Source organism: Hemicordylus capensis, chromosome 3 (assembly GCF_027244095.1).
Source record: "Hemicordylus capensis ecotype Gifberg chromosome 3, rHemCap1.1.pri, whole genome shotgun sequence".
Classification (NCBI taxonomy): Eukaryota; Metazoa; Chordata; class Lepidosauria; order Squamata; family Cordylidae; genus Hemicordylus; species Hemicordylus capensis.
The window spans coordinates 215,504,211-215,576,299 of record NC_069659.1 but is presented as its reverse complement, the minus strand read 5'-3'; the positions used below and the strand labels follow the sequence as shown (position 1 = coordinate 215,576,299).

Here is a 72,089-nt window from a genome sequence, read left to right as displayed (position 1 = left end):
CACCACCACCACGACTCCTGCACAATGGGCTATCACTTTCAGCCCTAGCTGTATACATGCTTCTCCAAATGATCACTAGAAGGAAGACCTTTTTCTTAGGGGAATTGTTGTCACATGTGCAGTCTGAAAAAATAAAGACCCATCCAACCTCACTTTTGAGGAAATCCCTCAGTAAACACATTTGCTCCACCAAATAATTTATGCCATCTGAGTGCATGTGCCCTTTCTGTGAGATGATGTCAATTTTTAAAATAGAATCTCACCATTCCTGAGGAGGTCAGATTGTTCCAAAAACTGGACCAGTGACACCCCAACAACAGAGTTTGGCCAGTCCTGCTATGAAAGATTATCTTCAGGATCTCACCTTCCCATAAGTATATTTGTTCAAGTCTTGATTAAAAACCAACAATATTGAAAAAAGAGTAATTCCACATTTATTTAATGCATGAAACAGGTGCATGGATTCAATTAACTAGCTTCTAGAGCTGATGTGGCAAAAGCTTATAATGTTGTAGTCGGCATATGTGGTGGGCTTCCTCACAGGAGTAAGCTCCAAAATGTATTTTTCTGACAGCGGGCAGCAAATAAACTGACAAGAACCTCTGTTGTCTTGGCAACCCAACACTGTCTGAAACTAATTCAGGTTTGGATAATGACAACAAAATATTCCCTCACAAAATTATACTAGTGTCACATCCCCACAGAATTCAGTCCACACACTTTATCTCATTAAGCAGTTCAGCATCAAAACAATCTGATTGTTTCCCTAAATCCAAAACACCACTGTCATGGCAAAACAACCTTTCCCATTTTTAAAAATCATTTTATTTTATTGATTAACATCACTTATAAAATCTATTACTATTTAACTTCCTTGTCCCTTGAGTTTTAGGGCCAGCTAGGTAGTTCAATGTTGTCTTTCCAGAGCACACTTAAAAAAAAAAAAAATCAGGGGTTTCCAAGCTTGAGTCCCCAGATGTTGTTGAACTACAACTCCCATCATCCCCATCATGGCTGGAGATGATGTAGTCCAACAAGAATTGGGAACCTAAGGTTGGGAATCCCTGTTTTAAATGAAAAGCAGGCTTGAAGGGCTGTGGTAAGGAACAGAAAAGAGGCAGTGGAACTGGAGCGGCTTAATTTCCTGCACTCTGTCTACTAAAATCCCCCCCCCCAAAAGCTAGTTTGGGCACCCCCAGGGCATTAAAGACAAAACCTAATGTAAGATGTAACATAATTGTGTAGAATGTATCACAATTCCTTTGAAGGTTGTGTGTTGACATCTGGTTCTACACCAAGCTATGGTCCCTGCCAAGACAAGGATCTGAGAAGGGCATGGCTTTCAGACAGTTCCAGGCAAAATGAAATCAGGATTGTGACTAGCTCCAAGCAGGAATCCACAAGAGCTAGGTCTAACAATACAGAAGGGATGTTGCTCCAGTGGCTGCTTGGACTAGCCAATTTCATGGCTGCTGCCCAGGAATATGCCTTTCCTAAGGAAGATGCTGTTGTTTAAAGTAGCCCTTCTTGATTGTCTAAATGCTGGCTCTGGTGGTGCTGGGGGGCCTCTAGGGCTAAAAGGTCATGACATTTTATTTCTCTCCTTCTGTGGAACCGAGAGTGGCTAACCATTTAAAATCAAAACAACAAATAACATTTTAAAACCAATAAAAGGCAACATAAAACAGCAGAAGTAAGAGAAATTAAAGCCTGTCCACTACACACACGCTCAGCCTGCCAAAAAACCAAACACAATCCCACCCTGATATCTAAAAGGCTTAGGCAAAGAAAACGGTCTTCACTGGGAGCCAAAAAGACTCAGCACCAGTTAAACCACCCTGGGGAGAATATTCCAAATGTAGGGTATCACAACTGAAAAGTCCCCATATGAGGGGTTACTACCTGCTTCACTTCTGACAGTGGTAGGACCCAAAGAAGGGGTTGAGTAGAAAATCTTAAGAGCCAGGAAGGTTCATGTGGGAGAAAGCAGTCCTTAAGGTGACCTGGTTGACTCCCAACTCTTTTATGTTACTTATGAATGAAAACATGGACTAGTTTTTTGGACCACAATTTAAATGAAATTTGTTTGGCCTACTGGGGCTAAATAAAACTGTTTGCTGGGCCCAATATGAACTTCAGGTCGCTAGTTGACCATCACTGTTGTAAATGAAAGTTCCCTGAGAACCACTTTCATGTGTCTGAGGTGTAGCAAGTTACCAGGCAGGTAGCAGCATCAAATATATAACTTCAAGAGCATACTTTTAATGCATACAGGATAATGTATTTACCCGAATCCAAGACTAGGTTTTTTTCCAAGTTTTTTACATTAGAAATCAGGTGGTTGTCCAGGCGCAGAGCCAGCTGAATGGTGGCCTGAGTCCAGCCCTGCCCACCGGCCCCTCTATTGATGTCCCGTGCGCATGACATCATGTGCATGGGTTTTGGTGGAGCCCTGAGAGAACTCCTCCCCTACCTACGCCTGGGCTATGGAGAGCCCCAAGCGAGCACTTCCCTGTCCTTTTCAGGCAGCATTTGCTACCTGAAAGCATTTCCCCACTTTCTCTCACTCCAGTGAGGGAGAGAAAGGGAAATCGCTGTTTTCAGGCAGCAAGCGCTGCCTGAAATGTCAGGAAAGTACTCACTCGGACCCTTCGGAGCTTGAGACCACACCTGCTTTGCGAATGACATCACATGCAAAGGGAGCATGGCCTTGAGCTCTGAAGAGCCCAAGCAAGCACTTCCCTGTCATTTCAGGCAGCTCTTGCTGCCTGAAAGCAACTATTTCCCTTTCTTTCCCTCAACGGAGGGAGAGAAATTTGCTTTCAGGAAGCAAAAGCTGCCTGAAAAGGACAGGGAAGTGGTCGCTTGGGGCTCTATGTAGCCTGGGTGTGGGCAGGGGGGGATTCACTTGGGGCTCTTCTGGAGCTTGAAGCACGCCCCCCTGTGGGCTTCAGCGGCCCTTTCCATTGGTGGGCTGGATTCTTTGAACCCATTTGCACAATAGTAGAAGGTTGTCTTAAATTCATAGTCCTGTTCCTTTTGAGTAAATGCAGGTATAATCTGTATTTAACCTCTTCTTTTAAAGGGGGTCATCTTATATTCAGGATTGTCTTCTATTTGGGAAAATATGGTATATTTTCTCACTGTGTGAGCCATTAGTGTGTGCATTCCAAATTTGTACTTCACTCCTAGAAAAATTCTTTTAAATATAGTCACCTTGCCATCATTTTATTTCTTTCACTTTTTGGTTCTCTGTTGTGATTAAAGCTCCAAGCCTCAAATTGATTTCACGGGAGGAGTTTCACTGAAGTCAATGGGACCGCTCCAGAGTAAGTGGTTTAAAGGCTGTCACTTTAATGGGATTCAGAATAACAATGAGGCTGGAGATGACACAACCTGAAAGTGGGCAATAATGAGGAGGGGGAATGTTTTAGAAATGCAAGCATCTTGTAACTGAAGGTCAGTTGCTTCAGAAATATTAGAAGTGTTTCAAGCAGAAGTGAATTTTGATGTCTGACAGTATGCAATGATTTGTTTATGTGTATGCCCTGTGCTTTCATTGTTTTGCAGTTATTTCAGGTGACTGTATTTTGTTTACCTTTTAAAAAAATATACGAATATGGTTCTTATTATTTTTGAGGTGAGGACTAAAGAGAAAAGCTCCCTTCTACTCCTCAAGGTTTCTCGCTCTTCAAACAAGGTCTCCAGCAGTCCCACAGGAGTGACACACACAGACACTCCTGCAGTATTTTATATGAACTTAGAAACAGGAGAAAGGTTTACCTGTGATGTGGTTATCACTAGGAAAGTGGAGTGTCAGCTGTAGGCCTTGGTTCATATAATGGGTGATGCAGTGCTTTTTTTCATTGGATGGAAGAAATGGTATGCCCTCTTCCACTCTGCTCCACAGGTGATCTTGTGTCCAAAGTAGCGCTCCACATGTTTCCCATTAATTTAGCACTCAATTCATATGATTTTTCCCTCTCAAAAAGGCAGAGCTTTGTATATCTGCTTTATTTCATGTAAAAGAAGTAAACAAACAAAATAATAGATCAATGGTTCTTAACTTATGGTACATTATTCCTGCTGAGGAGGAGGAGGAGGAGGAGGAGGAGGAGGAGGAGGAGGAGGAGGAGGAAGAAGAAGAAGAAGAAGAAGAAGAAGAAGAAGAAGAAGAAGAAACAACAACGTTCCTTGATATTTCTTCCACATTCCAAAGAGGCAATCAGTTCGACAGCTCACACTGAAAAGTAGACTGCCTCTTCTTCAGTACAAATGACTGCAGTGTAAACCTCAACCACCACCACTGCCCCCAACAGCCTTATATTATATGTGCATGAGTATTCTCTGTGGTACATATATACTGCTTGTTGTGAACATTGCCATAACAGAGAACTGCAGCAGATGCATTTTAATTCAGAAGCTTTTCAAGCATCTATCCTCATGCTGATTGTAAGATAGGAAAGTGCAGTGGTTTATAAAGAACAATCAAATCAGAATAGAATAGGGTCCTCAATATAACAAAGTTTAAGAACCTCTGGAATAGCTCGATAGTTCTGCTAGGACTGCAAATGCATTCTGAGTTACATATGTTAACACTTTATTTTCCCCGCAAGATGCACTGGTCACCATTCTATTTGTGTGTGACCTTTTTGTGGTCAGTGTGGTCATATGCATTTTGTCAGGGAGAAAAGACAGAGGTACGGCATACTAATCCTAGAAAAGTGGGAATCAGGCAGCATTACCAAGGGGAATGTGCCAGACCTATGCAGACAATACCATAATGATGAATGAAGTTCCAAGGATTGAAAAGGGAATAGGGGACACAGGGAGACTCACGCCAAGTAATAAGGTGACTTTCACCCTGAACATGAGAAAGAAACAGAATTAAGGTACCAAAACAACCTGACAAGGAAGCTAAAGAGCAAAGATATGTAAAAACAGACACCTTTTGGGGGTAGTGATCAGGAAATGCACAATTATAATTATTACTTTAAATATTTATATACCACTTTTAAACAAACAAAAAGGTTCACAAGCAGTGTTCCCTCTAACACAGTGGTTCCCAAACTGGGAGCCTCCAGATGTTGCTGAACTACAATTCCCATCAGCTCCAGCTACAATTTATTGTGGCTGGGGCTGATGGGAGTTGTATTTCAGCAACATCTGGAGGCTCCCAGTTTGGGAACCACTGCTCTAACAGGAATCCCCAGATGTTGTTGACAACAACTCCCATAATCCCCAAGCAAAAGCCATTGCATCAATGGTTCTGGGAGTTGTAGTCAACAACATCTGGGAATCCCTGATAGAGGGAACACTGTTCACAAGGCAATTTGTACATTTACATTAGGAATCGTTTGCCTCACTATAGTCCTGAAACCACTTCTATCAAAACACTTCCTAAGAGATCTGGGACAAATTCTGGTGGACTGTATCCTATTACAATAATTTGTCCTACCTCTGGGTACTATTCTAATACAAATATTAAGCATGTAGCTGTTTATGGGAAAATGTGTTGCAGTTTAACTTTAGATTGGTTACCAGAGAGACAGAACTACAGTCCTATGAGAAAAGAATTCAAGGACTTGGCACTTGTTAATATGGGTCATTGCAATAAGCAGCAACTGCAGCATTTATGTCTCTGGAGAGCTGAAATCTCTCTTTAAGCAGTGAAGAGAGATGCTAATAAGTGAGAATATACCTGGGGCTGGGGGTGGCTTGCGGGGAAGGGATCTACCACGGTTATTTGTTAGGATGTCAATCATGTAAAGCTTCATGAAGTTATACTTGCTATGAATGGTGGCATTTGTGCATGCATTCTATCATCCTGTCCTGATGTTGATAAAAACCACGTGTACTTTCTCCACATTTTTTTAAAAAATCATTCTCATCTTTATTAATATTGCTTTTAAGAACTATTACTACATTACAAGTTTATTTTAATTTTATTTTATTTATTCAATTTCTATACTGCCCTTCCAGAAATAGCTCAGGGTGGTTTACACAGATAAATAACAAATAAATAAGATAAATAAGTTCTCCTTAACATTCTTAGCATGTCTAATTAGCCTTCAAGATTTCAAAGACATAGGAATCAGGACAGAGAGTGAGTTGGAAGTTGTTGTAGGTTAGGCCTTATCATGTGCAATGCTCTAGTCTATTGCTGTTCAAGAGGCTTTCTTGATCTTCTTACACTGTCGTTTCCTACTTTGCTCAGTGTTGGTGTAAATCTGAAAGCCTGACATATCGCCATCAGACTACAGCCCATTGTGGGCCCACTGTGAAACTACCGTGTTTCCCCAAAAATAAGACATACCCATAAAATAAGCCATAGCAGGATTTCTAAGCAGTTGTGCAATATAAGCCATACCCCGAAAATAAGACATAGTGGTGATCTCTCCTGGCTCAGTAGCAGGCTGCTTGCTGAAGCTTTTCCCCTATCCCCCTGGTGTTTGTGTGGGGTGAGAGAGACCCACAGACAGGGGCATAAGGATACCGGTAGGGGTGGCAGGCTGCAAGCTGAGGCATATGGTAGAGGGAAGTACGGTAAAAATCTCCTCAGAAAATCTCCTCCTCAAAAATCTCCCCTCCTCCTGGCGGTGGCGGGCAACGGCGAGAGTAAGTGCGGCGGTGGCGGGAGGCGGCGAGAGTACGCCGGGAAGCGATGCCGGGCCAGACGGCAGGCCTTGGCATCGCTCTGCGCACTCCCGCCCACCACCGCCGTGCTTAACATACCAGTACTCTCGCCGCCTCCCGCCACCGCCGCGCTTACTCTCGCCGCTGCCCGCCACCGCCAGGAGGAGGGGAGATTTTTGAGGAGGAGATTTTCTGAGGAGATTTTTACCGTACTTCCCTCTACCGTATGCCTCAGCTTGCAGCCTGCCACCCCTACCGGTATCGTTACGCCCCTGTCTGTGGGTCTCTCTCACCCCACACACACACCAGTAAAGCTGCTGCTCCCCAACACTGACCAGCAACAGTCTGTGGGTCTCTCTCACCCCACACAAACACCAGTCTCACTGGATCCCTGATAAATACCGGTAAGCCTGTACCCCCAGACAAGATGAGTGCAAAAAGAAAGAGTTATTCTGTTGAGTACAAGAAAGGAATTGTGGAGGACTCCCAGGGCAAGAATCTTACGGCTTTCTGCAAAGAGAAGAAGGTGGATATCCGAATGGTCCAAAAATGGCAGGCAGAATATGATAACCTCATTCTACAGGTGGACAAAGGAAATGCTAAGAAGCGCAAGTGTGGTTCAGGTCGGCAGCCTTTATTTCCTGAGCTGGAAGACATGATCAGTAAATGGATTGCTGACAGGAGAGCAAAGGCTTTGGTTGTGCGCAGGGCTGATATTCAAGCATTTGCCCTTGCAATGGCACCACAATTTGAAATATCCCCAGAATTCAAAGCATCACAACACTGGCTGGATGGATTCCTTCAGCGATATGAACTGTCTCTCAGAAAATCAACAACACTGTTTAAGTTGGAAGATGCTGAAGTTATTAAGCGAGCACTTGCATTCAAGTCCTTTGTTGATGGCATCGACTTTTCTAAATACCAACTTTGCAACATGATTGCTATGGATGAAACTGCAGTGTTTATGGGTCAAGGAGCCCAAACGACAATAGAACAGAGGGGTGCCTCCTCAATCTACGTTCCCTCCACTGGTCACGAAAGTTCACGTGTTACCTGTATTTTGGCAATTCGTCTGGATGGAAAGAAAGCCACACCTGTTATCATCACTAAGGGCAAGAAAGATAAGATTGAATGTGTTTCCGGCATTTATGTTCTTGAATCCGAAAAAGCCTGGTGCACACAAGCAGTTATAAGGAGGTGGCTTGATTTAATGCTGCCACTTGTTTTGCGAGGTGGCCAAAGAGGTCTGCTTCTGGGATTCAGCCAGCACTCACCGTGCTAAAGACATGAAGAACTTCCTTGCAGAGAGAAGAATAGATCAAATAATGATTCCTGCAGGAATGACTGCCTATCTGCAGACTCTTGATATTGTAGTAAACAAGCCATTCAAAGACCATTTGCGTATGGAAATTAATGACTACATTGAAAATAGAATGACAAGAAATCAGCGTGGAAACTTTGTGAAACCTAGCGTGCAAGAGGTCGTGATCTGGGTGAAGAATTCATGGGATAAAATCACTGACAGTGTTGTTGCCAATGCACTCTGAGCAGGTTACATGGATAAGAGCTGCTCATTTAATGAGAGCGCTATTGCTTGACATGAAAGATTGGGGCCAATGGTTCTAAAGGAAATGGAGTTGAAAGAAATTCAGGATGGACTTCTGGGTTTGGAGAGTTATGACGTTGTTCCAGAAGAAGATGACTTAACTATAATTGAATAAATGTAGATTGTTGTACCACACTTAATAAAAATAAGACATCCCCTGAAAATAAGCCATAGTGTGTCTCCTTGAGGAAAAATAAATATAAGACAGTGTCTTATTTTCGGGGAAACACGGTATTTCAGAAATATCCACAACTCACTGAAACATATGTTTAAATAAATCACTTGGGTGGAGTGTGTGTGTTAACAATTAAATGTTTGTTTGTTTGTTGGTAATCAATTTAGTCATCTCCAGAAAGAAACATCTAGAAAACTGGAAATTACCCCGAAGTCTAAAGCTTGCCTGGAATTCTGATTCTCATACTGAGGGACTCTGTCCCTCTGATTCTAGATGTGAGAGACCAGGCTATGGTTATTCAGTTGTGAGGGAATTGACTTTTGCACATGTGGAGTGAGAGCAACTACTTTTAATTTATGTGTTCCAGATTTGACTTCAGGCAATGAAGAGTGAGCTCCAATGAGTCTTGACTCATATTATTTCTCAGGTGTACCCTGTTCTGTTTACTTTCTGTGTTCTGCAACATATCCTAAACTCAGCCCATCATCTCAGTTACATGAGTTAATCACAGTCCGCATGCATGCCTGCACTGAGGCAGGGGGTGGACAATGATCCTCTGATCCCTATTGTTTTAGAACCAAGCATGGGTAATGCAAGAGTTCAGTCCAACCCATAGGACTGCCCATCTTACCTCCATACCACTCTCTAGTAAAGCAATTTTTGGTTTAGAGTTCCAGAATGGCTTCCAGTGAAACATCTTTATTTTATCCTATTGCTGTGAGTGTGGGGTAGCTAACTGGCTGGAAATTCTGTGACTAAATCGCTGGCTGATGGGCCAAGAAGCCAATCTGATGTTTCTTAAGCAATTCATTAACAGCCCTAAACTATCCTGAATGGCTCCCATTCTGGAGAAGGATACCATTGTAAAAGTTGTAAAAGTCACATTCCTCCTTCCTCCAGGCAGAGACTCATGGGAAGGTGCCCTGAGAGGAAGGCAAGAAAGGAGGCACCCAGGCCAGGGGAGAGCATAACATTGGCCCCCATAGAGACCAGCTCTGACCTCTGAGGACTGTTGGGGCAGCCCCTCTCCCTCCCTCTCAGCAGTACTGAAAGACCTGTATGCCCTGAGAGGAAGGCAAGAAAGGAGGCACCCAGCCCAGGGAGCTCTTGTCCTCAGCTCCTGAAAAGACCCACAGCCTGAGACAATCTTCTGTAATTTACTTCTTTTTCATATTGTAAACTGCTTTGGGTGCCTTTGTCAAGTCAGAAAGGCAGTATAAACATGTAGCAAATAAATAATAAATAATAAGATGTAGGATTACTTCGCCCCCTGCCCCCTTAAAGCAGGTGTCCCTAGGTATCACTCACTACAACTGTACCATATATGTTTTACAAGTTAGTCCTCTTGTGCCTCAAACGTTTACATGTCCACCATCTTGAATTGGGGTGTACGACATATTAATGGAACTTCTCCAGAGTGATTGGCTAATACTCCTAAATACGTTCAGACTTTGTGGGGGGAATTAGCGAGCAGGAATGGAGCAGTCCCACATCAGAATAATTTTTGTGCAAAGTTCCGGTCCCGGGGAAATGAACAAACAGAAAGGTTGAAGTTCAAAATAAAGTAAGGTTTTATTTGGGGTTTGGGGTACAGCAGAATAAGAATATTGATTAAAGCAATATTACTACTAAAAATATGTTCCAAAGATTAACCAGATACTTGCAATTTAGTTTGGAGTCTGAATTAAATGACTTCCAGACTGGCTAGAGAAAAGGAGGCTGTAAAGAAACAGGGTTTTGGATTTAAGAAAGAGCAAATATAGGGAGACCCCAGAGGGGTGCAGTGATTATCATACAACCTCATCCTTCTATTTTGTGGCTCAGGTGCAACTGAAGGACCTCTTTCCTCAGGGATGGAATCAGGTAGCAGCAGAGAACCGAAAGCAGCTCAGAGGTTAGGCAGCAGGGGTAAATTTTTTAAAAAGTGTGTGTTTTTGTGCAGTGAGCTTCTCATAGCGGTGAGGCGAGCTAGGTAGATCAGGCCAGTGAGGAAGGCCGATCTGGAGGCTGAGAGCATGAATGGTGTGAAGAGCAAGACACGGCCTAGTTTTAATGCAAATGTCAAGTCTATTGCCCATACAGTGGGTGACTCCATGGTACAGAGACCAAATGATGCACACTGGTTCAAGAAACCAGGGCCAGTTGTAGCCCAAAATGGGCCCTGAGGTGAAATACCTGCTGCTCCTTCTTCCTGAGGAGGGGAATTCCAGTAGATCTCAAAAGGATCCATTGTCTTTGTTTGCTGTGCTTGAGTAAAACACAATGGCATGAATGGTGACCGTGAAGAATAACTTGTTTGCAGGAGTAAATGGGCCTGCAGCCTGAGCATATACATGACTCTGGACCTGGGGTAAAGGGTACGCTTGAACCCTAACCAGGTAAAAGCCCGGGTAAAAATTCCGGACTACTGGGGGAGGCAGCACCAGAATCAGACCCAATCCTGGCACTTCATAAGAGCAGCCCTACCCAGGTAGGGCTGTCCAAGCCTGGGTAGGGCTGCTCATGTGAATAGCTTCTACAAAATCTTCTTTGTGGCAAGGTAAAGAGCAAACTCTATATGTGGGGAAAGAACAATTGCAGCAAGGTGCTCACTGGAGAGTAGCCAAACCTTAATTAACTGTAACAGATTGAAAGGACTATGACAAATTCGGTGCTGTAGCTTCTGCAAGCACAAATTACTTCTTGACCTGAGGATGTTAACTTAAGCCTAGCTCTCCTAAGTGTTGCACTGTCAATTTAATATATATATTTTGGCATCAAACTGATCACAATGCAGAACTGCTTTGAAAGTTCCCCTAGAGAACCCAGTAGAATAGGATAATGTGGTTTTAAAAGAAGGTGAATTATATTTTCTTTAAAGGGGGGGGAAACAAAGAACACCCAGCAGGTGCCTTGAACACAGGACTTGTCCCCTTTGCTAAGCAGGGTCCACCCTGGTGGCATATTTACTTACTTACTTACTTACTTACTTACTTACTTACTTATTTGATTTCTGCTCTTCCAAAAATGGCTCAGGGTGGGTTACGCAGAGAAATAATAAATAAATAAAATGGATCCCTGTCCCCAAAGGGCTCACAATCTAAAAAGAAACACAAGATAGACACCAGCAACAGTCACTGGAGGTACTGTGCTGGGGGTGGATGGGGCCAGTTACTCTCCCCCTGCTAAATAAAGAGAATCACCACATTAAAAGGTGCCTCTTTGCCAAGCTAGCAAGGGTTAATAATTTATGTATTCATTCATTCATTCATTCATTCATTATGTAATGAATTTGTATACCACCCACTACTGAAGTTTCTATGTGGTTTACAGCTTAGAACAAAGCAAGAATACAACAAGCCAATAATTTAACAGTTAAAACATAAAACCAGATTAAAACATCCATTAAAATATTTTAGATTGAGAGCACTTTGGGACAGGGATCCATCTTATTTATTTATTATTTCTCTGTGTAAACCTCCCTGATCCATTTTTGGAAGGGCGGTATAGAAATTGAATTCATCATCATCATCATCATCATCATCATCATCATCATCATCATCTCATAATAATAATAATAAACCTGAAGAAAGAAACAGAGGGTTTAATATTGGCTGCACAAGAACAGGCACTAAGAACAAATGCAATAAGAGCAAAAGTCGAAAAATCCACAACAAACAGCAAGTGCAGCCTTTGTAAAAAAGCAGATGAAACAGTGGACCACCTAATCAGCTGTCATAAAAAACTTGCACAGACTGACGACAAACAAAGGCATGACAAGGTAGCAGGGATGATACACTGGAACATCTGCAAAAAATACAAGCTACCTGTAGCCAAAGATTGGTGGGACCATAAAATTGAAAAAGTTGTAGAAAGTGAAGATGCAAAAATATTATGGAACTTCCGACTACAAACAGACAAATATCTGCCACACAATACACCAGATATAACTGTAGTTAAGAAGAAAGAAAAACAAGTCAAAATAATCGACATAGCAATGCCAGGTGATAGCAGAATAGAAGAAAAAGTAACAGAAAAAAATCACAAAATACAAAGATCTACAAACTAAAATTGAAAGGCTGTGGCAGAAGAAGACCAAAATAATCCCAGTGGTAATTGGCGCCCTGGGTGCAATTCCAAAAGACCTTGCAGAGCACCTCAACACCATTGGGGCCACAGAAATCACCATCAGCCAATTACAATAAGCAGCTTTCCTGGGAAGAGCCTATATTTTGCAACAATATCTGTAATAATAACAATATTGCTAATACCAGCCATCCCAGGTCCTTGGGAAGGACTTGATGTCTGGATAAAACAAACAAGTCAATAACACCTGTCTGACTGTGTGAACAATAATAATAATAATCTAACTAACTAAAAAGTCTGGCTGAAGCGATGTGTCTTCAGTTATTTCCTAAAAGTCAACAGGGATGGAGCAGCTCTAATCTCAGCAGGAAGTGCATTCTGCAGTCCTGGGGCAACTACAGAGATGGCACGCCTTTGAGTTGCCACCTGACAAACTGATGGCACCCTCAAACAAACCTCCCCTGAAGATCTTAATAGGCAGCGGGGTTCATAACAAAGAAGAAGGCATTCTCTTAAATACTGTATGCCCAAGCTGTTAAGGACTTTATAGGTAATAACCAGCACTTTGTATTTTGCCTGGAAACATATTGGTAGCCAGTGTAGATCTTTTAGAATCTGAGTAATGTAGTCTCTATGGGATGTCTCAGAGACCAATCTGGTAGCAGCATTCTGCACCAATTGCAGCTTCCAGACTACATACAAAGGCAGCCGCAGATAGAGTGCATTGCAGGAGTCAAGCCTGGAGGTTACCAGCATGTACACCAATGTCTTAAGACACATGAATGGGAGACTACATGTGCGAGCACAGCAAGGTAGTCCCCTTAGAGGGTGGAGCTGCTCTGGAAAGAGCACCTGCATGCTTGCACGCAGAAGGTTCCAAGTTCCCTCCTTGGCATCTACAAGATAGGGTTGAGAGAGATCCCTGCCTGTAACTTTGAAGAAGCTGCTGCAATCTGTGTAGACAATACTGAGCTAGATGGACCAATGGTCTGACTCGGTCCATGGCAGCTTCTTAAGTTCCTCTGTAGGTGCCAGGTATCGGAGGTGGGGTTGGGGGTGGGGTTTGAACAGAAGAGTATACGTAGCTAGAGAAATGTGATAGCAATTGAAGATTTCCCTCCTTGAAAAAGAATACCAATCCAAATGTCATGGCCTCAAAGAGAAGTTGATCTCTCAGTTAACATAATTCTCTTTTACCATTTTAAAAAAGAATATCCAGCTGTAAAGTAAAACATTCACTGCGAACCAGAAGTGCCAGAAGCACTGATGATCAGTACAGTTAAGCTCACTGATCATCTTATCCTCCTAGTCTTTAGTCTCTTCCCCTTTTAAATTTAATTTAATTTAATTTTACTTTAAATCATTTATTTATGTATTGTTATATTTCTATACCACCTTTCATTAAAAACAATCTCAAGGCGGTTCAATAATGCATAGTTTCTATACCATGTTCTAGGATGCAAAGTGCTTTACATTCTTTATTTCATTATTGGAAATAGAAATCCTGCAGAGCAGGCAGTGTTCCCTCTAACAGGGATTCCCAGATGTTGTTGACTACAACTCCCAGAATCCCCAGCTGCAATGGCTTTTGCTTAGGGATTATGGAAGTTGTAGTCAACAACATCTGGGAATATCTGTTAGAGGGAACATTGACAGCAGGTCATTTTAATGCCCAAGGTACACATACACAAGAGGAGAAACAGTGACGTATCCAAGGCTGCTTGCTAATTTGATGACTTAGCTGAGATTTGTCCATTGACTCAACTCCACATGGTAAGAACATGTGCACTCGCAACATGGGGAGGGGCAGTTCAGATGGGGCAGAACAATTTACCCACACCAATACCTTACACATGCAAAAAGTGCTAGTTCAAACTAGTATTTCTACTAGTATTTCTGCCCTGCCATGTGGTGATGGAAAGGTGGCTCAACATGTTGGGAGGGTGTAAGGACATACATGCTCGCAAAGTGCACACTTCCTTATCATGTGCGGTGGGCTGGGCAAACTATCATCCAAACTGGCCCATTGTTGCTTTTCCTTTAAAGTGGATAAGAACATAAGACTTTTTTGTTGGAAAATACAGTACCTCTATTCACATATTATGATCAATACACGTACGATCTGTGTACAGTGTATGAGTGTCACAACTCCTACCAGAGCCAGAGTGGGGCAGTGGCGGTGAGGGAGGTTCACTGGTGTTGAATCCTTGTCTGTAAGGAATTCATAGCAGGCTGCCACCATCCACTTTATTTTAATGTGAGACAAACCCAGTTTTCGGCCTTCACCTGGCGGCCCGGTGGCCATATTAGCGGCTGGGCGCCTGTGCACATGGCCTCTGTGTGGGCCGCCAGGCTGCTGGGGGAAGGCCAAAAACTAGCTGAAGAGTGCCTGAACTGGGCAAGCAGGTTGGGGGGGGACCTTCATCCCCCCCCCGTGCTGCTGCCTCCAGGAAATCCCCCAAGGGGAGTAAAAGGTAAAAATAAATATTTTAAAGAATTTAAAGACTGCGAACCACCCAAACTTCAGGGTGTGTGTGTGTGTGTTCTGGGTCCCGCTGAACCCCTGAACCAAACCCCCAAACCCCCAAACTGGTTCGCACATCCCTAATTGGTGCTGCCTTATGAGTCCACAGCAGCCGTGGTGCTGTTCACATCACTGATATACTGCACATCATGTCAGCCACAATATTCATTCACTCACTCACTCCTTCATTCATGAAATGTTCTCACCACCATTTTCACAATCAACTTAGGATAGCTTACAATCAATGCATACCTTATCATATGAATATATATGATAATGAAACTATGCTCACGACTGGGCGGCGGGGGAAGGCAGGGAGGGACCTACCTCCCCCCCCCAGATTATCCTTGAAGTCCGGCACACACCCACATGATCTGCACTGCATGAAGAAGCACGGAACTCTGGAGGCTGGGACTCATTGTCTTGGTCAGGGACAATGTTGTCCTGGCCAGGAATCCCACAATGCACCACGTGATAAACATGGTGCATTGGAGAATTCCCCTGGGAATCAGGCACTCTAGCTCTGGGCTCTGTGTATGCTCAGGCTGTGTGCATCCCAAGCATACACATGACCCCATACCTGGGGTAAAGGGCATGCTCGCACCATTAACCTTGGTAAAAGCTTGTGGGGAAGGCAATGCTGGCATCAGGATTGATCCCAGTGCTGCACATGAGCTGCTCTACCCAGGTAGAGCTTCCATAACTTGGGTAGGGCTGCTCGTGTGCTTATCTTTCCTTTTTTGAGTAAATGAAGCTTGCATTCTGCAAAAAGAATCCCAGGCTTTGCCCCCAGACCCCGGCACAAGAAGACACAGAGACATTATATGGGTGAAACAGGCCACATTTTATTGATAAACAACAGGAATAGGCGGACTGTAAACCAGGTGATTAATCACCAACATAGAACAGCGCGGGCCCCTAGGCATGAACTAGGATGCTACCATCCTATTCAACACCTGACAAGGGTGACACACCCTGGCTCAGGAAACAAGTGGGTATAACCCGCCTGTTTCCTTCAAAGCCAACCTCCCTCCAGAGAAGAGGGGATCTGGACAGCTCAAGGTCTTCACCCCCCACCCCGGACCGCACAGCCCAAAGGTTGGTGAAAACCTTAAGCAGGTTTCATGGCAATCAATTTCTCCCCGTGCCGCACAGGCCACAAAGGAGCGATTGACCAATCCACCTTACAATATCCAAGGGTGCTCACCAATACTTCAAACCAGCCACTTACCCCTTAGCCCGCACTGTTATTGCCACCCAGGGGGGTCAGCCCTCGCTTGACCTCCCTGCCCCACACCATCCAGAAGTGCAACAAGCCCCCTGCGAATATTGCCCAGATATAGATCGCAACCAGCTTCGGAAAGATGCACCCTATCTGGGCGGTACAGCTCGGGGAAGCGAGCCGCCAACTCCGGCTGCCTGATGACATCCCCCCCAGATGCCCAAACCAACTTACCAATGGCGGCAGAGACCTTACGTCGGGCCTTTTCCAAACCCAGTCCGCTATGGGCTCCGCGCCATACCCTGCGCTGGAGCCAGTTGACCCATAGAATACGCACCCCAGGCATCCACTTACATAACACGGCCAAATCGGAGGTGGCTTGCTGCACAATGGACAGTCCAGTCCGCCTGCCTAAATCATTCTCCCCTAAGTGCAGGACGAGAACAGCAGGCAAAGGGAATCTATCTAAGTGATCCCTAACTGCTGGAAGCAGCTGATTCCACAGCATGCCACGCATGCCCAGCCAATACACTGAGGCCCTCCGTCCGAACCCCAGTTGTGAACCCCAGTGAGAGGTGCTGGTCCGCTTGAAGGCCCCAAAGACCAGCGAATGGCCACAAACCAGGACCCATACCAGAGCCGCTGCCCCACCAGCACCTGCCAAAGAGAAGAAACAAATCACTAACAAAATAATAAAGCCCGCTGTCAGCGCACATAACGCCTGACCGCCACGGACTTCCACCGGCCGATTCGCCTCAGTACTGCCTCATGAAGGCGTACCCGGGAAGCTGTAGTAGCTGCCCGAATCCGAAAGGAGTGTAATGTGAGTCCTTCCAACGGAACTCCCGCAGCAGCCAATGCCTTCTGTACCACCGCTAGGAATTGGTACTGAGTAAGAGGGGTCTGGTCCGAATGAACGAACAGACACCCCCCCGGGGCAGGCCCGAGATCTGCGTAATGCCTCAAAGTGATTACCGGACATACAACAGGGTCAGAGGCCGCCGCTAGACATACTAATTGCCCCTTACCATGCTGGTCAGTCTTGGAACGGCGGAGAAAGAGCCGTGGCTCCCCGTCACTGAATGACAAGTCAGAGAATTGCAAACAGCAGTCCCTCGGGGAGACCCTGCCCCACGGCAACAATTCTCCTGGACAGAAAGCGCCAAAAAAGGCGACCAACACTGCTGCCTGAAAAAGGGGCACCTCCCAGGGACCAGCACAGCAAGCCGCAAGGTGCGGCAGCACCGTGGCAACCAAATCCAGAGTAAATGGACGTCTAGAGTCCCCTTTTTCTGGATTTCCCCTGGCCCATCCCTCAAGCATGCATCGTACCCGAGGATCAGAAGAGAAATCGCTAACCCCCTGGACCTGTGCTTCAAAGGCCAAGGCAGCCAGGTAGTCCCCTAACGTGGACACAGCCCACCCGGTTCTGTGTAACATAACCAGAAACGGTTGCAGCTGGCTCACTGGAACAGGCCAAACCTCCTCCAAACCTTCAGCCCTCCGAAAGAATGAAAAGGCCTGAATCTTAGATGTGTAACTGACTCTGGTGCTGGGCGCCAGAGACGCCGCTATGGCCTGTTGTGCCTCCAACTGCCAAGCTGCCATAGAAAGGCCGGCATGGGATCTGGTTGCAGTGCCACCTCGGGAACTAACTTTCTGAACCTGTTTAACTGAAAACGAGACAAAGCATCAGCTATGTCGTTGCGAACTCCCGGAACATACCGAGACCAGAACAGGATGTTAGCCCAGAGGCACTGCAACACCAGAGCCCTCACGAGCCCCATAACCCTCTTAGAACGGGATGTTTGTGAGTTGATGACCTGCACTACCGCCTGGTTGTCACACCAGAAATGGACAGACGAGTTAGAAAACTCATCGGCCCAAATGTGAACCGCTACAATGATAGGGAAAAGCTCCAAAAACATTAGGTCCCTGTCCAGTCCCTGCGCAACCCACTCAGCAGGCCAGCGGGCAGCGCACCAGCGGCCCCTAAAATAGACCCCGAATCCAACTCCCCCTGCTGCATCAGAATGGACTTGCAGGTCAGCTTCCACTAGCTGTTCGCTTCTACAGAAAGCTACCCCATTGAAACCCAAAAGGAAGGACTCCCAAAGGGCCAAGTCAGCTCTAACACCCTCCGTGATCCTGACCCTATGATAGGGGGACCGGAGGCCAACCAGTAGATCACACAGCCGCCGCAGAAAAGCCCGACCAGGGGCGACAACCCTACATGCGAAATTGAGATGCCCAACCAGCACCTGCAGCTCCCTCAGGGTAACTTTACGGGCACTCCCAGCTGCCCTGACCAGGTCCAGGAGGACCAACAGTTTTGCCTGAGGCAGCCTGGAGCAACCTGTTATTGAATCCAGCTCAATCCCCAAAAAGGAGAGCCATGTGCTAGGACCCACTTTCTTTTCCTTTGCTAAAGGAACCCCAAGTTCTTCTGCCAGCTCCATAAAGGAACGAAGCAAATGATGACATTGCCCGGAATGGCCACGCCCGACAAAAAGAAAATCATCTAAAAATTGAGAAGTGGATAAAAGGCCTGCCCTTCGCCTAACCGCCCATTCCAGAAACGTGCTAAACGCCTCAAAGGCCACACAAGAAATGGAATAACCCATGGGCAGGGCCCGATCGAAATAGAACCGCCCAGCAAAGGCGAAGCCCAACAGTTCAAAGTCGTCAGGGTGAACAGGCAGCAGGCGGAAGGCGGACTCAGTATCGCACTTGGCCATAAGTGCCCCTGGCCCCAAGCTCCTAACCACCCTAACCGCATCGTCAAAAGATGTGTATTGCACTGAGCACAAACTATCCGGGATGCCATCATTAACTGATGAGCCCCGGGGGTGCGAGAGATGATGAATTAGCCTGAATTCCCCAGGCACCTTCTTAGGGACCACCTCCAATGGAGAGACCCTCAGACCTGGAAAGGGAGGGGTCTCAAATGGGCCCAACACCCTACCCGCAGCTACTTCCTTATTAATCTTGTTGAGAACCACATGCTCCATACCCATAACAGACTTAAGGTTGCGAGAGCTACCAAGCTCCCGCCGGGCAGAAGACAGAATCCTAAACCCTTCCTGAAAACCATGGCTTAAATAAGCCGCCGCCTCCCGGTCAGGATAGTCCGGGAACAAACACTCCAGGGCCTCAAGCCTGATGGGGCTGGGGCCCTTTTCCCGTAGGGGGTGGGGGAGGGGCACCCTTCCTGTTGTTTCCAGGCCGGAACTTGGACCCGGGACTGCCAAATTTGGCTCTAGGACAGGCGGAACTAGGATGCTTCGCCCCACACAAACCACAGGCATGCTTGAAATGGCTGGGGGACTGGGAGCACTTACCGTGAGTGTTATACTCCCAACAGACCAGGTGGGGTTGAACCCACTGCTGGCCAGCCCCGCCCGAGGGCATCGCACCCACTGCCCTGGACAACAGATGACCACTGTCCGACCAGTCCCCTTCCACGGGGTGGGGTGGGGACATAATCACTAACCACAGCTCCTGCAAGGGGGCGTCCCATGGCAGAGAAGGGTCCAAAGTGGCCCTCATGCGAAAGCTCTCATCATAACAGATCCAATCATAACAGATCCAAGAGGAACCGGCGAAATCAGACACAGCTTTATGGATTATTTCCATATACTTCAAAAGCGCAGGGCCTTGAGCCGGCTGGGCCCGAACTATCACGCCCATGTAAATGGTGAAGCCTGATAACCAGTTATTCCATGTCATCTCCACTGGCTTGCACTTAGTCACCTCATTATCCTTACAGGACTCCCCCTCCTTATGCTTAACCTCAGGTTCCCGGGAAAGGAGACTAAAAATGTCAACATATTCTCCTTTCAGAATCTTCTCCCTAGTGGCAGGCAATAGCTGATCCCCAAGAGGAAGCCCCATGCCCCCATATGAGGCATGATACCCGGCAGGGAGTATCCCTGTAGGGTAATGGCCAGGCAGACTAGCAGTGGCTGGCACCGGGTTGGGGGCCGCTCCCCCGGTAGGAACCACAGGAGTCCCAGCGGGCAGGTTGCCCATCCATACGCGCTCTGCAGCACCCTGAAGGCCAGCAGTAACACCAGGGATGTTGAAAGGAGAACCCATACTCCAGGGCTGTGCATAAGGGGGCCAGTATGAGTGTAATCCCCAACTCCTGCTAGCAGGCATCGGCCAGGGCATGTAGGACCACTGGCTGGTGCCGCTGGGAGGTGTAGGTGCTGCTGGCTCACCCGGGACTGAAGGCAAGATAGGGTCCACTGGCGAAGGATCAATAGGCGCAGCAGGCGACGGAATCGAAGGCAGCACTGGAACCGCATCATCAGGCGTCGGCCAGGGCATCACAGGAGGCCGACCAGGAGCAGGGCTGCTAGGCGTGGATGGATCTTCAGGGCCAGCGGGGCGAAGCGGGGCCAGCGGGCCCCTCCCCTTTCTCCAGTGCTTCCAACTTGCTAGAAAGTGATTTTAATAACTGATTCCTGGCAGACCCCCTGGTCCTGCGAGGCACCTTGGGAGGAGGAACACCCTCCCCCCCCGCTGGAAGGACCGGCACCCTTATCAGAAGAAGCGCCGGGAGCTTTCTCCAAAGCCTCCATCCTACCAATTAGGCCCCTAATAAGAACCATTTCTTCATCATCCTCATACGAGGAAGACGGTGGAGGCGCAGGCCTTTTAGGCTGCCGAACAGGCCTCTCGCCTTTCTTTTCTTTGGCTTTTTTGGGCATATTGAAACCGGTCCCACCCACCCCTTTCTTGCACTGGTACTAAGAAAAGGCACTCCCAAAGCTTAAGCCCTTGGAAAAGGAGGGACCTGCAGTGGCCTAAGGCAAAGTAGGATCCAATTAGCATAAACAGGGGACCCAGCCGCCCCCAGGAAAGGGAAAGAACACAAGGGAAACAATTACTGGCAGCCCACTACCCAGAACCCCAGAACAACCCACAAGGGCTGTAGGCCCCAGTACCCCCAAAGCAGCGCCAAATTCTCCCCCCACGAACAACCCGAAGAAGGAGAGGGCAAAGAAAGAAATAAGAAACAAGCCCAGAAAAAACACCCCCCAACATGGCCCTGCAGGGGCCTGTAAACAAACCCAGGGCCAAAGCCCTTTGAAGTCGGATAACGCCGGAAAGCTGAAAATGCCACTAGAAGGAACAGCCGTGGCCGCCGCCCAGGACGAAATGCCTCCGAAGACCGTTAGGCCCCATCGACGGCCTGAAGGCTCGCCGACCTAATGGCCACCACAGCGGAACCCAAAGGTGCCCGCTGAATAGCCGCCACGCCTGCTCCCGGGCGAACCCTCTCCCAACCTAACAGGAAGGAGCCCAGCAAAGAGCTCCTTCCTTGTCGGGATTCTGAGCAGAACTGAAGAGCTGGGGCGTGGATTGGCCGAACTGCAGCCGAAACCATGCCCCCCCTACTGAAATGGCCAATCAGGCCACTTCTTATGCCCATGCAGAGCAGGGCTGGGACAAAGCTCCTTCCCCTCCACACGAGGCAAAGGGGAGGGGAATTCTAGAAGAAATCTGCCCAAGGCTGATTCAAGTGTGTGAAGGAGCTTCTATGACCCCAGATTGTCAGACGAGTGCTCCCAATACCTTGTTGTGCTTACACAACATTGTACTTGAATACTCAATGAGTATCATAGTTCAAATAGCAAATATCAATACTCAAGCTCATATTTCCGAGGCTTCAGATTGTTCCTCCAGTTGGAAAGGAAAGGAGATATATGGCTGGATGGCTGGATGATCCTAAAATGTCCCATTTCTAATTCAGACACAAATGATGAAGTGTTGGAGAAAATATGAAGGTATTTAAAGTTATTAAGCCTATACAAACTCCACCCCCACCCCACCATACACAGGTATGGGATAGGGGATTTCTGGGCTTGCATGTAGTACATTGAGAAGGACCTCAGAATTACAGTAAATTACAAGATAAACATGCATTTATCACAGCACTGTGGTGCAGCTTCCAAAAAAAGCAAATGTGGAGTGTTCATGGATTCTGGAATGCTCTCCAGGTGGCTATTTGCTCCTCGGTCTCCATCACAGTTTTTAGAAAGTGTGTGAAATCTTGGTATTTTACCCAGGCTTTTATATGATTGTCTCTACTTCTGCTGCTTTGTATTTTGTATGGTTATATTGTGCTTGTATTTTAAATCTTTTTAGTCAGATCTATGCCTTTATATTCTAGCTTAAAAATTTAATTGTGTAATTTTTATAGTCTTGTTTTAATTTTCTGTGTAAACCGCCTTGAGATTGTTTTAATGAAAGGCAGTATACAAATTTTACAATACAATACAATACAATCAATCAATCAATCAATCAATCAATCAAGTTGTGTTAAAGCAACAAGCCCAGCACTTAATACAGAATTATCTGTTGGCATACCACCCTGCAAAATTGGACCATTTGTGAAATCTATTTTGTTCCATCACAATCAGAGAGCTGTTGTAGAGTAGCTGCTAAAGGTCTGTGCTGTGTGGCTCCTTTTCCTTGTAGATTTCTTCCGATTATGCTTTCGATTTAACACACATTTCCTTTAATACAATACCTATTGCATCCTTATTGCAGGGGCAATAAGAGTCACATTAAATCTACAGCTCAGAATAACCTCATATACCTTTGTCTTTCAGAGGCTCTCTTGGTTTTTCTTTTAGCCTTGGATTACGTATTCATTTTAATGCTATTTCCTTGATAGCTCTCCTGTTTCCCTGCTATTTTTGATATCTGCGTGGTCCCGACGTGTGTCGGCATGCAGTTACTACTTCAGCTACGAGTAGGCTAATTACAGAAAATGCATCTATCATCCTTGAACTGTGTAAAAATAGCACAAGAAAATAAAGCAGATCACCTATGCTGCTGTGCTTTCTTGATTCATAAAGGGATGATGGGTAACTATGCAAGTCTTTTGCTTCGTGCCGCTATAATTGTGAGTGTTCTAAATTCACATAAAAATGCCATTTGGTGCAGTTAATCAGTTTTTCTTACAAGTGAATCACAAACATTATTTAAATTTCTAAAAACAAATTGGGAGAAGGAGGAGGCTAAAGAGATTGTGGTAGGGGGCAAGATTCACAGTACAGTTCAAAGGCCTACTCTTAGCTATATTAAGGAATAAGTCACCAAACAGCAGTGGATGTTATGGGCATTTGACGTGTTTATTTTATTTTTTACACTTCACAGTTATAGAGGCTGACATCCTAAGGATGCATCGGTGCTTCTCACAAAGTGTTGGTTCTATTACTACTACTGCAGCTCTGCTGTTTGCACAATGGGCCGTTTTTCACTTACCTCCCCTTTCCGTGGAACTCCTGTGCTGGAAGTACTTCCTGTATTCCAGAAGCAGGTCCCTGAGGGCTGTGTGACCCTCCAGGACCTATTTCCATGTTGCAGGAAGTGCTTCCGGGTACAGGTGAGATTCACAAAAATCCCCTACCCCCTACGGCATGCGCACTGCATTAATTGATACTTGTGCATCCTTAGTCAGGAGATCAGAATGTTTTTAATGTTGTGAACATGTCAATCACTCTTCTTTTTCCCAAGGGATTTGTGCCATTCATTTAAAAATATAAAAAATAAAAGATGAACAGCTAGTCCAAAGGCCCATTTAATTGTTGACAATAGTTGACATTCAATACGTAGAATCTGTGAGGTGGCCTGAAATGTTGGTACTCCTGAGGCATCATCACATTACTCTGAAATACAGCATGTGTGGAGGGGGACTGCCTCACTCTCCCTAAATAATGCTCTAAGAAACTTAATATTATGCTAGTTAATGGCGTAGTGGGGAAAGGACTTGATTATCAAGCCAGATGTTGCTGGTTCAAATCTCCACTGGTATGTTTCCCAGACAATGGGAAACACCTATATCGGGCAGCAGCAATATAGGAAGATGCTGAAAGGCATCATCTCATACTGTGTGGGAAGAGGCAATGGTAAACCCCTCCTGTATTCTACCAAAGACAACAACAGGGCTCTGTGGTCACCAGGAGTTGACATTGACTCGACGGCACACTTTGCCTTTACATTTAATATGGATCAAAGCCTATTGTACTTTTCCTGTAACAGTATACTGAGATTGGCATTCCTTTGTTCAAGATATACATGCTTAGTAGTTAGGAGTAGTAGAAGACATAGTAGTAGCAGTAGATACTAGATAGCAATAACATTTGTGAAAAACTTAACAGTCCTGCTACATTCTGATTGGCATAACATATCACTTCCTAAATGTTTGAAGGCTTGGGGTGTGTTGGCTGGGGACTTTCTCTAGCCTGTGGGGACATCATGTACCTTAAAGGCTGCATCACTTGCGGCAGGACGGGGGCAGATGATTCCTCCCACAAATACCTTGATTTGATTGGCAAAGTGAAATAGTATTCTACCATAGGGCAGAGGCGTATCTAGGGAAAATAGCGCCTAGGGCAAACACTGAAATTGCACCCCCTGTCCAAGCATCTGACGCCCATCTTTCAGATAACTTTACCATAATATCAGCTGAAAAATACAAGTCAGGCTCGTTAATCTTTTAATATTTCAAAAACTATTTAGCAGTGGATGTAGCCAGACCAAAAAATGCTGGGAAACTACAAATTTCAGTATGCTGGGGCTCATGAAATACCCAAATACTATGTGGAGATGTACTTGGAAAACTAAACAGAAGTGCCTGTCTAATTCTCTACTATGCATTGTAGCATCACCATTACATAAGTTTTAAAAATCAATGAAGAATTTGACTTTTCCCAGATACTCTGAAAATAATTAAAGGATATTCAGAGTAAACTGTGTCACTGCTTGGAATATATTCTAGTCATTCAGAAAGACAGTTAAAATGAGAGAAAGAGAGCAAGAAACTCCCTGTGGGCCTTAATATTAAGGATTTCTCACTGAGTCAAAGACAAACTCACCATTAATAGCCATATTAGCAAGACATCACATTTAACTCACTTATCACAAGAAGCAAAGTAAGAGCAAATGAATACAATCCTAGGTCATAAGCGTCAGCTCAGTATTCACAAGCCCTGATTCTCTGTACATAGTGCCAATGTGAATTAGGGCTTCCTAAAGGCTGTGGGGGGGATTTGCAAAGGTTTCCCCTCACCTTGCTGGCCTCTAGGGCCTTGCAGGTACCATTTGAGAATGTGCGGTGGCCATTTTAAAAAATAATCTTTTTAAAAAATGGCCACTGAAAACAAAATGGCCACTGCGCATGCTCAAATGTTCTCTGCAAGGCCTGGCATGACCTAGGGCATCACAGAGGCCATTTGAGCATGCACGGTGGCCATTTTGTTTTTGGCAGCCATTTTTAATTTTTTTTAATTTTACAAAATGGCGCCCCCTTCAAGTGGTGCCCGGGGCACGTGCCCTGCCTGCCCTACCCTAGATACGCCCCTGCCATAGGTCCATGATGCTATTCTAAACTGGGATGTGTCACCCAATGCAATGTAGTTATGGTTCACACCCATAGTAACAAATAAATAGCTTCACTGTAGGAAGATGGAGAGCCAATCCCTTCATTGTTTTTCTTTTTGGCTGTTAATCAATAAAGTTGTGGTCCACTCCACCAGCTATGTCTCATGTCTTTGGGTGGAAATGGATACTAGGGGCATGAAATGGAGCTGTAGCATTGTAGCTTTATGTTGAAAACCATTGTATTTGTTCATATGGGTTAAGCGTGTCTGATATTCAGTTACAGATGGATAATGTACCCCCACCCTATTAGTCAATTAAATCACATGACATTTCTTTTGCCTTCTGAACAATCAGCTGGTTCTGAAAGCTGAAGCCCAGCCCTATCACAATTTGTCATTCTACAATTTCAAATAGTTCTGATTGTGCTGCCCTAATAGATTTTTCCATTTTAAATTGTAATTGTTAATATTGGGTGGATATTAGTTAGGTTTATCACAGACCATATCTTTGCATAAGTCCTTATCTCCAAGCCATGAACAGTTCTCACAGCAATTTAATGAACATTTCTATGAGTTTACAAAATCAATGAGTAGGACTGGAGTCTGCTTTTAGTAAATGACCCCCCGCCCCATGGCTATGGCTTTATGGCCTATGGCTTTATTGCCGATGGCCTATGGCTTTATTGCCAACTAGTAAAACACCTTGCTATATTTAAACTCTCAGGTGGGCATCTTAGAATGTGGCCGAACTTCCTTCAACCTCTGTAAGATTATGCTTTGTAACACTACCTTTTATAACCCAATGTTGGATGTAATGAGGCTTCACAGCAAAGTCAGCAAGATTACAATCACCATAGCACTCATCAGACCATTACTTCCTATCAGCTTGTGAATGTTTGGTCAATGTACTTAATATTCTGTGGGGATCTACATTTGTTCTAGGGAGAGTACCAGTTTATGTAAGTTTTCCAGGAGGTGGCACATTTAGTGGAAGACCAAAAAATACAGGCAATGAGGAAATAGATGGAATCGAAAATTAATCTTCAGCCAGGTTTCTTAGTGTGAAGCTAATGGCAGCCCAAATGCATGCTCAGAGGAAGACAAAAGCACTAGAAAATTTGATTTCTTTTGCACAAGACAACCTCTTTAGGGGAAATTGTTGGCCGTTAGGAATACTTCATGGTGGCACATTGGTGAAGGGTTGGAAGGTTTCTCTCATCTGTTTGTTTCCTGATGACTAGACAAAGCAGACATTTTATAAAACTCCATTCTGCCTGAGAGACACACAGGGTTTTAATTAAAAGTTAATTCCTAAAAGCATTGAGTTTCAAGTACATCATTCAATTTCTGTCTCTTTCACAGGAAAATCAAACAGATTCAGATGCAGTGCTCGCCTCCTCCCAGATGAATCTTTTAAAGATATACTTTTCCAATCATGGAGAAATGAACTGAAGTGAAAGATTTTTCTGGTTTTCCCCCCTGCGAGTTCCTTTTGAGATTAAATTTCCTAACGAAGTAGATATCTTCAACAATTTGCAATAGGTCAAGAATTCTACATTAGCAGCATAATCCTAAACATGCTTATATAAAAAGTAACACTCATTGGATACAGTGGGATTTACTCCCTAATTCCAGGTTCAATTCCAGGGCCTTAAACAAACAGGTCTTGAAACATGTGTATTTATACTTACATCCTGCTGATATGTGGAGTACCCAGTGAATTTATTTCTGGAATATTTATCTGTTTTACATGGATGTACATGAATCAATTTTTGTGAGTCAATTCGGGTTTGATTTGAATCAGCCTGATTTGATTTGAGCTCAAATCTAATGTCCTTGGATCTGGGTCAATTTGATTTGAATGTGATTTGAATCAATTCACATTTGAATCAATTCAGACAAATGTTTAAGGGCTAGGGGGCACCAAAGCAGGTTGGGTGGCAGAGCCCCATGGGTGCCAACTGCCACCCAACCCCCAAATTAATCAGGGCAAAGGGAGGAATATTTAGGAATTTTTATGTGCTGTGGATGCGTTGTGAAACGACTTCTTCATAGGCATTTCCTTCTTCATAGGGATTCCCTATGATTCCTTATGAAGAAGTCATTTCACAACTGAGGAGCCACGCATACAAATTCCTAAAAATCCACCCCTGGCAGTGATGGCAGCAGCTCAGAGGGGACAAAATGGAATTAGGGACAAAATGTAGGCTCAAATTGCCAAATCCATTAGATCTTGAATGGATGATTCAAGGGTGATTCTTTTCAACCTCGAATCACTTATTCTCTTGGTGTAAAATTTTGTACAAGCTGCCATTTTGAGACTGGCTCTGCCACCCCAGCTGCTGTTTAGTGGTGGTAGCTTCCAAGGCTATGCCAAAACACACACAAAAGGGAGTAGCTCCCAGAAACATTACAGCTTCCCATTCCTGCTCTACAGTTTGTATGTTGCAGCTATATCTTCCTTATTTACCATCTTTCTCACACCATAATACAGTTGTCAGCACAATGTCGCACTGCACTGTGAGAAATCTTCTGCTTGTGTTTTCACCAGTGTTCATAGATTAGGGCTAAAACATGTTCTTCTTTTCTGTCCCCTGCTTTAAACCTTTCTCCCCTGGTGTGACTGTGTGTGTGTTTGTTCTGCTGCTTTTACTTTTTTTTCCCCTGGAGTGAGTGAGGGTCTGTCTCTCTCTCTCTCTCTCTCCCCTCCCCTCTGGGACAGGGGGGCTCAGGCTTTTTGGCCTGAGGCCTCTCTCTGGCCCATTTCCATAACCTAATCCCCACTTTCCCCAACTTTTTTTGCTTTTGTGGTGGCTGCTGCTTTTAAATCTGTTGGCTGAGTTGAGATAGAGAGAGTCCTCCTCAGCTCAGCAGCAACTGCCAGTTGTTTTTATTTTATTCTGAGGTTTTTTGGGGGGCGGGGCGGGGGGTTTCCTTGTTTTGTCTGGAGCCGGTGCTTTTCTTTGTTAATCATTTTCTTGATGTGCTTAGCACACCACCTGCTCCAGAGTCCAGCACTGTCCTTGCCTTCCTTTCCTTCCCCCTCCCTCACCCCTTCTCGATCCTCATCCCTATCCCCACAGCCTTTCCCACCACCAGCCTTTTTATTTAATCATTGTTTTTTAATTATTATTTGTTTGTTTGGGTGGGTGAAGTAGCTGGAAAGCTTTTCATTCTTCCCTACCCACACATCCCAGCTGTGCCTGCCCGCCCGTGCTACCAGCTTGCCACTGGTCTGGAATTCCTTCTTTTTTCTCCTGACCAGTGTGTGGCGCAGAAGATTTCCAGGACAATGAGGGGGTAAGTGATTACTTTTTGTTGTCCCATTTCCCCGCTTTAGTGTTCCTTAAAAAGGGCCGCCTTCCGTGTCTCGGTGTGGAGAGGTATATTTTCTGTGTTTTTTCTTTGCAGGGTTTTTCTTGTTTTCACAGGTTATTTGTTGTTTTCACAGGTCCCCCATTAGTCGCCCCCCTTGTGTACTTCATTGCATTGTTTTTTATTGTATTGAATTGTTGTGGCTGGAGTGGGTGGGTAGGCTTGTTTTTAAAAGGATTTTCTTTAAATGGGGTTAAAAAAATGGTTTTCCCCAATAGGATTTTTAAAGGGTTTTCACCCCCAAATAGGAATGTTTTTTTAATCCTCCCCTCCATGTTTTAGGATCGTGTGGCGAGCAGAGCTTGCAGCAGGGTGGCAGGCAGAGTTGGGAGGGGTCCCCAAGCTGTGGGAGGCCGGGGTGTGGGGGCAGAGGAGGCACAATTGTGGAGTCCCACAGTCCCTAGTAGTGAATTCTTTGGCCCAGGTGAGGCCGTGGCATGAAGGCTCTCCTATGCAGAGGAGCTGCTGCCACTGAACCAATTCCTGGAACAGTGGCAGGCCCATCGGGTGGTGCACCACTGGTGTTGCCACCATGTGCAGAGCCTGGTGGTGCAGGGGGCTCTCCTGTCAGGGAAGCTGTTTCCGTGGCGGGGGTGGATGGAGGGGCTTGATGGCTGGCAGTGTAGCCAGATTTTCCCTCCCTCTTGAAGCCGCTCCAATGCTCCTCTTGCCACTCAGTGGCAGGACCCCTGATGATGCCCAGGTCGTGGCAGATTCCAGTGCTGGGTCCTCCCAGACTGGCAATGAGGGGGAAGGGTCTGCTGCGGAGGCGGAGGGGGAAGTTCCTCCTCCAGTGAAGCTGGGCCCTTCCTCTTCCATGCAGGGTGGAAGGGGGTGGGTGACGGAGGCCTAAGAGGGCACCCAGGGTGATGGAGGCCACCCAGAGCAGTTGGGTTTGACAGCATTTTGAGGTCACTAAAGATGCCCCAACCGCTGCTGTCTGTGTCCACTGCAGGGCACAGGTCAGTCGGGACAAGGATGCTAAACATCTTGGGACAACCTCCATGTGGTGACACATGTGATGGCATCACTCGGATCTCCTTGATTTTGTTGTCAGCGTTAGTGCACCTCGTGTGCCTGCAACTAGTGCTGACAAGGGCAGTGCGCCAGCTTCCATGAAGCAGGGCACACTGCCAGTCAAGCAGTGGATGCAGTCATCGGGCAAGAAGAGCCCTGGTCACATGGACCCACATCTCCTCACCCACCTCATAGATGATGGAGATGATGGCTACTTACGAACAGCCTTTTCGGGTGGTCAGGAACTCCGCTTGCACTGGATACTCCAGCTATTAGTGCCTGAATACACCCCTCAGGGACCACGTTCAGCTGGAACATGGTCCCCTCCCTCTACAAGCAGTGCAGGGAACTCCTGTCAGCCATGCTGCATGCACGCTGCTTTCCTGGCCCTGACTGCCCACTGGTGGGGTCCCACACCACATTTCGGCACAGGTGGGCCATCTTGCACATGGAGACTTTGGATGTCAAGCACACCAAGGAGGAGGTGTCAGCTGTACCTGGCTGCCAAATTGAGGAGTGGATAGGTGGGTTGCCACACCTCTCCCGGGACTTCATTGTGAGAGACAATGGCTCCAGTGTAACAGCAGCGGTAGAGTTAGTGTTGGAGTGTGTGAACATCCGCTGCATGGCACACACGCTCCACCTGACTGTCAGGGACGCCCTTGGCCTCAAGGAGGCGAAGGCATCCAGGGAACATGGCCGCCCCATGGTATATGCTGTTGCTGCCATGGCTGCGCTTATTTATTTATTTATTTGTTCGATTTCTAGACCACCCTTACAGAATAGCTCAGGGTGGTTCACAAATATCACAAAACAGTTAAAATCAATCAATGATCAGGAATGAAAATTTTAAAATACAATAAAGCAGCTAAAAAAATTAAACAATTCAAAATCTTATAAAAACTGATAAATTAAAAACCCTTTAAAACAATTTAAAAACCTTTGAAGGCCAGGCCAAACAGGTAGGACTTTAGGGCTCTCCTAAATGCCAATAAAGAATTCAAATTACGGATTTCTGCAGGGAGTGCATTACATAATCTAGGAGCGGCTACAAAGAAGGCCCACCTCTGGGTTGCCACCAGACAAGCTGGTGGCAACTGGAACTGGACCTCCTCAGATGATCTTAGCGTGCGGTGGAGATCAGACCGAACAAGGCGCTGTCTAAGGTAACCTGGACCTAAGCTGTTCAGGGCTTTAAAGGTAATAACCAGCACTTTGTATTTTGCCCGGAAACATATCGGCAGCCAGTGCAGCTGTTTCAAAACAGGCATAATATGGTCTCTCCGAGCCTGGAGACCATCCTGGCTTCCGCATTTTGAACTAACTGAAGTTTCTGAACTACGTACAAAGGCAGCCCCACATAGAGCGCATTACGGTAGTCAAGCCTGGAGGTTACCAGCTGGTGCACTACTGTTCTGAGGTCATCCTCCTCAAGGAATAGATGCATCTGTCAAATCAGCCTAAGCTGATAAAAAGCACTCCTGGCCACAGCCTCCACCTGAGATACCAGGGTGAGGTCTGGATGCAGGAGTACCCATAAGCTGCGTACCTGCTCCTTCTGGGAGAGTGTAACCCCATTCAGCACAGGGAGATCTAACTCATCCCTCAGCTTCTGAGCCCCTACAATGAGCACCTCCATCCTGCTTGGATTCAGATTCAATTTGTTATCCCTCATCCAGCCCATTACTGCCTGTAGGCAGGCATTTAGGGAATGACCAGCATTTCCTGATGATGCAGATTAAAGAGATCTAATTCATCCCTCAGATTCCAATCCCCCACAATGAGCACCTTGTTTGTTTGTTATTTCTCCATGTAAACTGCCCTGAGCCATTTTTGGAAGGGCAAAATAGAAATCGAATGAATGAATGAATGAATGAATGAATGAAGTAGATTTGGGTGTCATCAGCATATTGATAACACCCAGCACCAAATCTCCTGATGACCTCACCCAGGGGTTTCATGTTGATATTGAAAAGCATTGGTGACAGAATGGAGCCCTGAGGTACTCCATATTACAGCTCTCGTTGCAAAGAGCCACTGTCACCAAGCTCCGCCATCTGGGATCTGGCTGAGAGATAGGAGCAGAACCACTGCAGAGCAGTGCCTCCTATCCCCAACTCCTCCTGGCGAGCTGTTGTACATAGTTGACTTGCAGGGGGAGGGCAACAGGACTGCCAAAATGTATATTTGTAAATATTTCAGTGTTTGTAAATATGTGCTTGTGTAGATGGAAGTGTTGTCTGTGCATATGTGTGAGAGTGTGTGCGTGCGTGGAGGTTTCTTCTGTTGTGTGTGGGTGGTGGATGTTGTCAGCAGTAGTAGTAGAGGTTTTTTCTTTCCTTTCTGTCGATAGTGTTTTTGGTCTGGTTTGTGTAGATAGATAGTTGGTGGTGTAAATATTACTGTATAACTGCTGTATAGATGGATTTGTATATATACTTGTGTATATATGTATTTGTGAATTGTTTTTATTAAGTGTGCCTCCCCTCTTTCCCCTCTCGTTTGGTTCTGCTGACATGCATGCAAACACACACACCAGACACACCTGCACTGGCCACGATGGGTAAGTGGTCTCCCGCCACACCAGGTTGTGTGTGGCCTCCACTGATCCCCTCTGAGCCGGACTTTCCTATCTCTTTAATTTTTTCAGAGCACCCCCCTCTTTTCCCTTTCCAGTTTGGTTCTGCTGACATGCAACAAACACACACACCAGATACACCATCATGCACCGGCCATGATGAGTCAGTGGTCTCCTGCCACACCACACTGTGTGTGGCCTCCACTGATCCGGACTTTCTTAACCCTTTAATTTTTTCAGAGCCCCTTCTCTTTTTCCTCTTCTAGCTAGCAGCACACACACACACACACAATCCCACCACCTGGGATTGCAAAAGGATACTTGTGCAATGCAAGCCAGGAGGAAAGCGACTTGTGGCTCCTCTTGCGTTGCATGAGTTTCCTTTTGCAATCCCACCTCGGAGCCACTCGAGGAGGTGGGATTGCAAAGGAAACTTGCACAATGCAAGCCAGGAGAGCGCCACAATTGAGGGAAAGTCCTTGCAGCAGCTTAAATACGTCTGAAGTCAGAGCTGCTAACTTTCTCTAAAATATACCAAACAACAGGCGTTTGGTCTTTAAAGACCAGAGCTCAAAAGAACAATGCCACGAGAAGTATCCAGTTTGGGGTGGATGTGCATTTCTTCAAGTATTTACAGTAACCCCGATTGCACATTGACCTTGCGACATATGAGTCCTTGTTCTGTCTTTTTACAAGTCGTTGGGTCGGACCCAGCTCCTGTGTTCCTTACCACCCTTCTGCTTTTGGCTTGCGCCTGGTGTCATTGACTAGATTGCGCCCAGGTCGGAGAGGTTTCAGGCAGCGGGGCAGGTTTGTTTCCTCAGAGCTATTAATGGACTAGGAGAGGGAGGGGTGGAAGTGAAACCCCCCACTCCACTCTCGGGGGGGGGGGGGCTAAAGTTCAGGTTAGGGGGTTTTGTTTGTTTGTTTTAAACTTTCCTCGCTGCATGCTTAAATCTCGGCAGTGTGCAGTACAATTAGTGAAGGGTGGTGTCTGGCGTTCCCATTGCTATAGTCGTGTGTCGTTGTGCAGTTCTATGGGGAGTGTGATTATTTTGTCCGAAAAGTCCTTTTTTTAGCACAAGAATGCTTGAGCATTCAGTTCCAGAGAGCAAAAATATTGGGGAAAATGGGTAGCCACCTAAAACTCAAATAAGTAGGGAGATGTAGCAAATGGCCATATTCAAGTGAAAGAATCATTACATCTGGATGATTAATTATCTGGCATTAACTGCCTTGGAACAAAGATGGTTCAGTCTCTTGGAACTTGAGAGTGAGTTAGCTGCATTTAGAAACGAAAGACTTTTCAACTCACATCACTTAAAAACCCTACAGTTCCTGCTAATTCTATTTCACATCCTGATTTTTTCCCTCTCCTTTAAAAAATCCATAATACAGGGAGGCAAACAAAGCATACCTCCCTTTGCTTTTTGAGAGAAAGGCTGTCAAAAGTACACAGTATTAAGGATTAATGGGTAGAAAGAAGAAGGGAAAAGAGACTTTCGAAGACTATTTGGGGCAGGTGCAGAACTGCGGGGGTGGGGGGAGAATACAAGGAGGATGGTTTTGCAGATCCTCTGAAGAGTTTTAGCTACAAGAAGCCAAACAATGTTTTTTCCAGGAGATGAAGCTTTTTGTCTCTTAAAAATCAATAAAAGTGGTTACATAATTCTTGCTTCTACTGTACAGAATACTGCCTCTATTTGGACTTGTGTTACTAGCACAATGCATTCCACAAGTGTCCTTTTTAGCAGCCTGCGCCCCCATTTGGTTTGTTGCAAAAGCAAGTTCCAAATTTATTTTTAAATTAAATAAAATTAAAGTAGAGATTTTGCCCATTGACAGTCTCCCTAAAATGTTATACACCCACTAGGTTATACTTGAATATGCTTTTAAAGAACTCATTGCCATGGCAACCATTTCCTAGTGCACATGTTGTTGTGAGACAATATGGACAACTTCACAGGGTTGTTGTGAGGAAAAACCTAAGTGTAATGTGGGATGTATCATCATTCATTGCATCATAATTCTGGTGTTTGAGATACAAGGCAACTTCACAGGGTTGTTGTGAGGAAAAACCTAAGTGTAATGTGGGATGTATCATCATTCATTGCATCATAATTCTGGTGTTTGAGATACAAGGCAACTTCACAGGGTTGTTGTGAGGAAAAGCCTAAGTGTAATGTGGGATGTATCATCAGATGTATGTTGGGGGGGGTGGCGGGGGGGTGCCATTTCAGTGTTTGCCCCAGGCGCCGTTTTCCCTAGTTATGCCTCTGATGCACGCCACTTATGACTATATGTGCTCTGGTGCCATTACATGCCTGGGGCCCTGTGTGGCCTCCAGCAAAGATGTGGTGGACCAGACAATCTGAGGTGTTTCTTTCCCCACAGGCAAAACACATGCATTGCACACAAAGAGAAGAGCAGAAGAATCAGGTGTGTACATTATTTTAAGTTCTCCTTCTGTGTGTTGGTGTGTTTTTGTCTTGCCCTGCTTTCTTTGAAGTTTGTGTGCTGGGTTAGTTTTACTGCCTTGTGCAGTAAGGCTTTTGGCTGTTGTTGTGTACTCTGTGCTGCTGTTTGGTTTGGTCCCCTTGGCTTTGCAGTTGTGTGGGCACAGCAGCAGGTCTGTTTCTGTGGTGGTTTTTTGGTTTCCAGTTGGTTGTCTTTTTAGTTGTGTCACTGTGTTTTGGTTTGATAGCCTGCTAGGGGCACAAAACTGGAGTGGGTGGTAGGCACCCAGGGGTGCCCACCACCCACCGCTCCCCAAAGCATTCGGACACATCTGTGATTTTAGATTTTTCCAATTTTTGCATTTCTCCCCTAGGGAATAAAGGGGATTTGAGGTGGCCCAGCCGGCCCATTCTGCCCTTTGGGGGGGTGCCAGGGCACCCCAAAGTGGGTCTGGAAGCACAGTGGTTTCTGCCACAACTCCCCCCAGGCAGCCCCAAACCAGTGGGGTTCATGGGTTGTTGTTTTTTATCCAGGATTTTTTTTCAGTTACTGTCCTTTTAACAAGTCTATCTCTATCAGAGTAGCTTCTCTGGTGTGTGTGTTTGTGTGTGTGTGATCTTCATAGGGATTCATTGAGAGAATTATCAAGTATCCAATTTGTGTTTGGAGTTGCTATGTATGACTTCTCTCAATGAATTCTAACCAAACTGGGTGGGGGGTGGGGTTCAAGCAAAACCAAAACTGAACCTACCCACCCTGGTTCGAAGCTGATTCAAATTTGAACTAAACAGGCCAAGCCGGTTTTGTGCACATCTCTACTAAGGGGAATATCTTACAGTGCTCACACACCAAGTCTCCCATTCATATGCAACCAGGGCGGATCCTACTTAACTAAGGGGACAAGTCATGCTTGCTACCACAAGACCAGCTCTCCTCTCAACGTTTTAAAACACACTGTGTGTGCATATGATTAATCCATAATGGCTAGTAACTTTTTTTAGTTTAAGGAAAACTGAAGTTTATACAAATATATACTCTATATCGGATGCCAGGTTCTAAGTAGAGAGAGAAGAAAAGGTGGTGGGGTGGGGACAAGAAAAGACAACAACAAAATTATCCTGGATCGGAACTCTGAATTCTAGTTATTTGCATAAGCATTGAACCCGTTCTATTTTAAGGAAAGGAGATTGTTGGTATTTCAATGAATGACATAGAAGAAACACTTGGAAGCAAACTATTTGTTATTAACTGCCTGATCACAAGCTGATCTCATCTTTCCATTAAGGAAACACTTAAACCTTGCAACTTCCCTTCAGTAAAGAGGAGCTAATGGTTGTGCTGCCCAGGGAGCAAAATAAAGAGAGATTGATTTAAAAAGTCACTTCTGTTCCATTTCTATTTCCATGCCCCTATGGAGAAAATGGACTTCATTCCCTTCTACTTCTTTCTCCTTCCCATTCCGCTTTTCTCCTGTACATTCATGTAGCCATTTAATCATGACCCTCTGAATTCATCAGTTACCCATACATATTGATCTACTGATCATTTTCAGATGGTGAGCTGTAATTCATCAGTTAATTACTCTATGTCAATATTCTGCAATATTATTTTCGGACTGGGAACCCACCTTTTATTTTAGCTTGCAACACTGGACCTATATGTGTGTGTGTGTGTGTCTGTCTGTCTGTCTGTCTGTCTCAGCTGCATTATATTTTGAGGAGGAAAATTCAGGGAGGTAGAAAACCCCTCAGCAATCACACCCTTAATAATCAGCCTTTCGATGGTATTTGCACAGTTCTGCCTGAGCTGTGATAAATGTCCATAAGTTGAACAACTGTCCTGAAATGTCCACAAACAGGAGTCATGGAACATATGATACCAAAGGGTAGGGAGACTCAGTTATAGGCAGTCATTCAGGGAAGTAGTCAGTCAAGGCAGCAGGTAGAGCCAGATGAGAGTAGCAGGACCTTGGATAGCAACAAGTTAGCAACTTGATGTATCCATGATTGAATAGGAAAAGCAGGGTACAAACAGGGGCACCATAAAAGGGTGGGAGTCTGTGTGAATGTTCTCTGCAAGGCTCTTAGAAGAGAAAATAAAAAGAAGAAAAAGGACTTAGTACAGAACATAGGACAAAGTAGAGCATTCAGCTACTTTAAGTGACAGGAATGTTTATGCAGAATTTGGTAACTGAAGGTGATCAGGAAGTGTGACTTTATTTTGCACACAAAATCCACAAACAGACTTTGAACTATATAATAGAAACAATTTTGTATAGATATAAGATATTTTTTAATTAATGTACTTGCAAAAGAGAAGTAAAAGAACAATCTGAAACATGTAGAAACTCCAAACCTTATTCATTTTATTGAATAATTACCGTATATGTTAAATTTGAATCATAATAAATTTGAATTTGAAAAAAGATCTTCTGCTTCTTGTGGGCATGATGTCATTTTTGAATTATTGATCTGATTATTGAGTGTTAAAAATCTGTTCAGAACAATAACAGTTAAAATCTAATTACCATATTCAGATTTTCTTCTAAAAAATACATTAAAATGTTAACCTTTTCTCCAACATATTCTGGTATGAAAAGTAATGCATTTAGCTAATTTCCATACCAGGATTGTGTCTGCAAAAGTTGTTATTTATAAGTAATCTGGAAGTATGACTTTCTGTTGCACAAACACATCCACAAACTCTTCAAAATATATAATAGCATATTATTTATACATTGCTTTTCAACCAAAAAAGTAGAAAAAGAAAGTAGGAAGTAGAAAACAATGAAAAACAAATGAATAAGATGACACCTAGATTTAAGTGACACCTAGATTTCTTCTTCTTTTTCCCTAAACTTCTAGGCATCTAGCCGAACCTAAGGCACTCCTTCCTGTCTTGGCTGCCTCAAGACTTTACAGTATTGGATTTTCATCTCGTTTTTATTCTGTCTACCATTCTGGTATCCTTAAAATTAAAAGTGTTAAATTTTTAAAAAAGCACATATGCATTACATTACATACATTTTGTATGTATTGCATTCACTTCTGAGCCATGACCAACGTCCTGCTTCCTCCCCATCCAGTGACCACTTCCTGTTTCCTTCCCAGGTTCCTCATGTGCCATCTCCTGCCAGGCCTGTCTTCTGTTGCTTAACAATGGAGCGACTGTTGGAGCTAATCCCAACTTTGCACTAAGCAATGTCTTTTAAGGCTCACTTGCGATTGCTTCTTTACAACACTAATAACTCTATCAATACAAATCAGAGTGTCAACCTACCAGTAGAGGGATTTGTTCCTTTGGCATACATACCTACTAAAGGACCCACTGCACCATTTATATTACAATAATTAGTGTGTAAAACCAATGATATAAGTGGGCAGAGATATAGATGCTCCTGAAAAATAATCACATGTGGTCTGAAAAACCTGCTCTCTCTAAATGGCACTACTAATGCAAATTATGTCATTAAAAGCTGTTACCATATACTTGACAAACTGAATTACCACATTAAAATAAAAGCGTTCATTTATTATTTTTAGCTCTTTAAAGCTTTCTGGCAGTTGAGAGGATGTCAGTGACATGAATGGAGATGGAGCTAAGTGCTGGCTAAAGGATGCAGATCTTTTGGGTAAGTGCAGAAGAAAAAGAATTTCAAAAAAAGAAGCAGAGGAGCAAATGGGGTTCAGCAGTGAGCCTGGAGCAAGAAACAGGCAATGAGAAAGAGACACAAATACCACTGAGAAGAATAAGCAGACTACCAAACAGCCCAAGGGAAGCAGAAGAAATTGATAAAAGACAGAAGACAGCAGTCGAGAATCAAAGTGACAGACGTAAGGACATTGGAGGGATGCAGAAAATTAGGGACACAATCCAGAAATTGGTATCTTGGAGAAAAAGAAATAATCCCTTGCAGTCTTCAATTCAAGTTCAGAATCTTTTTTGCAACATGTTTGCAGAACTGGGAAAGAGGAAGGGGAGGATAAACAGTAGTGGACTTCTTGCTTTGAGCTCTGTGAATCTGTGACTCTTTGAACAATATTTTACAGAACCTTGGTGCTTTTTAGCTGTAAGTGGCAGAATGATCTAGTAAAAACAATTTTTGAGTGTTTATTTTGAAGCAACGTATGAAGCTCAAGTGAATGCCAAAATATCCACCATGGTTTCTCTACTCAATTCATGTTTTCCCACTTCCCTCTTTATGTTGGGTGGTTTATCTCAACTGACAAGGAGTGTGTAGAGAAATATTCTGCAATTGCTGGGCAACCACAGCACATCTTTCATCCCTCAGTTTTTCAGGACCCAGTGCTAGGCCAAGATGTTTCACCTAGTGATTGTGTTGACCCAGCTTGGGTCCAGAATCTGCTCCCCGGATTTGGGATGGTTGCTCTTTTCAACCTCATTTTGGTCTATGGTAAAGCATATATAGCAGATCCAAAGATCAGAAGTTTGCAGGATGGATGGCAATCGATGGGAAATTGACAGGGACAGGGGACAGGATTTTGCAGGGATATGAAGGAAGGGAGATCAAAAGGTAATTAGAAGGGGTGTCACTAAGTTTGTTTATGGGGAGGCTCCCAGAAGCACCCCTACACCTGCTTTGGAACTACAGGACTGTAGTTTCCATTTTTACCTCTCAGAACTCACAGGATCGTGGGCTCACAATTTGATTATCATGAGCTAACTCGTGGAGTATGTCACCTGGCATGTAGCCTGGGAGATGGTGGCTTTTTACGTTAACCTGGGACTGCAGGAGGACTATCCCTGTACTCACCTCCGATTACACATTAGATCAGTTCAATCCTATCACCTTCACAGGAAGGAATAAATAAGAGGTAACAAGCTCATCTCCTCCTCTAACAAAGTGCTAATGGCTGGCTCAGGTCACGGAAAGCAAGCTTGTTAAAACATTCCTAGACACTCCCAAGGTCTCCTGAAAACATGAGATAAGCTTTGATGCACCCATTTCATTCCACCCCACACAGGGTTCTCAACCCTATTCACCTATTGTGTTGAAAGAGCACACACAGCTAAGGTGAACAGCACAAGGATGAACTCCTTTGTCCATCCCTAGTGTCGCCTTTGTCAACAGAAAGGTGTGGTCAGCATGCCACCTCAGGGCAAGATGCTGTCTATTTCTAGTAAAGATACAATCAATCAGTGTAACTCTTCCTCAGATTCACCAGTTGTGTGTTTGTACATTTTGGCATCGGCCACTCCATCTTCTCTTGCGTGGACTCTTGCTCCCTTTCTACTTCTTGCCTCCAGATGGGCTCAAGCAATGTCAGTCATTTTCAGTTATGCAACTGCTAGACAGCTGAGTTGCCATTTCTGAAAACCAGACCATCCACTTGGAGCAATTTGTTAGACAAGGGGACCCACTTGGCATCAGTTACTGCAATCTTCTGAATGGAACTACCACCCAAACTACAGTTCTGTCCTCTAGTATCCCCTCTGTAATGTCCAGTAGATCTCACACTAACCTGATATCAGCATGCTCTGTTTTTCTTCTTTGCCCCCTGCCTGTAGGAGCCAATAATATATAGTAAAAACAGAGAAATACACAGCATGATGACATCAGGAGAGAGGCAAGTCTTCTGATGTGTTATGGAGAGAAAGTCGAAATAACTCAATACAGGGCTGCTGTTTTTACCAGCAGTGCCATGTTTAGCACACTGTAGTTTGTACTAAGCTCCCTGGCTAACAAGAAATCATATTCAGGGGGGCTATTAGAATTTAGCATATTTGTTCCCCATCTTTCCTCTAGAAAGCAAATGGTGGCATTGAAGTGAAGGAGTTCAGGAAGCAAATTACCACTGATATAAAGAAGCAAAACAAGTTTTTTCCCCTCATTCTTCTCTCCTTTTATGAGCTTCCTCCACCAATTCTGCCTGGTTTTGCTTTCTTCTAATCTGATGTTAGATGCTGAAGTTACCTGTCCATACTGGCAAAGAAACATCAGACTGAATTGTATTCATTAGCTGCAAATTACAGAGGACAAGGGAAAATGCCCTTTCTTCAACCATTGCTGATTTATGACCTGTCACATTCAGTAGACGGATGATACCCACACAGGAGACTGCCTAGTTGAAAACTGGAGAGAATGATCACATGACAGAAGCTTCAGTAACAGAGACACAGCTATATCAAGGATACATCTTCACCGTGCTCTACAGAAAGCCAGGGATCCTCCATCTGTGCTTTGCTGGAGGCTTCATGCTGACATTTCCCATATGCACAACTTTCCATCGTATCAGCATTACCCAATCAACATTTTTACCATTTATCTGAATTGCAGCAGCAAAGAACATTTTGCCTTGAAGAAGCATTTCACAGTCAAACAAAGAAGTCACTACAGAAATGCCCACTTATTGACAAAGCTCAGTCACTACCCGAAGAAACAGGAGGACTAATATTCAGCATTGAAATGGACTTTCAATAAAACATCTCATTCAGTTCCTCATTCAAGGCTTGACACTATGGCCGCATTTGCACATAACACAAAACCACTGTTAAATGGGGCAGAGGTTAGAATTCTGTTGTGTCAGAATACATGCAACCATGGTTTTGTGGGGAAAGCAACCTGAGGTTTGCCTCACCAAACTCCAGTTTGAACCTTTGGGTTGTAGTGAGCTTCACCAGCAGCACCTGATGTTTTTCAGTGGCAACGTTACTTCCGAATGGGGATGGCGCCATAACTGCAGTTTTATTTATTTTCTGGAACTGTAATAATAGAGATGGTGGTGCAACCCACCCACCCCCTGGGATCATACCAGATCCCAGGTATGATATCCCATACCAGATACCATACTCCATGTCTGTGGCACTTCCCACTAGCCGCCTCTCCAATCACTTGCCCCCCCTCCCCAGTCTTGAGTCCAACAAAGCAGTTGCCCAGCAACAGGGATGCTTCCACATCCCATCCCAACCTTGTCAGCCTGTCAAACAGCAAAGCCGGACAGGGGCATGCCCTCTTCCTGCTCTGTCTCTTGCTCCCCATTCCTGACAATCAAGAGAGAAAGGGGACAGGATGGCAAGATGGAGACAATATACTTTTCTCTCTGAAAATGAAGTGAGAAAGATGTATGTTCACAAACACATGCACGTGAAGTGGCAACATAAGCAGGGCAACCGCATTAGAGTACTGGGACGTCAACATATGGCAAGGCGGGGATATCTGGGGTTGGGTTTAAAAGGCAGCTCCAAACAGAAATTCTTGAATGGCTAAGGTCTTTCTTTGTTTGTTCAATGATGTTGGGGAAGGGGGGCAAGGGAATATTTGTGGTCCTTAGGCTTACTCATGAGAAGGGCCAGGCATCAGCATCAACATTGCCCCAGCAAGTGATTCCTCATATGAGATGAGGATGGATGCTGCCCCTGAGTGGACTGCTCACTCATGAGAGTGTAAGGCCATGGGGATGCCCCTTCACAACTCATGAGAAGAACCAACTGTGGGGACAGGGGTGTCAGGCAGAATTGCTAATAATGTGTGCGGACATCCCTTCTCCCACAAACCAGTCTCCACAAGTGTGTCAGGCCATGGAGACATGCATGGGAGCCTGATGGCAGATGTCGCCCAGCCAGGTTGCTCTATACAAGCAAGCCATGGGGATGCATACCCCAGCAATAGCTCTCCCTGTCTTGGCCACTGCCGTAAAGAATCTGTCCAAGCATACCCTCTGCCAGCCTGTCTGCCCATTTGAACATGTCCATCTTTATTTTTGCCCGGATCAGCAGACCCACTCTTCTGGGGTTGCTAGAAATCGGGGTGGCAGATCGTCGTATGGCGTAACGCTAGTCCAAACCCGGGGAAATTGAATAAGAGTAAAGATCTATCTTCAGTCCTGGTGTTTCCCCAATCTCCCTCCCCCCCATCAAAATTTGCAGTGTCAAAATCTCCTTTGGGTGTGAGAAAGCTTCCCTGGAAGGGGGGGGTACTATGCAAAAGTTGTATTATTAACCAGAGAAAATGGGGGGGGCTACACAAGTGGGGACTTCTTTGGGGGGGTTAGCTCAACTCATGAGCACACAATCTGACAGAAGACCAACGTTTTTTAGCCTAAGGTCCTCCCCAGTAGACTGGCCCACTCATGATAGTGTGAGCCCCCTGGCAGCAAGCTGCCATGGGGGCAGGAGTGTGCTTTGGTCTCCATGGACTACTTTGCCAGGGTAAGCCATTGCAAGAGCATCCTTGGCCACAGTTGGCCAGACCCCAGGATCCTTTGCCCTCCTAGGAAGTTACAATGTTCTCTTCCCTTTCCTGAGTAACATGAAAATAGTGGCCCCAAATATTCCACCCCACCCCACCAGAAATTGTGCTTGTGTGAGACAGTTGTGTTTTGGGGCTTTTACAAGGGTGGCTCTCAGAAGAAGGGCTGAAATGGCATGGCATTTAAAGGGATTTAAATGCCCTTTCACTGCCAAGGGCAGGTGGACCATTCCGAAAAGGCAGAATCACACTTGGTATGCCCCCTTCAAGATTGCGGCCAATGGCTGACACCTTGGAGACATGCTGATGCATTGCCCACAGTCTGGCAACACAAGCACTACAGAGCTTTCTGGGATGTGGCTTTGGCAGACCAGGAAGAGGGAGGGGCTCCCCTGCCCTGAAAATGGAGGTTGTCAGACTGGGGTTGGATGAACATCTGCAATGCGATTCACAGTTTGAACCTGCGATGCCATTCACAGGTTTGGCAACCTCCGGTTTCACATTATGTGCAAATGTAGCCGTGTGTCTAGTTTGTTTCCCATTCAAGGCTGCAACAAACTTGCTAATGCTCATCATAGTTTCATTTTCAGAACACTAGCTGCTTTGCTGTTTCACAGAGTGCTAGCTATTGCTTAGCAGAACAGACCAGGTTTGGTTTTTAGATTATTTTTAGCCTCATTGCTAGTGAGCAGACAACTTCAAAGTTATATACATGCAAATGAAATACAGTTAAAGGGTCTCCCCCCATTTCCTCCTCCTTCACACACACACACACACACACACACGGTCATTTTGCTCTTTGAGCTGTGAGCGAGGCACTGATTTGCAAGTTGTGGGTCATAAAGACCCATCACTGAATGGTGAAAGACCTGTGATTAGGTTTCTGCACTGCCAGCAATTAACATTTTGGACAATGGCACTGCTTTAAGAGTCATTTTCTCTCCTGAAGGAACTTTGGAAATTATTATTCTGCAAGCAAAGGGGAGGATTAAGGATCTTTAATACAAAATTCTCACCACCCTTATCAAAAGATAATTTCCAGGATTCTTCAGGGAAAGCCATAACAGTTATATTAATATAGAACTAATAAGTTGTTTAGATATACCAAGGGATGATCTGTACGGGCTTGGATTCTTTTGTAAACCATTCTCTGGTTCCCAGCACATGGGCATTGCACTTGAATGTTGAAGTAATGGAGTATCCATTACAGTCAATACAGGCTTGCATATTACAGCACTTCATATACTACACTTCCTAGAGTGACTTTTCTGTTCTGTTCATTGCCATTTAATCAAAATTGATCATTAAGCATATGATAAGCAATACATTTTAATTACATTCACATACCAGTTCACAGAAAGCAGAATTTCATGCTTCCCTAGGTGCACATAAAAGTATGATTTTCCAAGCCATTAAGGAAGAAAAGTAAGGAAAGGTGAACTGCACAGGGACTCAGTTTAACACCCTGCCACATAAACTGATGCATAGAGAGAGGGGAAAATATCCAGAAAGTCACCACGCAGTTGATGGAGTGCAACAGCTGGTAAAAGATTATAAGGCAATTTTCATGAGATTTACTGTAAGCTAGTAAACTACAAAATGGCAGAGGGCTGAAAATGAAATTAAACTAGGTTGTACATCAATGGTGATTTTGTTTTCAACAGCCATGAACTTTAAAATGAATTAAGCAGAGAGCACGTTGAGATGGCAAAAGCTCTTAGGGATAACTGTAGGAGTAGCCTCAGGGGAGGCATCAAGAAAAGGTGGTAAAGCCACAGCAGAGATGCAATTTTGGGTGAATGTGACTGTTCTTTTATTCATTTATATGAGCTAATTTTAAAAAGGGGGAGATAATTGTGGTGCAGAGATAAGATAAGGTGCTGGATTGTTTAAAAAAAAAAGTTTCTGGAAGGGAAACTTGAAATGGCTGCCAGTCATTTCTCTCTGTAAATAGATTTGCAAGGCAAAACTGTTTAAGAATATTACAAATGCCCCACTGAGCATTTCACCATGTCTTCTTCATGTTGTGTGTCAGTTCAGACGAGCTAATAACAAGGCTTACCGTAACACCTCTATCCATTTCTGTCTACTACTGCTTGAAAAACAGTGGTAGGGAGAGGCCATAGCTCCGTATTGGAACATATACTTTGAATGCAGAAGGTCCAGGGCGACCACTCCATGAGGTGAGGTGAGGCAGTTGCCTCAAGTAGCAGATATGGGGACATCAGTGGGACAAGATGCCCCCACCACCTCACCTGCCTCCCTCTGCTACCTCTTACCATTGGAGCAGCTCTTCATCTACCATTGGCACAGCCACCGCTCAGGAAAGAGCCACATTGAGATGGCCCTCTCCTCACCCTTCACCTTCTTTCAAGCAACACACACTGCCTGGCTTGGCATAGCTCTTTCAGGACTGTGCCATGGGCAGCAGATGCTAGGTTGCGCAAGGCCAGAGGACTGGACTGGGAGAGCCAATTAGGGGTCAGTTCACTAACCTGAGAGGAAGCTGTAGCTCAAATATCCCATGATACAAAAAAGACTTTGGTTGGGGATGGAAATTAGCTGGTTAGGGGCCTGTTAAAGGCCCATACAAAAGGACAGTGGTCATGTTAACCTAGCTGGCTAAGGCCTAGGGAATTTTAGCTGATTAATAAAATTTGTGTAATGTGTTTGAAAAATAACTTGCACAAACAGGAAGGAGGTTTTATCCTGGCCATCATAGATAAGTTTGGCTCTGGCGAGATGTGGAGAGGCCAGTCAGCAGCACTGGACCACTCTCAACCCACAAGAGGGGATTTCCAAGAACTGGAGGCGAGAACCGAAAGTCGACAAGTCGAGTAGAGAATTGCTAGGTTGAAGGGTCTGTCAGAAGGATGAGTTGGGCAAGAAATCCGCACAGACCAGATGGACGCCACAACCCAAAGAGACCAGACCCCACACAGATGATAAGAGGGTTCATATCAGATGGCCACAAACTACACTCAAGATAACTGGGAGGAGCAGAGGGGTGGACAAGAGCAGAGACTACAAGCCTAATTGACCAGAAGGGAACTATCAAGATCTGCACATCACACACCCCATCCCTACCCAGGTTAGGTATAAAGGGTTTGATCAGAGACATGGTCAGAGGACCACCGCCCTTCTACATGGAAACTAGACAGGACCTGGATGTATCCCATGCTGGTGGTCAGCCTCTCTACATGCTTCTGGTCCTAACTAGCTCAGAGTCCTGGCCAGACACTGACCTAGTTGTGTATGTATTTAGGTAGAGGATTTGTCTGAGTGTTTGGAGGAGAAAAGCTTAATGTGTATTGATTATAATACCCAGTGGTCTTGCTTTATTACTGCACTATTAATATTTGTCACAGGAATTGTTGTTTGCCTTGCCAAAAATTGTGTGTATTCTATTGAGTGCAGAGTCACCTAAGCCACAAGGCTTAAACAGGTGGGGTGGTTCAGAGACACTCCATCTGTCTCCAACAAACCATAAGAATATTATATTATGCAACTGTTTCCTTGAATCTCTAATTATACCTAGTTTATCTGTGAAGAGGCCTCAGTTTGGGCTGTTGTTTATTGCTCTGGGAATGAAGTAGTTTCCCTAGTCAGACTTTATCTTTAGACAGGGACCAAGCATGGTCAGTCTTTGACCACATACAGGGCCATAAGAGCAGGTGACTTGATCAGAAGCCCCTTGCCCTGCCCAAAACATAAGTACAGAACTAAACAAGTCTTCCTATGTTTCCCTTGAATCTGGCTGTCAGGGAGGAAACCCAAGTACATTCCCAATTTGAGCATTCAAACGTGTCAGGGAACATGCATGTAACACATATGTAGACACATGTACAACAAAGCCAAGAAGACTATCAGGACAAACCAGTAGTTGAGGCTCAGAAACACACCAAAGATCATGCTACGCAGACCGCTCAGGGAAGCAATCAGGAAACAGCCACACCAGAAGAAGAATGCCTTGATATTGAGGCATGGCCTGCCTCAAACAGGAAGCCTCTTTTTCTTCCTGCTGCAGAGGCAGCCAAAGGGCAATTGCACAGGGCAGGGCCCACCCAAGGCGGAAAGACTTAAGTACCTGCTGCAGTGCAGCAAGCTGCCACAAGGGACAGCAGGATGCAAAGCCTCAGAGCAGGCAGAGCAGGACAAGTGCACACCCTCACCTCCCCCACAAGCTATGGACTGTCACCAGTACTATATTTCACTTTCTTCATTTCTGTAAACAGTTCAGTGACAGGTGAGTGAGGAGGTAGAGGTGTGTATATGTGTATGAGCACATGGAGGGGCATTTAACGTGGAGGAGAGTGCATGCAAGGGCGAAAGCATTTTGCACCCTGCCTCCGGTACACTGAAGTCTTGGGCCACCACTGAAAAGGTCCCTCATTCAATTATGGATATCTGCAATTAAAAGGATTTCCTGTAGCAGAGGCAGGAAAGGCTCTCTGCCTGAGACCTTGAAGAGTCACTGCTAGATGGACCAATAGTAAAAGACATCTCCACATGTCCATATCTAAGGATCCTATGAAGCCTAATCTCTCATAATGACTATTGTCAGCTCTTTTGGCCTTCTCATCTTTGTTACCTTCCTTCTATCTTACATTCTGCCACTCACTTGTTCCTTCTGTTTTTCTTTCTCTGTCCCACTGTTTACACTTTAAGCTCCTTTTTATTTGAAGTTGTGTCTCTTCTCATTTTGCCCCTTGAACATCTTTCCTTCTGTTTTTTCTGTTCCTGCCGAATCACATTACCTTCCTTTCTTCTGTACCTTAGATTGTTTTCTACAAGAAGGATCTGTTTTGTTTCTTTACCCAAGTGCTTATTTGTTGAGCTGCTACAGAGAAGTGCAATAAGTACATTCACTCCAAGATGGCTGTCACACTGCCACTCCCTCACTCTCCCATCAGGTGGCCTTTTTATGACAGTGCTCTCAAATGTTTTCAACACTCCCTCTTACACACTTCAAATAAAGGACTCTCTCAAAGTAGAACGTTTGAAAAGTTCCCAGCCCTAGCTGATTATGTTGCTTCAATCATAGCCATTCCTTGAACAACCATCAAATAGCCAATAATCTTACCACTACTGCCTTGCCCCGTAAAACTGACAAAACTAACAGCTCAAAACTGGGAAGAAGAAAAAGGATATTTAAAATGAGCAATAATTAACAAGCCTTCTCTGGTGGAAAAGTCCCTTGCTTGGGATACCTTTCATCCTAACACCTTATTGTGGGGATATTAACTAGTGAAGTGTCCACCACACTGAAGTGTACATTAAATTTTTCACTACACCCTTTTTAATGGCCCCTACATCCTTCCTCTTTCCATCCAATTGTGTCCCTACAACTGTACCAAATTTGGTCCAAATTGGATGCCACTTGCATGTCAAATGATCATGTGTCCACCATCTTGAATCAAAGTGGATTACATCATTATGAACTATGCTCTTGAGCTGTCCCTATGTGTCCATACAGCTGTAGCAAATTTGGTTCAAAGCAGTTGGGCACTTCACAAGTTAGCTGAATTGAACCTCAAATGTTTGAACCTCTTGAACTGGGGTGGATGACATCATCACAAACCATGCTGTTGATGTGTCCCTGTATGTCACTCACTACAACTGTCCCAAATTTGTTTCAAATTGGTTAGATGGTCCACAAGTTAGCCCACTTGAGCCTCACATGTTTATGCATCCACCATCTTGAACTGAGATGGATAACATCATCACAAGCTAAGGGTGAAAGACATCATCAAACACTATGTCATTGGCCATCCCTATGTGTCCTTACAGCTGTGGCAAATTTGGTTCAAATCAGTTTGGTGGTTCACAAGTTTGCCCACTTGAGCATCAAAAGGGTAAATGTCCACCATCTTGAATTGGGATGGATGACATCATCACAAACTATGCCATTGAGATGTCCTTATCTATATAGTTAATTCAGTTAGCCGGCATACGTGCCCAGGATTTGGTAGCAGAACTCTCATGACACCTGTTGCAAGAGTTCCACCGCCAAAGGGCAAGAGTTGCGGGCAAGAAAAATGGCAGCGGGTGGTAGTAGCGGGCCACAAAATGGCCTGAGGAGGCGGGCTCGGCTGGCCGCCAGGAGGCGGCGGGACGGGCTGGCCAGGTCAGGCCGTCCCGGGTAAGGACAAGGAGGCGGTGGTGGCCCAGCCTGGCCTGGCCACGGGAAGTGGGAGTGGGAGGCAGCACCGGTGGCAGGATGGCCGCAGGAAGTGCCGGCGAGAGGGATGAGTGGGAAACAGGTGACAGCGCGAAGCCCTGGCTCCCGCTAGAGGTCAGGGTGGGAGAGAAACAGGTGGTGGGACTTTGCCACCTGGGAGAAGGTTCCCTGTTCACCACCCGCTGAGGTAAGATGCACAGTGAGGGTCTGGGGGGGAAGGAGGAGAGGAATGGAAGGGGAGGGAGGACAAGGGAGAGGGGAGCAGGGAGGGAGGGTGAGAGAGTGTGGGGCAGGAGGGGGAGGGGGTGAGAGAGAGAGGGGGTGGGAGGGCAGGGAGCAAGAGAGAGGGGAGCAGAAGGGCGGGAAAGAGAGAGTGGGTCAGGAGGAAGGGGGAGGGGTGAGAGAGAGAGGGGGGTGGGAGGGCAGGGAGCAAGAGAGAGGGGAGCAGGAGGGCGGGAAAGAGAGAGTGGGGCAGTAGGGAGGGGGAGGGGGTGAGAGAGAGAGGGGGTGGGAGGGCAGGGAGCAAGAGAGAGGGGAGCAGGAGGGCGGGAAAGTGGGGCAGTAGGAAGGGGGAGGGAGGGCAAGAGAGAGGAGAGGGGGAGAGAGGGCAAGAAAGTGTGGGGCAGGAGGGAGGGGAAGGGAGGGCAAGAGAGTGTGGGGCAGGAGGGAGGGGAAGGGAGGGCAAGAGAGAGTGGGGCAGGAGGGAGCAGCTGGCCCCAAAGAGCGCACAGATGCTCTGTGTGGGTAGGCTAGTGTGACTCTAAACCTTTATTCGATTTATTGGCATTCCAAATTTGATAGGGAAAGACACACACACACACACACACACACACACACACAGAGCGATATGTGATCTCATAAGACTACTGGGAAGTCAGTTAAAAGTAAATGCCTTTGTGACATCAGCAGTCATCACATCTGTCATTGGCTCTGAGTTCTTTGCCTCTTTCCTTAGGCAGGGTGGCTGCTAGGCATGCCAAGTAGTCCTCCTGAGTGGAATGTGGAGTCTGGTGGTGCAACTATTGCACAGGCCACCAAGGACTGCTTTCCCCCTAAAACAGGTGAAATCAGAACAAGTGCAGTTCTGAGAGTGGGCATTGGAAGGAGGCTTTCTCCCAGGTGAAATGCAGCATATTCTCCAAGTGGATTATTTCCCTCAGCTTCACGATGCTATTTCTGATTCATGACAAGGTGGACAGATTCACCTGTTTGCAGACGTCTGGAGTCTGACCACAGCTGTGAAAATTCTGCATCAGAACACCAGCAAATGGGACTCCTTTGACTTCTAGCAGCAATGGATTGAATCCCAACTGCAAGGGAAAACATTAGTTTTACAGCTACACAAGTGTGAGTAGCAGGGCGCTTGGGGTGTGGGGACAGTTATAGGAGACAATATAACTTGCAGAGACAACGAACTCTTTGTAAATGTTTAGTGCCTCTTTCAAACAAATGAAAAACAAAAGCTGTAATTTCTTCTGCTGTTTTCAAGGAGTTGGGCTGCTTTTGAACTACACTGGTCCCTTTTGGAACAGAAGATATATGAAATTAAGCCATCAAAAAAAGGGAGAAAGTATTTGTGCATGAGTGAGAGAGAGACAGTATAAAGAAAAATATTTAAAATGAGATTGTTTGTTAAAGTCACTCCATTTCAGCAATGACTTTCCAGTGGCTTAACAATGTAAATATTGTATCATGGGGAATCATTGTACTTCCAGAAATGTAACAGTGTGCCCCATGACAGCATCCTTGAGAGGCAAGAGAGCTGCTCTGATTCTTGTGCTGAAAGCTATAAAACTTCAATGTTTAATGTTCACCATCAAGACTACTTCTGTGTTCCATCCAAATGTGTGGTGGCCTTTGAGAATTCCTTCAAGTCCAGAACTTGGGTAACTGTAACTATATCTGAAATGAATAATCACAATAAGCTTTGAGTCCAAGGAATTTTCAAGCATTTCAGTACAGAAAACAAGTATGGTAGGTCACCCATTATTTATTACACTGATATCCAGTTCTTTCTTTAGAAGCTCACAGCAGCTTATATAGGATTCCTAGCAATTTACCATCCAGGCATCTATCAGATACACACCTGCATAGCTCCAGCTGTTATTTACAACATTGGATATTTCCAAATTATCCATTGGGGCAAAGCTTTAGCAAATAAACTTTGTATTATTCCAGTTAATTTTATGTCCTGTAGATAGTCATAGTAGTTTGATGGATATGTTGGATAAGGGAATATCAGGATTAAATCTTGTTACTACATAAACCTCATTTGACACCTAGCCAGTAGGAGCATGGGAGCCATTAGTCTGTTACTTCTTCTGATGATGCTCTGTGACAATTCATATATAGGAAGAACATGGGCAGATCCAATGGCACCTGAGAGATGACCAAATGAGAGGAACCAAGCTATTTGCCCACCCACATTATTCCTGTATCCAAATAGTTCAAGAATAATGTAGAAAGAAGCTATGAAGAAATGGCTCTCACATTGGTGCCAGGTTAGTGTGAATTGGGACTCAGTAGGTGGCCTTCTGGAGTATCAGTTCAGTTGGGGTTATAGGTGATTTAACTGCTACGTTAAGGGGAAATCTAACCTGGTAATTGCTTGTTTGATCTGGTTTTATCATGCCTTTCTGCCTTGACCAAGGCACTCAAAGTGGTTTGCAATATTGTCATGTCTCCTACCAATGCCAGAGGAGCAGGGGGAGTTCACTGGGGTGAATTCCTGACTGAAAGGAATTCAAATAGGCTGTCACCACTTTATTTTAATGTGGGACAAACCACTTGCGCCCAGACCCAAGTAGACACGGACACACATTACTTTGGTGTAATTGGCCACTTTTATTGAGACTTAATTTGTATTGTGCCTGCAAGGCACTCAGCTCAGATTGGCACTCCTCCCCCCAACGGTGCGGTCCCTAGCAGGCCAGCCACGGCAGTGGCCGCCTTCGCCTAAATGATCATGGCAATAGCACCTTGGCTCCAGGCGGCTCCACCGCCCTAAAGTGGGGGTGCCCTTCTCTTTACCAATAAGGATTTATTACTAGATTTTTTTAAAAAACAACAGTATACAATAATTGTCTCTTCGAAAAGCAAATTGTAGGAGAGAGAGTTTTTATTAAACCAGGCAACTCAGATTCCAAGCAATGCAGTAAAGAAAAATAACTTCCTTCATATGTCACTGAACTGGTCTTAATTTGTTACTCACAGCGGCTTCCACAAGGCTTGCTTCTATTAATGTGTTTGTAGGTCTGGTTGTTTCATAGTATAAGAGACAAAATCTTCCAAAGATCTCCAGGTGTAGATCTCACAGCTAAAATAAAAGAAAGTTTGGGTGAACATCTCACTGGTGGTTGGGACACCTGAACATAGCCCCATGGGCCCAAAGATGCAGAGGCAGGGTGGGGTCCATTTACCTGGCCAAAATCTGTTTTGTTGAGCGTAGGCTATGAGTGAATTGTCCCTTCATCTGATACTGAAAATCCCAAAACAATGTTTTTCAGTGTCTTCCCTCCATAAACCATCTTCAAGCAAACAGGGCAATATCTCTTTCTAGTGAATGGAATTACAAGTAATTAACTGCTGAGTGATAGTAAATACTTGATAGAACACCAGTATACAGTTCCTGAGAACAATATGTGGCTATACCCTTCAAGTAAACGCAACAAAACAAAAACCTATAGCTGTGCTGAATGTTAGTGCCCCCATACCTCCTGGCACGGCGCACAATAAAGAAACACAAAATCAATTCTTATGGGAGAAAGGGCAACAACTTTATCAATTGGCATAATTGAATGGTAGGAAGAATAAACTCCACCCCAGCAGTGTGGGCCTAACACTGGAGTCAGACTTTCATCATCCTAAAGCCTTTTGGGTGACACATCCTGGGTCAGAGCCAGGAAATAGGGCATGCTGCTTCCTGGTCCTCTTTGCCAATGCATTGGGGTCTGGACCTTCTGTGGACTTCACCAAAACAAACCACACAGCCTTTGAAGTGATGGAGCCCAGGAAGCAGGTATGGGTGCCAATCATATCCTTGAGCCATGAAACCTCTAAGGTAAACCACCCACCTGATTTAAATAATCCTAACACTGTACAAAGCCCACACTGCTTCTGTCAAAGGGGAAGGCTAGTCTCACTTGTCTTCCCCTGCCCCCATCCAAAAAAACCCTCGTGTCCCCACTGCAGGTCAAACAGGTAGTATTCACAACCTGCAACAGACAAGTGGATCCCATCCAGCTGAAATAGCTCTGGTCGGGAGAATTTGAACTGAGGGTGACAAATAAATGCCCCCCTCCCTACCTACCTACCCATATCCTGATTGATCTTCCAACTGGTCCTTTTGGCCCCTCTCAAATTAACAACTCCCCTCCTATGCTGTAGCAGATCCAACCATAAAGTAACTAATCCAGGTATCTATGCCCGGATCAAGGCAAATTCATACTGCTCCTTCTGCACCAAAGACACACTCCACAAAGGCAAACCCCAGCAGCTCAAAATAATCTGGATGAATAGCAAGGAGGTGAAAGGCAGACTCAGTATCACACTTAGCAAGGAGTGCACCCATTCCACAACTCCGGACAACACAAACCACTTTGTCCAATGATGTGTAATGAACTAAGTACTAGTCTTCCAGAATGCCATCATTAACTGAGGAGCCTTTCAGAAAGGACATGGGTGTATTAGTCTATACTCCCCAGGGGCCTTTTTGGGGACCACACCCAAAGGGTAGACCCTCAGGTATGCTGGGGGGGAGCGGAAAGGGGCCAGGTACCCTACCTGCCGCCACTTCCTCCTTGACAGTCTTATTTTGCACGACATCTTCCATTTCTGCCACTAACTGAAGATTGGGTGCCTGAAACACAATGAGCCGGGTCTCACAATAAGTGAGACCCTGTTTGGGGAGCTAAGCACACACAACCCCTGGAAGCTCCAGCATGCCCTGCACAAGTGTGCAGGGCATGCTGGCAAGACCCCCGGAGCCGGGAGGCGGCTTTTTGCCTCCCTTCCGGGGGCCTCCTCATGAATAGCCACGGTGCGGAGTCGCGCCGCAGCTACTCACAATTTTTAAAGGCAGGTTTGCGGAGCGCTTGCTCCGCAAACCTGGTTTAAGGGCAAGGGTAGTTAAACCTGGTTTAAGGGCAGGGGTAGTTAGGCGGGTTACCTGTTTAGGAACCACTGGGTTCACAGCCAAGCCCGGTGATTCACACGATGGGACGAAATTTTGATTAATCCCAATTTCATCCAACCGTGTGAATAGCCTCAATGTGCTGTAACCTACAAAGGATCTTAAAATCCAATGAAAAACCCTCCTGAAGATAAGTTGTATCTGACTCGGATGGGTAGCCCACCAACAAATGGGCAAGCAGCCCCAGCCTTATGTGTCTAGGGCCCTTTTACACAGCTAGGGGACCAGACTCTCCCCCTTTCTTTGGGTTGTGTGGCTTCCCCATTGTGCATCTGCTCCATGGCTTGCTCCTGCCACAGCTGGAACTGGGGTGTCTACCACCGCAAACTCCACACACTTGGCAGAATCGACATGAGTTCCATGTGCAAAGCCCACCATCCCATTTTAGGCCATACCTGAGAAGCAGGCGGCCACCACTGCCCAAACCCAATTGCTGGGAAAGGTCAGCACCCCAAACTGACACCTCTGTAAACCGCTCATGTCCTCACCCACCTGTGAAGCAGCTACTTCTGGCTGTAGATGGGTCTCTGTTGGCGGACCTGGAGCTGGTGGAACTCCGTCGGTGGCATTAACGGGTCTGGGGTCATAGGCAAAGTTGTCACATCTACCATATCTGGAGCAGCCCCGCCAGGGTGCTCAGAGCCCTTCTCAAGGGCCACCAATCTGTCAGAAAGAAGCTGAAGAAGTCCATACTAGTAAAAAGGTCTGCAGTTTGCAAGCATATGCATGTCCAACCTCTTTGTGACCCTAGTCTTTTTCTCTGTCTGTGAGGTATAATTCCTCGTGTTTACCAATGGGAGAGTGGATTTCTGGATTTTCTGGGGAAGGAATGGATTTTTCCAGGCTTTGTGATATTTTTGATGGTCTGAGGGTAGTCTAGAACATGAGCCTCACTCACTCACTCATTGGGGCTATTCTCACAATTGCAGAAAATCGGGCTAGCCTCCGCTAGCCCGATTTTCTGTAACCGTGAGAACCACCGGGCTTGGCTGCGAGCCCAGTGGTTCTAGAGTGAGTAACCCGCTCAAGTACTCCTGCCCTAAAACCAGGTTGTGAGTAGCCACGGTGTGGCTCCACGTCTCACCTACTCATGAGGAGACCCCCGGAGGGGAGGTGAAAAGCTGCCTCCCGGCTCCGGGGGTCTCCCTAGTATGCCCTGCGCACTCGCACAGGACATACTGGAGCTTCCGGGGGCTGCGTGGCCCCCAAGCTCCTCTGCCCCCACTGGCTCCATCATGGAGTCAGCAATCGTGTGGGCGGCCGATCCGGCCACCCAGGACTCCTGCCAGGATCGTCTGTGGGGAGAGAGGGGCTAGCCCGCTCTCCCCGCAAAAGTGGCAAAAGCGGGTCTCACTGATCATGAGACCCGCCTCATTGACTCACTTACTGAAATAAAACTCCCATACCAAACCACAAAAACCAGAAACATGCCAATTTCACAGGTAGGTTCCAGACCTCAGCCACACAACTACAAAAATCCAAAACCCTCGAAAAATTAATGTCCAGAAAATGCAGGAAAACTCTCCTTGGAAAGCATGGGGAATTATACCTCTCAGACAGAGAAAAAGACTAGAGTCACAGAGAGATAAGACATTCATGTGCTTGCAAACTGCAAGCTTGTATGTGTGTGTGCGCACGTGCATGTGGACACACAGACGTAGGGTTTGTGCACAAAAAAACAAATAACACATAGAGGTCAAGAATGGAGACATGATTCCCCTACCACATTATGTGCTTCCCAGATGTTTGAAAAGGACTAATTTTTTCCTCCACATTTGAGACCATCTCTGTCTGTTCCAAAAGTATGTAGATAATTAATGTACGGAAATAAATCATAAATAGTGGTGATGGATTGCCGATCTGCCCAGCAATGCTTAAAGGGAACAGCTTTCACCCATTTTAACTTCTTTGACTCTGAAAGACAGATTAACCTTTACTTTCATTGTTGCTGTACAGCCCTTTGGGATGCCTTTAAATGATACTGTACTATGAAGCACTCAGCTGAGATTTTCAAGACCACCAAAGGGGGCTGCAGAGGCCCAATTCACATTAATTTTAATCACACAGCAAATCCCTTTGGCATTTTTAATAATCTCATCCTAGAAATGCAACAATTCTTGTTTACATTATGACTGAACTCCCCCCACCACACAAAAAAATTATTTTTTTTATCATTCCAATACATAAAATAAACTTAATTCTTATAAGACATAAAAATATCTCTCTCTTGCTGAATGGGGCCTCCTGAGAGCAATGAATGCAATGGTGATTGACAAAAGGATGGCGGGGCTTTAATTTCCATTTAGAAATGAGGGGGGAAATCCCAGTGTCTTCTAGTTAAAGCACAGTATGTTCCCACAGATAAGGGAGACTCTGCTGTTAAAGAGGTTTCAGTGGCCCCATGGTATTTTCTGCTATAAAGGAAGTTCACTTTCATCATAGTTCATCATCCTTTAACTTCATGAAAAACAACTCTTCAAGGGTTCATCAGGGCCCACTTCCATCATTCTGGGAATGAGGGAGCCAGGGTGGTGTGGTGGATCCTATGTGACCAGGCTTGCCTGAGGCACTAATCCCTGCTTTGCCATTAAGCTAACTGGGTGACCTTGGGCTAGTCACTGTCTTTCAGCCGACCCTTTCTCACAGATTTGCTATGCGGATAAAAATGGGATGACCTCAAGTGAAGCTCCTTGGAGCAGGAGTGGGATACAAGCACACAAAACAAAGAAATATTGGGGTTTTGAAACAAACTGTTGGGCTTAAGCTGGCATGGGAGAAACCTCTTGTGTTTTTCCAAACTGAGAATGAGGGTAATAACTGGACAAACAACTGCGTAATAGGCAAAGAGGCTCTTTTTAAAGTGGTAAAAAGTAAAGTTGCACCGTCGAGTTGGTGTCGACTCCTGGCAACCACAGAGCCATGTGGTTTTCTTCGGTAGAATACAGGAGGGGTTTACCATTGCCATCTCCCATGCAGTCTGAGATGATGCCTTTCAGCATCTTTCCTATATCACTGCTGCCCAATATAGGTGTTTCCCATATTCTGGGAAACATACTAGCTGGGATTCAAACCAGCAACCTCTTGCTCAGTGGACAAGTTATTTCCCCACTGTGCCATTAGGTGGCCTGTTTAAAATGGTGGCTCTCTTATATTTAGCAGAGTGTCGCAACATTCCTCATTCAGCCTGGCATGGCATCTCTCACAGTGGCTGCTTGTGGTAGTGTCTCCCTGTGTTTCTTTCCTTTTTCTTTTCTTTTCTTTTTCAGAATATGAGCCTTGTGTGCAACCACTTTTTCTTCCCTTTCCTCTGTAAACAATTTCAAACATTTATTTGTTGAAAAGTAGTATATACATATAATAATGACAATAATGAATAATAATGGCCAACGTTCTGTGCAGTGCAACCTCAGTGTGAAAAAGCCGCCAGGGTTGCTGCGCACATAAAAGGCAGCCCCGAGGCTGTTGCAAAACAGTCCGCAGGGAATTGCTTTGCACTATTCCCATTGCTTCCAATGAAGGTAGCGTGAAGCTAGTGCCTGTGCACTGTTTTAAGGAGCTTTGCATTAGCCAGCCTCTGCAACACCCCCAGGGGTGCCTTTTACATGCATAACAGCCCTGACAGTTTGCTGATGTCAAGGCTGCACTGTGCAGAATGCTGGCTACTAATAATACCACCCTTTTATGAGAATCTTCTGTTTCCAAGGTACTACAGGTAACTTTCCTATCACAATGGATGTCAGAGGATGCTTCCACAAATGGCAGATCTTTATCCATCAGGTAGAGTTTTTAAAAGAGTACAAGTATATTTGGGCTGAGCTGACATCCGTGCACACAGTGCAAGGAGATGCAGGTGGTTTGAGCACCACCTGTGCACCTGCACTTGTTTAAACAGCTGCAATGAGGTTATGCCATAAAGCAGCAGGGTTCAGCAGTAAAGACTCCACGCATGGAGTAGCGCAATGCACTGTTCAGTGCTGCCGCCATGCAGCACAACCGCCTTGTAGCTATTTACATGTGCACAGGCAGTATGCTGATGATAGGGACAGAGCTGGATCTTTTCCATTTGACTCCAGGAGGACAATGCCAGTTCAGAACCAGTGTCTGGGGTCATTGATGGACTGAATGGCTAGCTGTAGACTGAATGTTCCAATTACTTGCAGCCAGAATTACCTTGATTTGGAAGTACCCTATGTGTCAAAAGCTTAACATTTCAACAGTCTAAATGCTGGTTAGCATGATGTCAGCACAAGAGATGTGGGAAATGCGGAAGGCAATTTAAGTATTTCTTGTAGCACCCAGACTCTTATATTTGTTTGTTTTTAAATACCATTCTACCAGCATAAGCGCAGGACAAATGACACTGTGAAAATGGAAGCCGTTTTTCATAGCAATAGAGGACTATAGGAAGCTGCCATATACTGAGTCAGACCATTGGTCCATCTAGCTTAGTATTGTCTACACAGACTGGCAGTGGTCTTCTCCAAGGTTACAGACAGGAGTCTCTCTCAGCCCTACCTTGAAGATGCCAGGGAGGGAACTTGGAACCTTTTGCAAGCCCAGTTAGCTCAGTGTTGTCTCTCTAGCTCAGTATTGTCTATGCAGACTGGTAGCAGCTTCTCCAAGGTCGCAGGCAGGAATCTCTCTCAGCCCAATCTTGGAGATGCCACGGAGGGAACTTGGAACTTTCTGCTCTTGCCAGAGCAGCTCCATCCCCTAAGGGGAATATCTTACAGTGCTCACACATCAAGTCTTCCATTCATATGCAACCAGGGTGAACCCTGCTTAGCTAAGGGAACAAGTCATGTGTGCTACCACAAGACCAGCTCTCCTCCCACAGTCGAGGTCTCTTCTCCTACATCTCCAAAAAGGTGATTTGCTAAAAGCAGTACATACACACAGAGCACAATGCCCAGGACAATTTTTGTTAGTGGTTAACAACTCCGCATCTCTGCTCATCCTTCTAGTAAAACAGTTTCTCAGTACATGTTATGGGTGTGTGTGAGAGAGTCCTGGACTGCGCAATGCCATCATACCCTACAAAACTGCAGAGATGAAAACAGAGAAGCTCTACTGTATGACTAACACTCACATTCTCCCACCAATGATACTGCAACTGCCTGAACCACCCCCCTCCCCCCTACTGCTACATTCTGTCCAAGGCAATTCTCTGCCAGCCTGCCATATGCTAGTCAGTTACTCCGCAACAGCCTGTCCTCCTGTGTGAACTGACCATAACAGTTTTTAAAAAAACTTAATAGACTGTTTCATCTCAGAACAGATCTGATAAATCCAAGACTTCCAATGTTTGTTATTTAGATAGGCAATTATGGAAGGGGCTGGAATAGAAGGAAGGTGGTGTATGGCATTTTGTGCAACACATGTGCTTTGGCATGCATATCCTCATGCACTAGAGTCAAGATGCATCCATCTCACCCACTCCCATTTAGAGATTTAACTTCCAGGGACCAAAAAAGAGGGCTAAAACACACACACACAAAATCTCTAGTGTATTTGTGGGAGAGGAGAGGAGGAGAGGAGAGCTGGTCTTGTGGTAGCAAGCATGACTTGTCCCCTTAGCTAAGCAGGGTCCACCCTGGTTGCATATGAAAGGGAGACTAGAAGTGTGAGCCCTGTAAGATATTCCCCTCAGGGGATGGAGCTGCTCTGGGAAGAGCAAGAGGTTCCAAGTTCCCTCCCTGGCATCTCCAAGATAGGACAGAGAGAGATTCCTGCCTGCAACCTTGGAGAAGCCACTGCCAGTCTGTGGAGACAACACTGAACCAGAAGGATCAATATTCTGACTCTGAATAAGGCAGCTTCATATGTTCCTATGTGTGCACAAAACACCCTGTTTATCCCTCCTAACTGGGCAACAAGGTACGAGGGATGTGCAGAGCATTCCATGCTTGGAATATTCCACCTCAAAATGGAACATTCAAAATGGAACATTTAGAGTGACCCAAAGAATCCCCCTCCCCTTGGCCTCGTGAAGAGGGGAGGGAGTTTGTCCCAGCCCTGCCCTGCACGAGGCCCGATTGGCCCATTGGATTTGGGGGCGTGGTTTCGGCCGCGATAGGCCGATCCACGCCCCAGGCTCTTCAGTTTGGCCCAGGCATTCTTCTGAGAAGGAGCTCCTTATGCGAGCTCCTTCTTAGGCAGCAGTTCGGCGGGGACGCCCGATAGCAGGCGAGCAGCATATTCAGTGGGGCCTCGTAGGTCCGCTGTGGGCTACAGGAGGAGGCGGCTGCAGCTGGCGGCGTTCACGGCGTTCTGGGGATTTTGGTGCTCAGCCGATAGGCCGTCTCAACGGTGCGGGGAGGGCTTTAGCCCTCTGGTTTGTCGCCCCCCCTTATTTCCTCTTGTTTGCTGGTGGGCCCCGATGGTTAAAGCTTCTGGGTGGTGGCTGTAACTGGGTGGGGCGAGCGTTCCCTGGGCAAGTGACTCCCACTGGGGTTGTGGGTGTTGGGTGCCTTGGGCGGTGGCATTAGTTGGGTGGTTGGGTTGCATACAGGGGTGGCGGATTTCAGGGGTTTGCTCTCCTTTGTTGCATATTGCCTGAAGGTTTTGCTCTGGGTGCGAAGGCTTTGGGGGTCTCCCTGCTCCTTAAGGGCAGGCTTGGCAGTTTTCCTTTATCCTGCAGTATTGACTAAGCAGCCCCCCCTTTTTTTCAGTTAAGGGCAAGGAGTTTTCGAGATGCCCAGGAAAGCTAAAGAAAAGAAAGGGGGGCGGCCCATTAGGCAGCCCAAGAGGCCCACCCCACCGCTTTCTTCCTCTGACGAGGATGACAAAGAAATGATGCTCATCAGGGCCCAAATCAGCAGAATGGAAGCACTTGAAAAGGCCAAGGCTGTTCCTTCTGATAAGGGTGCTGGCTCGTCTGGAGGGGTTGTGTGTGCCTCCCAAGGTTCCTCGTCGTACATGAGGTACTGCCAGGACTCAGTTGCTAAAGTCTCTCTCCAACTGGTTGGACGCATTAGAGAAAGGCAGGTCCCCTGCGGGCCCATCTCCTCCTACAGAGCTGGGTGATCCAGGTGTGCCGTTGCCTAGTGGTCCGGTTCCAGGGCAGCCTTTGCCTGTGGTTCCACTGCCTGCACCGCCAGCGGATGCTGTTCCAGCGCTACCTTCACCGATGGTTCCGCTGCCCACCCCACCAGTGGACCAGTTCCCTGTGGACCCAGCCGCCCCATTGGCACCGGGTGAGCCTGCAGAACCTACACCCCCCGGCGGCACCGGCCAGTGGCCTTCTGTTCCCTGGCCGATGCCTGCCATGGGGGGCTGGGGACCAGCCCCTTACTGGTCCCCTTACACACAACCTTGGGGACTGGGTATCCCCATGGCTTTTCCAGGGGTCACGGCGGGCCTTCAGGGGGCAGCAGAACAGGTGTGGCTGGGCAATCAGCCCGCTCCAGGACCGCTGACACCACCTTCACAGGCACTTCCCTCTACAGTCACTGGTACTGGGGGGCTGGCAGGTTTTTACCCAATGGGTATATTGCCTTCTGCGCAGCACGCACCCTATGGCGGCATGGGACTACCTCTAGGTGATCATTTGCTCCCAGCAATGTGGGAGAAGATACTTAAGGGCGAATATGTTGACATATTTGCCTATTGTTTCGGGAGCCAGAGGTCAAGCACAAGGAGAGCGAATCCTGCAAGGAACATGAGGCTACCAAGCACAAACCGGTTGAGAAGACATGGAATAATTGGCTGTCAGGCTTTACCATTCACCTGGGGGTCATAGTGCAGGCTCAACCGGCCCGGGGCCCAGCGCTTTAAAAATACATGGACATTATCCATAGGGTGGTTTCTGACTTTGCGGGCTCCTCCTGGATCTGCTATGATGAAAGTTTCCGCATGCGGGCCGCTTTGGATCCCACTTTGCCGTGGGATGCCCCCCTTTAAGAGTTATGGTTAGTAATTATGTCCCCAGCCCGTCCAGTAGAAGGGGACCGGTCTGATAGTGGTCATATGCTTTCCAGACTGCAAGGGGTTTCTCCTGCCTTAGCTTCAGGCCAATAGTGGGTTCAACCCCACTTGGTCTGCTGGGAGTACAATAACAGTGGCAAATGTAACAGGTCACCCTGTCGTTTCAAACACTCTTGTGGGCTGTGCGGGGTGAAGCACCCGAGTACTGCCTGCCCTAGGGCCAGGTTTGGGAGTCCCGGATCTAAATTCCATCCAGGGGGCAATAGGAAGGGCCACCCCCACCCACTGCAGGTAAAGGGACCCAGCCCTATCAGACCTGAGGTGCTTGAGCGCCTGCTGGAGGACTATCCTGATAAGTCCGCCGCGACCTATTTGTTTTATGGTTTCAAAGAGGGGTTTAGGATTCTGTCCTTCTCCTGCCGGGAGTCAAGCAGGTCCCATAACCTTAAGTCTGTGGAGGGCTTGAGAGGTGGTAGTGTTTAAGAAAATTAATAAGGAGGTTTCGGCTGGTAGGGTTTGGGGGCCTTTTGACAGCCCCCCCTTTTCCCTGTTTGCGGGTGCCACCCTTAGGAGTGGTACCTAAGAATGTTCCAGGTAAATTTCGTTTGATTCACCATCTCTCATATCCCAAGGGGTTGTCTGTCAACAATGGCTTCCCCGAAGTTCTGTGTTCAGTGCAGTACACGTCCTTTGACGAAGCAGTCCGGATTGTTAGGGGCTGGGGAGTAGGGGCTCTTTTAGCCAAATGCGACATCGAGTCTGCCTTCCGCTTGCTGCCCGTTCATCCAGATGACTTTGATCTTCTGGGTTTCGCCTTGGCAGGACAATTTTATTTTGATCAGGCCCTGCCAATGGGCTGCTCTATTTCTTGCGTGGCCTTCGAAGTCTTTAGTACATTTTTGGAATGGGCGGTGCGGCAGAAGGTAGGTTTGGTATTTACCGCTCGTTTTTTAGATGATTTTCTTTTTGTTGGCAGGGGCAATTCTGGGGAATGTCTGCATTTGTTACGCTCCTTTACGGAGCTGGCAGAGGAGCTGGGGATTCCCCTAGCCAAGGATAAGACTGAGGGGCCGGTCACGCGGCTCTCCTTCATGGGGATTGAGTTGGATACAGTAGCGGGTTGCTCAAGGTTACCACAGGCAAAGTTGGAGGTCCTTCTGGACCTGGTTAGGGCTTTGGGGCGTGCCCGTAAGGCTACACTGAAGGAACTGCTGGTAGTAGCGGGGCACCTTAACTTTGCATGTAGGGTGGTGGTCCCAGGGCGTGCTTTTCTTAGGCATCTCTGTGATCTAACGGTTGGCCTTCGGGCCCCTCATCACAGGGTACGGATCACTGAGGGAGTTAGGGCTGATTTGGTGATGTGGGAGTCCTTTTTGTTGGACTTTAATGGAGTTACCTTCTGGAGGAGCGAGCAGCTCCTTGAGGCTGATTTACAAGTCCACACAGATGCGGCAGGGGGGCTGGTTTTGGGTTTACTTTAGGGGCCACTGGTGTGCTGCCCGCTGGCCTGTAGAATGGCTACAACTAGGGACTATCAGGGATTTGACATTTTTGGAGCTTTTCCCCATAGTGGTAGCAGTGCACATTTGGGCAGACGAGTTTTCTAACTCGTCAGTTAGGTTCTGGTGCGATAACCAGGCGGTGGTCCAGGTGATTAACACTCCGACTTCCCACTCCCGGAGGGTTATGGGGCTGGTTAGGGCCCTTGTGCTGCAGTGCCTTCGGGCCAACATCTTGTTCCAGTCCCGCCACATGCCGGGGATACGGAATGACATAGCTCACGCCCTGTCTCGTTTCCAGGTGAACAGGTTCAGGGAGTTAGCGCCCGAGGCTGCACTGCACCTGGACCCCATGCCTGCCTTTCTGTGGCATCTTGGCAGATAGAAGCCCAGCGGGCCATAGCAGCTTCTTTGGCGCCCAGCACCAGGGTGAGCTACGCGTCTAACATTGAGGCCTTTTCCCTTTTTTGGAGGGAGGAAGGCTTGGCGGAGGTTTGGCCGGTACCGGTTAGTCATTTGCAGCAGTTCCTGGTGCTACTACATAGGGCCGGACGTGCTGCGTCAACTTTAGGGGGCTACCTGGCCGCGTTGGCTTTCGAGGCCCAGGTTAGAGGGGTTGTGGATTCCTCCATCGACCCCCGGGTGAGGCGAATGTTGGAGGGTTGGTCTAGACACAGTTTCTCAACCACCGGTCCCTGGACCGCTGCTGGTCCGCGAAGGGTTGAGTGCCGGTCCCTGACTGGGAGTCAAACCCACCCCCCACCCCCGCCAAACAACTGCAATCAAGGCACTCACTTCCTCAATTTTGCACATGGCACAGAAAAGGGAGAGGAGTAGTATCATGGAGGTGCGGGACTCTGCTTCCGCCTTGCCTCCACGTGCTGCTGAAATCTTCCTACAGCTATCTTATTCCCTATCTTTACAGCTTCAAACTGTATGCGGCACGGGAGCATTGAGGAAAAGCTATGGCAGTGGGCGCTACTTGAAGGGCTGCTGGTTCTTGCATGCTCATTATTTGCAGCCAAAGGTTGATTAATTGAAACCCAGCTGCCTGTTGCGGCCGAGGTGCCTTGAGAGGAAACCCTGTTTCCTTCTTGCACCGGTGGGGTGTTGTGGTCCCTCGGCCCCCCATAACTCCCTGGTCTGCACTGCCGGTGGAAGACGGCGGTCCCCTTTATGACCTCGCCAGGGGGTGGAACCTCTGGCCGGGATCATGCCATGGTGAGGGCTAAGCGGCGGAGGGAGGGAGGAGGGCCGCCTTGGCTTGGACTTTACAGAAAGGGAGTGCAGGTGGACCTTCCTTGGGGGAGGAGGAGCAAGCATGCGTACCAAGGAGGGCTAAGAGGAGGAGGGAGGCGGTGTGGGGAGGGAGTGCGGGGGAGAGGCAAGAAACCATTTTGTGCATACCATACAAAAGGGTCATTGGATGAATGGCACTGGAATGAAGTTATCCTGGGGATTTGATGCCCAGCGTGGTTCGTGTCTGATCCCAACTGATTTAAAACCAGCTGCCTGTTGTGGCCAAGGCACCTTGAGAGGGAGCCATTTCTCTCTTGCATTTGTGGGGCGTTGTGGTCCCTCAGCCCCCTATAACTCCCTGGTCTGCACCGCTGGTGGAAGATGGCAGTCCCCTTTATGACCTCGCCAGGTGGCGGGGGGGGGGGGGAAGATAACCTTTGGTTGGGATCATGCTGCGGTGAGGGCTGAGCAGTGGAGGGAGGGAGGAGGGCTGCCTTGGCTCGCCTCGCAGCAACACGCGGGAAGCATGTGGGACCACATGAGCTACGTGGCCCCAAAGGCAGGCTGGTGTGATTGGTGCACGCAGGGGAGTTGGGAGGGGGGCACAGAAGTGCGTGCTGTGAGAGAGGATGGGGGAACACCTGCTACATTCTGTTGCACAAGCACAGCAGTGGCAGCTCTTGGACCCAGGTGACCTTCTGAGCGTGGTCCGGTGCACCATTGCTTCGCCCACCCTGAACAGTGCCTCGTCTCTCCAGCGAGGAAGATGAGGCATCCACCACTACAACACCCCCCTCCATCTCAGAATTCCCCCCTTCCCTTTAACACCAGGTCCCCACCACTCTTCTTCACGTTTTTTTCACCATAAAAAAAAAACATTCCCAGCACCTGCCACGTAACTGTTTTTAAGGAGTTTCGGAGGAGCTGCGCGGGTTTCATTAGGTCTGCCTCACAAAGTGCACATCTAAGAGCAGGATCCAGATCAAGCCAGGTGATCATGACCAAGCAGCATTGACACAAATGAGAGATGACTAAATTAATTTCAGTGGGTGGTCCTGACTAACGTCGTCTGGATTCAGTCCTGCTAAAACTCCATCTCCATCATGAGAGGGTTAAACTGTAGGCTTTGGGTCCTACTGACAACTTGACCAGCTCTCTTCTCCTCACCTCCTTTTTGCTTTGCTTGACATCCAGCCTGATGAAGAGTTTTGGGGAATTCAAAAGCTTGCTTGTGTGTTGTTTTTGTTGGCCCCATGCAGCTTTTGAATTTTTCTAATGGCCCAACATCTCCTCTCCGTTGAGTAATCACAAGCACCCCAACCCCACACATACTGAAGACATACTGGAGACATATTCGTTCACCCAGGCTTTTAGATTCAGGGGTTCTCAACCTTGGGTCCCCAGATGTTGGTGGACTTCAACTCCCATAATCCCCAGCCATAATGGCCAAATGCCATTGTGGTTGGGGGTTATGGGAGTTTAAGTCCACCAACATTGGGGGACCCAAGGTTGAGAACCCCTAATATTCCATGTTTGCAAAAGATTCCAAATTTAATGATTTTAATGCTTATATTATTTTAATTGTATACTGCCCAGAGATGCAAGTTTTGGGCAGTATAGAAGTCTGATAGATAGATAGATAGATAGATAGATAGATAGATAGATAGATAGATAGATAAACTTAAACTTGAAACCCCTTTACTAACTGCTGGTCTGGGAAATTGAGCATGAAGAATATAGCGGTCCTTGAAACTCTGCACGAAGAATTTAGCGGTCCTTGACTCCAAAAAGGTTGAGAAACACTGGAGGATGCCCTGCTGGAAGTGACAGTAGACGCCCGCTCACATTGGATCTAGTAGCCACCATATTGGGCCAATTGCCAGGCTGCTGTGGGTGCCCCTGGGAAGCTTCTCTCTTTCACGCAGCAGTATTGGTTGCCTTTTTGGGCGCCTTCCGTCCCGGGGAGTTGTTACCACGGAGCAAGGGGTTTCCCAGGGACTACTGCCTGTGCTTCTCTGATCTGTCTTTTTTGAAGGGGGAAGCCCGTTTGTTCTTCCGCCAGTCCAAAACCAACCAGAAGGGCAAGGGACAAGTCATTCGCTTGGCAGCGGCCAGCAACCCTCTGCTCTGTCCAGTAACGGCCTTGCAGTGTTATGTGGAAACGGGGCCCGCCCCTGGGGTTTGTGTGTTTCTACACAAGGATCAGACCCTGCTCACTCAATACCAATTTTTGGCTGCCATTCGGAAAGCCTTGACTGCAGCTAGGGTCCCGGTGGAGGGACTTACTCTGCACTCATTCAGGATTGGGGCTACTACCACTGCTACTCACATGGGTTTGCGAGAGGATGTCGTCCAAAGGATAGGGCGTTGGAAGTCCACGGTGGTCAGGCGCTACGTGCGCTGAATGCGGGCAGCATACACTGATACTGACACACTGTTTTTCTTGGCAGGTGCTGGTGGAGCAGCGGCTCCAGTCCGGGCCCTGGTGTGTGGCCATTCGCTGGTCTTTTGGGCCTTCAAGCGGACCAGCATCTCCCATTGGGGCACTCAGTTGGGATTTGGAAGGAGGGCCTCTGTTTATTGGTTGGGAATGCAGGGGATGCTGTGGAGTCAGCTGCTTCCCGCCATCCGGGACCATTTAGTTAAGTTCCCTGTGCCCAATGTTATCATCATTCATTTAGGCAAAAATGATTTAGGCAGGCGGACCGGCCTCTCTATAGTTTGGCAAGCCTCTTCCGACCTGGCGGTTTTGCAAAGATGGTTAGCTGGGGTTCGTATACTGTGGGTCAATTGGTTGCAATGCAGGGTTTGGTGGGGGGTTCAGTCTGGGTTGGGCATTGAGAAAGAGTGACGTAAAGCCTTGGCAGCAATAGGGAAATTGGGGAAGGCAGCCGGGGGTGAGGTATTGCTGCAGCCTGGTCTGGCTGCTCGCTTTCCACAGTTGTTCCGCCCTGGCGGCATTCACCTTTCCGAGATTGGGTGTGACCTGTATCTTAGCAACATCCAGAGGGGGCTTGCTGAATTTTTGAGAGGTATGGGGCAGGGAGTGACCTCCCTATGTGGCAGTAACAGTGCGGGTTGGGGGTAAGTTCAGGGATAGAACATCGATGAGCACCCTTGGAAATTTAAAAGGTTGATTGGTCAATTCCTCCTTTGTGGCCTGTGCGGCACGGGGAGAATGGATTGCCATGAAACCTGCTTCAGGACTTCATCAACCTTTGGGCTGTGCGGCCCGTGGTGGGTGAAAACCTGGAAGTATCCAGATCCCCTCTTCTAAAGGGGGGGGGGTTGGCTTTGAAGGATTTGGGTGGGGCGTACCTGCCTGTTTCCTGAGCCAGGGTGTGTCGCCCAGTAAGGCGCTGGGTAGGACCTTAGAGTCCTAACCCGGGCCTAGTTGCCCGCACTGTTTTCTAAGGGTGATTAATCACCTGGTGTTCCAGTCCGCCATGTCTGTTGTTCCTGTTAATAAAGATGTGGCCCTTTTTACCCATAATATGTCTATGTGTCTTCTTGGGCTGGGGTCTGGGGACAACTCACAGTCTAAAAAGAAACACAAGGCACAACCCAGCAACAGCCACCGAAAGGATGCTGTGCTGGGGCTGAATAGGGCCAGTTGCTCTCCCCCTGCTTAATATAAAGCGAATCATGGCTTTGAAACTCCCTCTTTGCCCATTTAGTATGAGGTTGACAGCACTGAGGCTGCCTTACGAGCAGCAGCCCCGATGTGTCACTGAATGTCTCCATAACACTGTGCATCATGTTGGTCACTGTACCCAAATTGTATGTGTGTTGAACATGTGAATAGGACTTGGGTAGATTCAAGCTGGAAGCACAGCTTTCTTGAACTGATGAAACTAGGCTGCTATCTACTTGTGAGTTTATGTTCCCTTCTTTCTGTTCCCACCTCCGAATAAAATTTCCCTACACAGAGGGAAATGTTCCTCATTTTATGAACACTGCTGGGCATACTGAAAACTGTTAGTTGATGAGGGCTGATTAATGGCTCATTAGCTTCAGCAAGAAGACCTTAAACCCAGTTGTCCTCAGGCTATCTATTGCCAATGCACAGTGATAATGGCACCCGCCCTTATGTGGGAGGCAGCAAGAAAGTTTTGCCTGATTCTATATGAAAGAAGCTTCAGTTATTTATTTTGTTTTCTTTAATCATCAGGGCTGGTAGATCATGGTATTGTGCATCAATATTTTATTTTACTTACTTACTTATTATATTTGTACCTAGTGATGTTCACGGAACTGTTGAGGTACATTTCGACGCTGGGGGGGTGCCTCTTATTCCTCCTGCCGCTTTCCCCCCACCAGTGTCCTATTTTAAGCAAAATCCATGGAGTGGCAATGTACCTGCCGCCCCTTCCGCCGTTCTTGGCTGGAAGTGGTCGGAAGTATTGCCTGCGCGTGCACCCGTCGCATGCACATGCCCGTTGTGCATGTTGCATGCACGCACGCAACGGGTGCACGTGCAGGCGATACTTCTGGCCACTTCCGGCCAAGAATGGGGGAAGGGGCAGCAGGGAGGTATGCTGCCGCCCCATTGATATTGCTAAAAACAGAGCACCAGCAGGGGAAAAGTGGCGGGAGGGGTAAGTGCTCCCTCCGCACCCCTTAAAGAGGCACCCCCGACATCAAACCTTCGACCCGGTGCTGCCTTTGAACCAGTTCGGAGGCCTTTAGAATGGCCTCTAGACCGTTTCATGCACATCCTTATTTGTACTCCATCTTTTTCCCCCAACAGAAAAACTCAAGGCAGCTAACAAAAGAAACATGCAATACCAAGAGGTCCAAACAGGCCAGTGGAAAGGACCTCATTCTCTCTCCCTCTGCTATGTTGGCCCATGGTGAAGTCCAAGGGGCAAGGTGCTTGGTGACAGCTGGCCATGGCAGATGGATGAAAAGGGCCACAATGTTCTTCTGCTGAGTAGCCAAGCAGATGACTTCCTCTGTGTGTGCTGTTTGCCTTTCTAAGCATTCAGCCTATCCAGTTACAAATGAACAGTTTCAGAAAGATCTGATGATTTTGAGCCAAAGCTCCAGAAGTGCTCTAACATAGTACTGCACTGTATGGAGAAGTCCTTGCAGAAGTTCCACACATACACACATACTTCAGAGATCCCATGTATACAAGATGTTTCCAGTCAAGCACTGTAGATTGTCTCCAAAGAAAGCTGATATTGTAATGGCTTGCCTGTTTTGACTGCCTATAAGCAAAATTATATTTACTTAAAGAGCCAATACTATTCTAAAGTTCCTTATTTCTCCTCACAACATTCCTGTAAGGCAGGCCTGCTCAACTTCACTCCACCCCAGCTGTTTGGGACTACAACTCCCATAATCCCCAGCTAAGTGGCCAATAGCCAGGGATCATAGGAGTTGCAGACCAACATCTGCAGGAGGGCCAAAGATGAGCAGCCCTGCTGTGATCATTTTAATTTCAATTTTATATTAAATGGCCATGACTGTTTTAATTGTTAATTGTTATATATTGTTTTATAATTTTTGTTTTCATTGTTAACTGGTTTTAATGGATTTGTTTTTAATTGTAAACAGCCGTGAGCCATTTTGGAAGGGCGGTATGAAACAAAAACACACCAAATAAATAAATAAATAAATAATGACTCCACCCACTCACCCTTGCTTCCTACGATGTCAAAATTCCCTCCTGGTCACCTACATGCTGTTACTTCTTTTTCTGCCTCCAAAGTGATTTTCAAAAGCCAGCTTTTCAGTAGAGGCATGGCCCTGGCCCATTAGCTATCATCCCCAACTGAAACAATGCCCAAGGACATAAAACTGCATTTGCTCACATTAATCAGTTGCTGACCTTTCAGGAACTGTATCTCTCTAAACCAGGGTTGCACAACTTGGGCCCTCCAGCTGTCATTGGACTATATGTCATTGGACAATGGCTGCAGACCCACCATCTGCAGCCATAGTGGCCAATAGTCAAAAAAGATGGGAGCTGTAGTCCACTTATAGCTGCAGGACTGAAATTGTGCAGCCCTGCTACTACTACTACTACAAATATGGGGAACTGATACTGTGAAGTAATTAAATGACCACAGCCAACTAATGTAGAACAGAGATTTGAATGCACTTCTCAATAAATTATGTAACCTTTGCTTTGTTTTAAAAATAAGTATTGACTATGAGGGCCCTCTTGGGTTCTTGGGGAGCTGTGTCCAAAAAGATACACAGAGATTTTATTCTCTAGCCCAGAATCCCTGAGATTAGTGATTTTAGTTTATGGATACTTTGGACATTCTCCATCATCTAAGTGTCCAAATTACTCCCAGGATTTTGGACTTCCAAATTACGTGGTCTTATTTCTGAGGCAGTGTATTTGTAATGCAGAAGGAAAAACAATGATACAAGAGAACTGGAGGTTGTGACAAGCTGTGCATGCTCCAGCTCCTGAATTATTTTTTAAAATTTCCCTACTTAAAAGCAATTCAGGAGGTGTGCACTGCAGAGCAAAGCAAGCAGAGGGAATCTTGTTACCACACTTGCCCACACATATGTATGCGACACATGTGTATATATTTGCTTTTGGATGAACTTGGGGAAATTTTGCTCAAAACCAAATTTGCAAGCATGAATAACAGACCATAGTCTGGACAGAGGCAGTTGTCTATGCTAGAGTGTGCCCTGAGAGGAAGGTATGAAAGGAGGCATCCAGGCCAAGGGAGAGCATAATACTGGCCTCCATCGACACCAGCTCTGGCCTGGTATCAATGGATACCAGTTGGGGTACCCCCCTTCCTTCCCAGGAGTACAGA

General features: G+C 46.3%; 1 long non-coding RNA gene across 1 annotated transcript; it reads left to right on the top strand.

Moving 5' to 3' along the window:
• Positions 1-21,753: 21,753 nt before the first annotated feature.
• LOC128351791 (uncharacterized) lies at positions 21,754-70,877 on the top strand. The gene is made up of 3 exons (XR_008320042.1): positions 21,754-22,023; positions 58,338-58,411; positions 70,049-70,877. It is a non-coding gene; the product is annotated as an uncharacterized LOC128351791 (long non-coding RNA).
• Positions 70,878-72,089: the final 1,212 nt, after the last annotated feature.